This window comes from Embiotoca jacksoni, unplaced genomic scaffold (genome assembly GCF_022577435.1).
Source record: "Embiotoca jacksoni isolate LCO1_2020_lvr unplaced genomic scaffold, fEmbJac1.0.p SCAF_11, whole genome shotgun sequence".
Classification (NCBI taxonomy): domain Eukaryota; kingdom Metazoa; phylum Chordata; class Actinopteri; family Embiotocidae; genus Embiotoca; species Embiotoca jacksoni.
The window spans coordinates 4,078,258-4,150,346 of record NW_027185241.1 but is presented as its reverse complement, the minus strand read 5'-3'; the positions used below and the strand labels follow the sequence as shown (position 1 = coordinate 4,150,346).

At 38.1% G+C, this 72,089-nt stretch overlaps 4 protein-coding genes and 1 pseudogene across 10 annotated transcripts in view; 2 read left to right on the top strand and 3 right to left on the bottom strand.

Annotated features, from left to right (window-relative positions):
- Window positions 1-8,621, top strand: part of grik5 (glutamate receptor, ionotropic, kainate 5) — a 90,599-nt gene extending 81,978 nt beyond the window's left edge. For 3 of the 6 annotated variants that reach the window (XM_069142394.1, XM_069142391.1, XM_069142390.1), the window contains 3 exons: window positions 752-880; window positions 2,632-2,798; window positions 4,124-8,621. In XM_069142394.1, coding sequence (XP_068998495.1) covers window positions 752-880; window positions 2,632-2,798; window positions 4,124-4,738 — 911 coding nt within the window. In that variant the 3' untranslated portion in view covers window positions 4,739-8,621. Of the gene's footprint in view, window positions 1-751; window positions 881-2,631; window positions 2,799-3,412; window positions 3,450-4,123 lie in introns of all 6 variants that reach the window. The other 3 variants (XM_069142397.1, XM_069142396.1, XM_069142395.1) reach the window with 3 other exon arrangements.
- A 5,282-nt stretch (window positions 8,622-13,903) lies between these two features.
- LOC138191944 (nectin-2-like) lies at window positions 13,904-18,862 on the bottom strand. Of its 2 annotated transcripts, XM_069139046.1 has the most exons (8): window positions 18,812-18,862; window positions 18,440-18,476; window positions 18,267-18,339; window positions 17,522-17,866; window positions 17,058-17,160; window positions 16,662-16,696; window positions 16,526-16,581; window positions 13,904-16,382 (listed from the first exon to the last, which is right to left on the bottom strand). In XM_069139046.1, exons 3-8 carry the CDS (start codon window positions 18,328-18,330, stop codon window positions 16,251-16,253), a joined length of 735 nt encoding a protein of 244 aa, XP_068995147.1. In that variant the 5' UTR covers window positions 18,331-18,339; window positions 18,440-18,476; window positions 18,812-18,862; the 3' UTR covers window positions 13,904-16,250. The 2 variants fall into 2 exon arrangements, with proteins under 2 accessions (XP_068995147.1, XP_068995156.1); XM_069139055.1 differs by lacking the exon at window positions 18,812-18,862 and having other exon boundaries at window positions 17,522-17,863; window positions 18,440-18,629.
- Window positions 18,863-25,031: 6,169 nt separating this feature from the next.
- Window positions 25,032-30,193, bottom strand: LOC138191537 (carcinoembryonic antigen-related cell adhesion molecule 6-like). The gene is made up of 6 exons (XM_069138414.1): window positions 30,148-30,193; window positions 28,921-29,241; window positions 27,278-27,556; window positions 26,908-27,174; window positions 25,464-25,739; window positions 25,032-25,294 (listed from the first exon to the last, which is right to left on the bottom strand). Exons 1-6 carry the CDS (start codon window positions 30,191-30,193, stop codon window positions 25,032-25,034), a joined length of 1,452 nt encoding a protein of 483 aa, XP_068994515.1.
- A 6,216-nt stretch (window positions 30,194-36,409) lies between these two features.
- On the bottom strand, window positions 36,410-45,618 carry LOC138191527 (carcinoembryonic antigen-related cell adhesion molecule 5-like; annotated as a pseudogene).
- A 1,143-nt stretch (window positions 45,619-46,761) lies between these two features.
- On the top strand, window positions 46,762-69,721 carry LOC138191521 (carcinoembryonic antigen-related cell adhesion molecule 1-like). Its single transcript, XM_069138392.1, has 8 exons — window positions 46,762-46,807; window positions 47,212-47,532; window positions 48,879-49,157; window positions 49,260-49,566; window positions 50,802-50,977; window positions 51,144-51,332; window positions 63,345-63,647; window positions 69,639-69,721. Exons 1-8 carry the CDS (start codon window positions 46,762-46,764, stop codon window positions 69,719-69,721), a joined length of 1,704 nt encoding a protein of 567 aa, XP_068994493.1.
- The last annotated feature ends 2,368 nt before the right edge of the window (window positions 69,722-72,089 follow it).

Here is a 72,089-nt window from a genome sequence, read left to right as displayed (position 1 = left end):
CACAGGGGTAGAAGAGGTCTTCTGGAAGACCAAAATAAGAGATTCTCCTCGTCGAGACATACATGTATGTATAGTATATGTATACATTTCAGACATGTTTATCTGTAGCATCATAAACATAATCACCCAGTAATAACATCAACATTTTTGTACATATGTTGCATAATAGTAACTGAATATGCACTCAACAAAAATATAAACACAATACTTTTGTATTCGCTCCCATTTTTCTGGAGTTAAAATAAATGACCTCCAAGAAAAAAAATGCATATTTGTAACCATATGTGAAATTGTGCCTGATACAGTAAAAAACAATTGAAAACTGCACATTTTTGAGTGGGATCTCACTGCAACCAATCCAAGGCAAACCTTTAGTATGGTGTTTAATCAGCGTCTTGATGTGCAATTATTTGCAATTTCTTGGGCACTGACCCTTTAAACCGTCCAGTTCTAGTGTATCTAGTTTGTTACATACACATTTGTATGCTGTGATCAGCAGCTGCACCGCTGTCTCTGTCTGGTTGTAATCTCACTCTTTATCTCCCTCTAATCCTCTCTATACTCACCAGAAGATCACTCGTAGCCATCTCGCAGATGCAATTCATTGTCTTTTACTCCTTGGTCTTCTCTCTTACACTTCCTCATGTCATGCTTTTTTCCTCTCCTCTGAAATAACCCCTCTCTTGTCCAGGCTCTTGTGCTGCACCTTGTCCACCACTTGCTCTTATCCTGCTTTCCTGTCATTTGCCAGGATCTCCGTTCAGAGATGAGATCACACTGGCCATCCTCCAGCTGCAGGAGAATAACAGGCTGGAGATACTGAAGAGGAGGTGGTGGGAGGGAGGCCAATGTCCCAAAGAGGAGGACCACCGTGCCAAGGGTGAGTCGACCGCAGCTGTACGCCTCCTCTCCCTCCATCTCTCTAATGTCCCCAGTAATAGTCTCTTCACTCTGCTAGAGTCCAGCTAATGGCTAATGTCTAACCTAATGTCCTTGTGAAGGGTGCTTAGCTCAGTCTGCTTTCCCAAATGTCTTCTCTTTGTCTCAGGTGCTGTGGAATGCAAATTTTATTGGAGAGAGTGTGTCTGTTTACACTTAGATATTAAATGTGCATGTGTGTGTTTAAAAGTCAGCACTTGTAGGGATGACAAAGATGATGAAATTGTCTCTGGGTTTATACCGCTGCTGTCAGATGAAAATCTCTTTTCAAAATGGTTTTGGTAACAACATACTTCATGCCAGACTTTTCAGTATCGTCAAGCTTCATCTCTACAGTTTATCTCGAATGTTTTCAGTCCCATAATTTTGTTATTCACTCAACCGCTTCAGGCCATTTAGATTTTTTTTTTAAGGCAATTGTAAAAGCACTCAAGCGATTCAGTATTGCACTTACATACTTAAGATTTTTTTATTTCTTAGTGTGTGTCGAGCTACAAAAATACTGGATCCTGAATGACAGCATTTTTTCTTCGACCCTGCCTGAGTGGCATAAATGTGTTGTCTCCAAGTAAACCCAGAGATTGTTAAAGTCACTCGAGTTGGGGGAAGGCATATTTTTTTTATGGAGACTTGGATGAAATACCACCCCAATGCGAGATATAAAATAAGAGCCGGGTTAGCTTAGCTTCTCTTTGCACAAAGGATGGAAACAGACCACCGGTAGTCTGGTAACAAAATGTCGCTATCAGCGCCTCCAAAGTGGACAAAAATGAAAGTGTAAGAACATCAAAGGTTCACTTTTTTCACTGCCTGTAGTAGCTTTCCCAGGTCTCTACTGATTGGCTGGCTTACTGTAGAGCTGTTAGCAGGCAGATATGTCATACGAGTGTAATTCATCTTCAATTTTGCCATCCTAATTGTCTGTACTGTAATTTTACTGATGGTTTGTCCCATACACACAAAACTTTCTGGAGGAGGGATCCCTCCTTTGTTGCTCCTACTGAGATTTCTTCATTTTTCTCTCTTTGAAAGGGTTGTTTTGAGGAGAGTGTTTTCATATCTTTATCCTACGTAAGGATCCAGGAATCGTGGGTGTTGTATGTTGTACACATTTTAAGGCTTCTTGAGGTAAATTTATGGTTTGTGATGTTGGGCTGTATAAATACAACTGACTTGACTGTCAGCCTTCTCAGTGTAACTCTTTGCAAGACAGAAAATAGACTTATCTCCCAAATTATTTCTATAAAAGGAGCAGTCTGTAGGATTTAGTGGCATCTAGTGGTGAACTGATCACTGCTCGCTTCACCCTCACTTTCCAAGTGTGTGGGAGAATCTATGATGGCTGTGAAACTCGTGAAAAACCCAAAGCCCCTAATTAGAGCCCGTGTTTGGTTTGTCCGATTTAGCTACTGTAGAAACATTGCGTTGCAACATGGCGTGCAAACACAATGACTCTTAGTTTCAAGTAATTATACAGTAATGACAACATGATAATGAAAATGATATTCCATTTCTGCCAATAGATCTCTCTAAATCCTACACACCAAATCTTTAACTTCTCCAGAGCCACAGAAGAGATAATAAAACTGTTGCCACTGGCTGTGTGGTGCTCCACATTACTCGTGAAGCTACTTTTACAATAAACGGTTTGAGTTTGTGTACTAATGTTTGTTTCCCGGGGCCTGCTCGCAGGTCTGGGCATGGAGAACATCGGGGGCATCTTCGTGGTGCTGATCTGCGGCCTCATTATTGCCGTGTTTGTGGCCATTATGGAGTTTGTGTGGTCGACACGCCGCTCGGCAGATACCGATGAGGTATGCCCCCATACCTGCCCTCGCCGACCCCACAGACACACCCCAGTAGGTTCCCATGGCATCCCGCCAACCCTTTTTGATTATGTTGTATTGTGTGTGTGCGTGTGTGTGTGTGTGTGTGTGCGCGTGTGCGCGTGTGCGCGTGCGCGTGCGTGCGTGCGTGCGTGCGAGAGTGGATAGATTTCGTTTTCAGCTTTTGCCTCCATTTGTATGTGTTTCTGTGTGCCGTAACATTTGAGGTTCAATGTGTTATGTGCATGGGAGATGAAAGGAATGTTCAAGTATGCGTCTCTGAACTGCTGTTGTGTCCTAAAGTTATACAAGAAATAGAGATTTGATTTGCATGCTCTGCCTGTTTTGATGTCCTTGTGCCCTTTTAGTGTTTGGTGTTTAACAGTATGGCAGCAAGTGTGTGAGCTAAACATAATAGAAAGGATAAGCAATATTGAGAAATGCCAATATTTGCTTGCATAAAGAAGTAGTGTGATCTTATTTCCCTGGCATTAAATGTCATGATGTATCTTCTTTTACATGCCTCACATGTACGCTGGTATTCTTCGTTTCCATTGTTGGATTACTTCTCACCCATCTCACTGTGCGTCTCCCTCTCTCTCTGTCTCGCTCTCAAACACACACACCTCCCGTCATTCGGCCATCAGTGTCTGTTCTCCAATAACGAGTACTGTTTCTGTTTATGTGAGCACACGCCCTTTTATCATGATTTTAATGAGAATGTTTGTCTGTAGTGGAACTGTCGGTGCATTTTGTTCGTCATGTGTGCAGATGACAGTCATCATGCTGTTGGAATGTTGAAAAAGATTGATGTTTGTGTAAGTGTTTCTTAGAGTGTGCGTGTGAGGCTGTGCACAGCTGCTGTACAAATGAGAGCTTTTCTATATATGCACCTGAGGCCTGCCTGTCCGTTCATGTGCCATAATGAAGTGCCCATAAACTAAACAACATTTTGGTGTTCTGTGTGTTTGGATTGTAATAACTCTCTCTGCTCCTTGGATATTCTCCCATCTCTGTCCATCGCCACATCCTTCCCATTACCTCTTCATTTCTGTTTTCAAACTATTTCTCCATTTGTTGATCTCTGTGCCCTCGCTTCTCCTGCAACTTTTTTTGTTTACCATGCCTACTGTGTCTGTTTTTTCTGCCTTGTTGCCGCCTCTTCTTTTTTGTGTTGTTTTTTTTTGCTTTTCCTTTCAATTTTCTGGTTTTTCTTCTGCTCTCCTATTTATGTACTGCCTTACCACTGTCTTGTTCTGCTGCCTGCCTACTTTGTGTCTGTGGCACCCCCCTACCTTTGCCTCCTTCCCTTTTCCTTCCCTTCTGTCTTTCCGTCTTTCCTCCCTCTTCGTCTTTAGGTGTCTGTCTGTCAGGAGATGATCACAGAGTTCCGAAACGCCGTCTCCTGTAAAAAGAGCTCCCGTATGCGCCGTCGCCGGCCCCTGAGTAGCTCAGCAGCCTTGCGCCACCCCACCCGCATTGCTCTGGGGGCTCCTCGGCCCCTGCGCCTGGTCCGGGAGATGCGACTCAGCAACGGCAAACTGTACAGTGGCGCTGGTCCCCTGACTGGTGGAGCAGGAGGGACAGGGCCTCCAGATCTGGGCCCCGGGCCCCAACGGATCCTAGATGATCCACTGGGAGCCAACACTACCCCACCTCCACCTGCCCCCACCCCTGTGATGCTGCCCGCCCGCAGCTGCACCCACGTGAGGATCTGCCAGGAGTGCCGAAGGATCCAGAGCCTTAGATCAGGCAGCAGTATAGGATCAACCTCAACAAGAATACCACCCTCATCTGCCCCCCTGCCCCGTCTACCTCCACCCCCACCCCCATCCTCGTCCAACACAGACAGTGAGGGCGGAGGGGGGCCCAGCCCAAGGCGACTACATCACAGCCCGCCACCTCATACCCCTCGACCCATTCCACCTCCACAGAACAGCAACACCACAGACCTACTGGGGGACCAGGACTGAGACCAGAAGCAGTTGGGGGTGTGAGAGGGCTGCGGGGAGCCAGTGATGTGACTGAGGGATGTTTGTGCTGCTAAGAGAAACACTGTTTCCACAGCTGAAAAATCCATCCGAGAACAAACAAGAGGGAAAGAAGGATTGAAACTCGACAAGGTCAGCGGATAGAAAGTGAGTTAACCTTCAAAAGGAGAATAAACATGAAAAACTCTTAATACTTTCTCCAGTTGAGCTCGAGGCCCACAGATACAGAACCGACTGTAAGATGGTGATCAGTTAAGCTTGTCTAATCAGCTGCAAAGAACAGTTCAGTTTGGACAAATCTGAGGAATTGCACATGACCAGACGACAGTTTCCATTGGCGTCCTTGATCCCCTCTCACTTCACCTTTAGACTTGAGCGTGCTGGTTTTCTTCCACAGAAACTTCCCTGGAAGCTAAGTCACCTTTTCGTAAAACAAAGCCTTGCTGGAGGACATACTGTATCTGTATGACATTTAAAAACAGCTTCAAAAGACTTCCAGAGAATTATTTCCTGTTGTTTTTTTCTTTCGTTGTCTTTGTTTTGTTACCATTGTTCTAAGTGGGAATTACAGAGTTAAATACAGACTACATGTGACAATATGGTGGATTATAACATTCAGTACTAAGAAACTTGACAACGGCTATTTGTGCTCAAGAGTTTTGTGTCCCTCCCTGTGCCCCATAGCTGCTTTTTGGTACGGTATCTGGGAAGATAGATGAAACACCTTTAAGGCAACATAATGCAAACAGTAGCAGAGAAAACTGTTGGTCTGCCTTTCTTTACACTGTGTGTGTGTGTGTGCGTGTGCGTGCGCGCGCGCGTGTGTGTGTGTGTGTGTGTGTGTGTGCGCGCGTGCGTGTGTGCGTAAAATTTGTGCTTCCTGTAAGTCTGTCTCTTACTGCTTAAATTAGGAGAACTGTCCCCAGCAACAGCACCTTACTACCAATGTTAGATAGTCAAGACAGCTACAAAAAAGGGTGAGAGAGAGAGAACAAGCAGAAAGCTTTGAAATGTGAAATTAATGTCCCTCGTTATCCTAGGTAACGCTTGCCAAGCCCTTACTTCTTTTTCACCTCTGTTCACACGGTGTCGACGAGATAGAGAGACCGGGAGACAGAGAGACAAGATAGAGAATAACTGAAAGAAAGGAGATAAAACGAGAGTGAAAAGGACACTACTGAATTTGAATGAGAAATCCCTTGCTGAACTACTTCCATTATTAGATCTGTCCTGATCTGTTAATTCTGGGCATCTTTTAAGGGACTTGTTAATGCGCCAGCGGGCTGTAGCTGCAGCTTCTTCACTCCTCTCTGTTCGGCAGACTAACTTGGCCGTCCACAGTGACGTCTCCTGCCAGAGTGATAGACTCAACACAGCCTTGTCAATACTGTCTCAAGCTTTTGATCGCCTAATTACTCCCCTCGGTGGCTGGGGACTCATTCAGGAGGGGGTTGAACACAGGCAAACATGCTGATAAATAGATTTAGAAGAAATACATGTTTTTCAGTCTGGCTGAGAAGAGAATCTTGTCTCTTTTAATTATGTTGTAAATGTTTACAGCCCTACAGTTGTGTGAATCTCCAACTAAAACAATCCAGAATCTACACTATATAACCAAGGGTGCTTAAGGGAAAGACACTGGTGGATTTACACGTTTTTGCCCTTTTAACTGTGTATGCCTCACATCACTGCTAATGATTTGTCAAAGCATATGCTTATGTTTTAGGCTAATTTCCATTTGCGAAAGCAGCCAAATAACTGTGGCATTCAAATCAAGATAGCTGATATATCACAGCAAATATTAAAAGGATAATTATACTTTTCTAATTCTCCTATAAAGAACAAAACCAACAATGAATGGATCTGACACACTGTTAAACTAGAGGATGTGTCTTTTCATGACACTGTAGTTTATTTTCGGTCGTTCCCACACACACAATTGTTTGTTCGAATTTTGATGTTTTGAACTAGAACTATATTCTTGTGCCAGATTTAAAGGTGTGTGTTTTTAATGGGTAGATCATACAGACTGTAGTTCCTTATCCTTCATTATTAGCTGCTCATTCATTTAATTCAACCAAATGCAGTTTAGTTACAATTCTATATTCTTTACTTTAATACAGTTCAAGTAAAAAAAGATCAGTTTTAGGCCTCTAGTAGAGAATGAAACGCAAAACAATTGTTTACATGACAGACACCAGACATGTTTGGCTTGTGCGCATAATTTTCATTAAGGTTACCTTAATCATACAAGATAAACTCTGTAAAACAGTTAATGTTATGTTTGCATTACATTTGTAATGTGGACATATCAGTCCCAGAATTACATGTTGATGTTGCATCATTATCATTTGCTGCATTAGCATTTTCTGCAGGTCATTGACTCATCAGTGTTTATAATTAGCACGATTTCCTAGTCAGTTCTCACATTAATCCCCCTAAAATGATTGACTACTTAATTGAGTAGGGGTGGGTTTTATACACACACTTTAGTTGTGGTTGGTGTGCTTCTAGTGTCTGGTTACAAAAAGTCCTTCTGTTGTTCAAGGAACACTGACATCCATGATTTGAGAATTGGCCAATGCAACATTTTCAATGCAAGATATGACCAGATTTCCCATCACCCTGTTGACAGTATCCATGTTTTCTTATCAGTTGTCTTTTCAGGGCTTTATTTGCTGACAGCAGAGCTTATGAATGTAATGCTTTTCAGCAGCTTATTCTCAATTCTTGGAAGCCACTGGTTCCCTAAAAATGAAATCATTTACTTTTTCTAAAATTTCCTCTTCAATTTGGAATGAAAATGTTTCCTTGTTTCCAAAAAAAACCTCACCTGTCCTGGGTTTCCTGAAGCTTCCAGATGTTGTTAAATAAGGGGCTTCATGCAGATCTGACCAAACAGCTGGAGTGCAGCAGTAATACAAAGTGTGTGAGGTAACGTGCAAAACCACCAGTTCACCCGTTACTATCCCTCTGAAAAATTCAACCATTGTTGTCGAGGATAACATTGCACATGTATCGAATTATGCATTTTGCAGTGAAGCAGATTTGTTGATGCGGTCATGCTCCAGGTAATGAATGATAACATTGTTTGCACACATTATGCTGTTTCTCTGAAGGATTGCTGTCAGCAGAAGCAGGCCTGATTTGATGCTTCTCTCTCTCTCTCTCTCTCTCTCGCCTTGTTTACTTCTTTTGTGTCCAGAGTGCTAGCAAGGCAACACGAGCCAACCCTTTCCATGAGTCATGACGGTACACACACAAACAAAAACGCAATCATCCACTGCATCTTCATCTCAGACTCCTTTGTTGTCCTAAGTTTGTACCCCCACTGGTTGTTTTTGTTGTTTTCAAATTTGTCTTGTTTGGTTCACATGTGTTCTCCTAACTTGATATGTGACAGGACCACGCAGCCATTAAGTGGCTATCAACAGCTTTAAACCATCAGCTGAAAGCATTTATAAGCTGCAGAGCATTACTGTGGAGACAAGAGGAGGGTGAAAACCCTAAAAAGCCAAAATGTTGCTAGTATGAATCTAAAAGGGAAGGGAGGGTCACAAAACAAATCAAATGGGGTGTCTGAACAGTCGCTCCACAAAACAAAACATTTTTGTTTACTTTTATGTTATTTTCTTTGGTATTTTTTCATATTTCTATACTAGTGCTAAATGGATTATTAAAACTGATGAATATTATGATTAAATTGTTATTATTCCTATTGAAGAGCAGGAGGCTCGTGGGTGAAGGGCGGGGGATGGGAGGTGTTGGGATGAAGGTGCAATGATGTTCTTCAGAGATGTCACCCTGTTGTTCAAACCTATAGACACACAAACTTGTTTTGGAATAAAAAAATATTCAAACAGTCCCACAGTGAGAAGTGTGTTTGCTTTTCCACTGGTAAACATCCTATCACTCATGATCGATATGAGTATTTGGAGGTGGAAGAAGTGCTCTGATACTGGTTCCTAACCTATGGATTGTCCCAAATTGTTTTCTGAAATATTTGAAAATTTAAAGGGGAAATGTGGTGAAACTACACAACACACTCAGTAAGGAGTCACAAGCCAGAAATGTTTTGAGCCAATGGTGTAAGTTTTATTGGCGCTTTGTGTGTTTTAGTAAATCGTGTTTTCCATCCATCCATCCATTTTCTTCCGCTTATCTGGGATCGGGTCGCGGTGGCAGCAGGCCAAGCAAGTTGGCCCAGACTTCCCTCTCCCTCGCAACATATTCCAGCTCATCCGGGGGGGATCCCGAGGCGTTCCCAGGCCAGATGGGATGTATAATCCCTCCAGCTTGTCCCGGGTCTTCCCCGGGGTCTCCTGCCAGTTGGGCGTGCCCGCAAAACCTCCAGTGGGAGGCGCCCAGGAGGCATCCTGATCAGATGCCCGAACCACCACAGCTGGCTCCTTTCGATGCGAAGGAGCAGCGGCTCTACTCCGAGTTCCCTCCTGATGTCCGAGCTCCTTACCCGATCTCTAAGGCAGAGCCCGGCCACCCTACGGAGGGAACTCATTTCAGCCGCTTGTAGCCGCGATCTCTTTCTTTCGGTCACGACCCAGAGCTCGTGACCATCAGTGACGGTCGGAACGTAGATCGACCGGTAAATGGAAAAGCGTCGCCTTCCGGCTCAGCTCCCTCTTCGCCAACACGGTCCGGTGCAGCGCCTGTTTTACTGCTGCAGCCGCCCCGATCCGCCTGTCGATCTCCCGCTCCATCCTCCCCTCACTCGTGAACGAGACCCCGAAAGGCCATTGACGTCAGCTCCCCGTATTACCGCAGCACTCCCCACAAAAGCACCTCAGGGGACCCGGTCGACATCCTTCTCTATGTCCACACGCATGTGTTTTCTATATATATAATCTTTATCTGAAAAGTAACTACAGTTTTCAGACAAATGTAATGGAGTAAAAAGTAAATATTTCCCTCTGAAATGTTGTGGAGTTAAAGTATAAAGTAATCTAAATTGCTAATACTCTAAGTAACTTTTAGTTTAAACAGAGTTTTCCTTCACATTTACTGCTAATCAGTTCTGTAGAAACACAAAATTGAAAGACTGCAAGTGCTCCAGCTTTCCTCGCACGATCCAAACCTACAACTCTTTACCAGGCTCAAATTCATATTCTGGCAGCGGAGAAGGAAGTAGAGGTACACATGTAGAGAAAAATATTACAGCTAATTGTAGATTCTAGAGACAAAGCACAATGGGTAACTGCAACATCCATGGTTTGACTCTCCACCAACAAGTCCTTTATGCAGTACCTCTCTGCTGCTATCAAATAAAGGCAAAAATACCTAAATAAATGGGTAAAATCTTAAATAAATAGAAATATCCACTGCTTTACTTGGCATAGTTCTCTTTTGGTGGTATCATTTATATTTTTGTGATGACTGTTCAACTAAATAATACCAAAATGAGGGTAAAAACAAAGCTGTAGGAGTTTTTTTTCCCTCACCAAGTAGAAGAAAACCTGCGAAGTATGTGACAGCATGCAGAGTCTGTGTTTGATGAAGGGGGGTAGTAACATCTCAGGATGGTTTGAACTTGACGTCAATGTAGACAAGACCTTGTACCTGCAAATTAAAGGAGTTAGTGCTCTGTTTTACCTCCATTATTCTCATCAAGTTGATTTATTGAAACAAAGTACCAGAATAATCAGAATAATCATACAAATCTAACTAGAATTTAAAGCTGTAGCCTCAAATATATCTGAGCTCACCTCGTCTATTTCAGTCAAATGTCACTGGGCCTCCTGCATTTGAAAGACACCTTGAAGTTCTAGCAACAGGAACTGAATGAAACCACAATATATAGAACAACTTGGTGGCAGTTAAAAAGAAAGGGGGAAAAAAAGGAGAACTCATCAGTGCAGACATGCCTGACCGAAGCCTTATATCTGAGAAACAAGAATACAGTTTTACAGTTAGTTATTTTGCCCTGATCTCAGACTTGAATTTTATCCCTTTCAAATGAAAACTTTTCAAGTACAACATGTGCTTTAATCAAACAATGAAACACAGCCTCTCTTTTCAGTTTGAGAAGACTAAAAGTAAAATGAACTTTATGAACATGTTATACTGTAACATAATAAAGATTTTGTGACTGGAAATGTTCACTAAGTTGCTGATGTGTTACTAATATCTTGTGATGAGACTTTTAATGTTCCTGCAGGGAGTTTGTTTTTAAACAGCTCATACACATAAAATGAATATCCGAGTCACAGACTTGTACGCTCCTTATTCTGATGATAATGGCATGAGCCACCATGAGCTTGCATGGTCACCACTATCAGTGTGAATATTCTTGCAGCAATCAGCTCGGGTAACAACAGCATCGGCTCTGTTGTTCAAGGGCACGACTGAGGGCCATCTGTCATGTGAATTAAATACAAGTTCACAGTGTTGATATAACTCCAGTTATTTGACAGCAAATTTAGACTCGTGAGTCAAGACTTGATGGTGGTATAATAAATTTGGATTAATTTGTTGTGTAATGTCTAAAACTACTTGACTGTCAATACTTTATATTATTTTGGTAACAGATTATATAAAATCCTGGCTGCAGGAGATACCACTCAACGGAAGTAATATTGCTCTCTTCTGGTCCTTGAATGAAGTGGCACGGCAGGGTGACATCACGCCCGAGGTATGCAGTAACTTCAGGCAAGACTTTGACTTCTTGTGACTCAAAAACTGCCAAAATCCAAAGGTTGTTGTGCCAGGAGGAAGGAGGACATTTAATAAGTACATAATAATGCTGCTTAAATGCTTGTTTGTCACTGAAAACTTTGTATGTTATTTTAAATGATCATTTCAAAATATAAACTCGCTGTTGTCTTGTGTTCAACACATGCATTTTACTGCTTTTCACAAATTAGCCAATATTTAAAGCTTTTTGTCTTACCTGGTGAAGTAAAGTAAACCAAAGTCAACATTGGCAGGGGTAATCTGCTGCAAACTGTCATTGTGCACAACTACAGTAGGTGAACCAAAGGGAAATTCCTCCTGTACTATGAACATAATGTAAAAAAAAGTCAAGCAACAATTTAAATCAATTTGTATCTAATCATTTGTAGTCGGAACAGTTTTGGGTGCATCGTATATCTGCTCAGGTTCCCTAAACATCAAGTAGCAGGTGATCTAACAGCAAAGTTTCTCTCATTTTGAAAGATAACAAAATTATTGGCTGGTAGTTTTCCTCCTTTTACTCCAGTAATGCAAAAACCTTCAGTGCAACAGTGACCTTGTGTGGTCAAATAATGATAATGCAGATTTCTTTCTATATTATCTGTACATTATACTGTAACAAGCTGCTTGACTGCACTAATTCCTGCAGATATTTACACCAATATTTTGACCAATAAACATTTGAATGTTTAGGCAAAGGCGGAGAAAGTGCTCAAATTATTTCAGTGGAGAAATATGAATTAAGATCTTCTTGTTTTCACTGCAGAGTTTCAAGTCAAACTGTTTGAGCAACACTTGGAGCCCACATTTAAATCTAATATACTTTCTGAACATAGCTGACACTGCTGTTTTCCAGGATTAGTCTTTAAGACAGCTGATGGTTTTCATTAAAATCGCTGATATGATTACTTAATCAGCAGACAAAAACAATCAGCAACATTTTTTTTATAATTGTTTAATCTATTAACTAGAAATCCACAGAAGTCTCTGGTTCCAGTGTCTTTCTTATTGGGTTTTTGACTGTTGGTCAGATGAAACAAGCATTTCAGCAGGTTAAACAGTAGCCTCCAAGATGAAATCCATGTGGTAAAACTCAATTTAATCACTTAGCAGGGTGCCGACCAGTCTGCTTGAAAACATGTTTAAAATCAAACAATTTACACAACTCTTCTCCAATTGCCCCATGTTTTATTCCCAAACACTCTTAGCTATGTTGATTTCATCAGGGTGGAGCTTCCTCTCAATTATGGGAGCTAATTGCCTTGAGTTTTCACAGAAGGCCGCTGTGGAAATCTAGCCGACTGTCTGAGGGAAAACAAGAAAGCAGGACTTCACTTGGATTCAGACCTGTGTCCAAGAAGCTCAGGATTAATGCAAAAAGAAAGTGGGTAAAAGTCCACATCAACACCACATTGTCACTGTAGGTTTTGTAAAACGTTCAGGCCAGAAAGATACTAAATGGCTATGGATTAAACATTTAAATCTATTTCACCTCCCATTGGTTCCAATTCAGTTCCTGTTCTACTAAGTTCATAATGACAACAACAGCAACAGAAAAGCTTCCACAACCATAACAGCATCAAAATAATCTATATCAAACCTGATTTAAAAAAAAGAAGCTTAGAGCTACTTTACTTTACACATGCACCATAAAGTGTTTCATTAAATTCTCTCAATTCCATTTAGTTTATTCGACGGATCGCACCCGTTACATATACGAGTTATCATCAGTGAGATTTAGGTCATTTTCAAACTGTATCCTGGCCCAGCCATTCACCACCACATAAGAAACAACTGACGTACTGAGACCGTTGAAGCCAACAAGGGTGTTTGTTTTGAGGGTGTCCTCGAAAGACTTGTATTTTGGGTGGTAGTGTCCCACTCCACTAGGTGATGGTAACCACGTGACATCACACAAAGCAGTAAGTAAACACCGGTGTGTATAACCACAAAAGTGACACAAAAACTATTAGCCTTATGCTGAATATTGCACAGGGACAAACACAGATAAAGAAACTGGCTACACTCTGCTGTCCACAACCACAGCAAGTTAGGAAAAGCAAACAACAGTTTGAACTGAAAGTATGGTTGTCAAGAAACACGCTGTAGCGTTTCATTCACCACCGTGTCTTAGTCATAACAGACAAAAACATTCACTTTTATATGACATATAACATTTAATGATGTTTGTATTAAAATAGTCCTTGCTGCTTAAATTAAATATGTTAAAACTTTGTGGCCAGGCCCTCCACAGGGAAACTGTCCATGCCCTGGTGCATGATGACTGAGGGAGTCAGAAATGTGATGGGGAGGTAGTTGGGTTGTTGGATCTGGATGACTGTAAGAGCCAAGGTTCCCCTGGACCAGAGCCTCTGAACATGTTTGTGCTTAAAATCAATTAAACTACAAAAGGAGACACTGAAGGTTTGAAGAGAAATGATCACTAAAGAGATGCCAAAAAAAATTCCAAAAGTTTAATACAAAAAAACACAAATTCTTTCCACAATGCCCTTGTTTACTTATTGTTTATCTTCAGGGTGTGATATCCTGACAACTCAGAAATAAAGCAATGACATGTCTTTACTTTTGAGAAATAAATTTGCAGTGTTTTTCCTGCTCACATTTTACTAATCTGATATGGACTGACTCATTATGTACTCCCTTCAGACAGCATTTTCCCTATCTTTCTCATCTATTTCCTGCCTTGACAGACCACAAACTATGTACTGTATGCAAATGAAGAAATTTAAACAGAATTGGACACTGTCATCTTTGACTACAGACTGAAGTATCTTATAAAATTTCTCAATGATTTCACACATCATGAAAAAAAACCCAGAAGCCCTTGACTTATTGTTTGAAAAAGTAACAACCTTTGTTCACATATGATGTGATTGCACAGAGTCAAGAGCATGTTCTCACCTCAGCTTCAAATTCACACCCACAAATATTATAGTCAGCAAATGTTGGCTGAAAACCTGCAGATGGCAGTGACTGTTGGTGATGTTCAGTGATGATACATACCGTTCCAGCAACTTTGCAAACCAAATTTTGACACTTTTTTTTTTTTAAACTAGGCGTGCTCTGGCTGCAACACCCGTAGACAAGATTATGACATTAACACTGAGCAATGTTCTGCACGGCAGACCCAAGTAAACAGAATACTGGATAGGAGAAAAGACTGCAGTTTGTAATCTGTGAAACTGGACAAAGTACAGTTCTGTATCGTGATGTTTAATTCTAATTCTAATTAGGAAAGCCTACAAAGTCAATTTTACTGGAGAACTTGAACAAGTTTTTTTTCACTTAAAGTCTTTAAACACATTCAGGTCTGGTCAAAATTGACATGACATTGTGGGTTTAAAATTTTCCAGTTAGTTATCATTTGATTGTGAAACATGACCTTTTCCTCTCCATGTTCCTCCTTTTGATGCTTTGCAAAGGAGGAACAGGAACTTTGACTATTATTATGCACGAATGGTCACATGACAACTTATGAGTCTTTACCATACACATCCAGAGCAGTATCTTTCTTCATTTCATGACTTTTCACAAAGCTCACTGTGGCTGTTTCTGCTTACTATTCCTCCCTGCATTGGCAGAAACTCATGGCATTAGACATGTCAATATCTTTTATGGATCTGATTTTAGCTTTGCTTTGCAGCAGGGGATGGCAGTGTTGGTTGACTAGTCAGTCAAACATTTTGGTCCAGACTTAAATACTTCAACAACTAGTCTGCGGATTGCTATGACATTTGTACAGACGTTGTACATCGTGCCTAAAAGATGAAACCCTGAGGTTCGAAGTTAAATATTTCGACCACTATTAGATGGATTTTCTAGCTCCCTGGAGGACATGCAACTAATCCCCAGTTTTCCTCCATCATTTATGCTGTGATATAGTCTATATCAACATCTACTAGATGAATTGATGCAAAATTTGGTACAAATGTTTTGACTGATGTACTGAATCTCTGAAATATTTTCTTAAGAGTCCACGAAGGTGACTTGAAAATTTAAAAAAAATATCCTAGGTAGTGGATAAAACATCATCGTTAAGTTTTGTAGGAGCCAAATCAAAACCACAGAACAATAATTTTTACGAGTGAATGGTGCAACTTTTAATCTTTGGAAAAGAGTACAAAATTCAAATCTGAAGTGCAACGGGCCTGGATTCATATTGTACGGTAAAGGATTTATTTCCCGGCATATTCTGTGAAACCTCTCAGTCCATGCTCCTCCTAGAGGGATGCAATATTATTGATTCGTCAACAGTTGCACATGGAGCAATCGATTGGTCTAATTATCTAAACTGTTCCCCACTGTACACTCCCACATTAGGGGTGCAATTGGCCTTCCCCCCCCCCTCTTCAACATAATCTCCTTCACTTTTCCATCTGACTAAACTTGTATCACTTCACTTTTCATCTGGCAACACCATCAGGTTAAAATATTTATTTGGCTCGGACCCAATACCTGCAAAAGTATGACATTCCCTGCATGGCCAAGTAGCATTTTTAGCATGCAGAGAAGCAAAACCAACATTTTAAAGATGGTAAGCATACCTGCTAAACATCAACATGGTTGCATTTACATTATAAACACTGTCACAATTTAGCTCCAGCCTGTATTACTGTAAGAGCAGAGGGCATGCAGGAGCTACAAAGGTTAGGTTGTATTTTTAGGGGCAGGTGATGGGATCAAGTCAGGATATGCGGATTTCACCAAATGACGATACCACGATTACAGTAATTGTGAGTTTTTTTGCACGTAAAAAGAACATCATGCCTTCTACATACATGAAGTCTCATGTGGGCCGCTGACACGAAACTAGGACCTCAGAGTACGTGACATCATCAGCGTGTGCCATCTTCCTGTGTCTGTCATTGGAAGGAGGAGTAACCTTTCTAGATGGCGTGACGTCAGAGTAGACCACATCCTGAGTAAGAGAGAGAGTTTTGATGAAAGCTATCTTGTGTAATCATTACCATCATTTCTTTCTTATTACAACAACAACTGAATGAACTTAAACTTATTTAACTGAAATTCGGAAATGTAGCTTGAAACCAGCTCTGAGCTCACCTCCTCTGTTACAATAATAGATGGCCTGGCCACATCTGTCACTGGACCGGCTGCATCTGAAAGACACACAAACTCATAGGTACTGAAATGGCAAAAGATAATCAAGTGTTTAGAAGTAATGCGTTATTCATCTCACCGATGAAGACACGATGCCTGCCCGAAGAATCACGTCTGAGTAAAAGAATCAAAAGATTAGTTTTCCTGCCCGCGATTAGCTAATTTAGAAGAGAAATTGGTTTTGGAATTATCGTTTAATGTGGTATTTTTTTTTTTTTTTTTTTTTTTTTTTTATTTTTTTTTAAATAAATAATTATTTAGTTTGTGAAATGCCACAAAACATTAAAGAAAAAAAAGCCTATACCTAAGAGGATAGTCAAGATGACTTAACATTAACCTTACTTTAACATTAGACTCAGTCTTCACCCAGAAAATGATTGATTTACTCTATGGGAACTTGCTTTCCTGTCCCTAAACTGTAATTGTGTCAACAGATTATATCATAACAACATGAATACAACTAACACAAACCTACCTTCTGAAGAAGATGAGGTAAGCCATGGCTGCCATGATCACTAACAGCAGCACCATAGCAGTCACAATGGCAGAAACCATCCCTGCTGATAATTGTTTCTGTTCTGGGAGAAGACATCATGACTAATTAACCGTGTGTATGCGCTGAACCTCAGAGAGGTCACATAAAATTATACTGAGTTAACGATGTTCATTTAACCGTCTGTCAAATTCATAGTATTTAAAAGGTGCAGCAAATGATCATTATCCTAGTATAATTGGTACAGTGCAGAGACATACAACACCGTACAATCATCTTAAACTTATATGATACTTTTGTTTAAGTTTCTGATGTACTTCAAATTTAATTTCATACTTAACAGTGAACACTGTATTTAAACAGAATCATTTGTGTTGGCTCAGGAATCAAATTCATTTTGAAGATTGTAAATAATTTAAAAAACACTTTGTAAAACACTTTCTTACCTTGAACAACAAGGGTGGTGGTTTTTGTCAATGGACCACTGGGAAAGGTGGTCAGGCTGCAGGTGTAGGACCCTGCATCTTCCATTTGCACATCCCTAATTGTTAGTGATTGTCCTGAAATCTCCACTCTCTCCTTCAGACGAGATTCAGGAATATGATCTCCATGCGTGCTGTCAGAAAGTATAACTTGTTGTTTTTTTTTCCCTGGCTGCAGCAGATCCCACTGAACCTGAGTAATGTTGCTGACTTCTCTTCCTTGGATGAAGTGGCAGGGCAGGGTGACATCATGGCCGAGGTATCCAGTCACTTCAGGCAAGACATTGACTTGTTGTGCCACAAGAACTGCTAAAAAATACATCATATGCCATGAAGGCAAGGTGAGGGGATAGACAGATGGAAATGGAAAATAAACGTGGTTAGCAGGTATACATTTAAGTTGGTTTTTTTTGGCCATTGTTTGTAATTATTCCCTCACCCTCCCAACAGACACACACACATACTGTACAGTTTGCTATGTACAGTATTACCAGCACTTGATCACATCATCACTTTGTGTAATAGAAGAGCTATATACAAATATAGAACTCGACTTTAAGACATGTTTATAAATTGTTTAAAGCATAAGTTTCAAAAGTGAGTCATTTTAATTCACTTAAAGTTGGCTATTTCTAATAAATATAAACAGTAAACATTTTATAACCATTAAAAATACAAAATTGCCAAAGTAGAAAAGTATTTTTCTTACCCGGGAGTAATGGGACGTAAATCAGCTTCAGCAGTGTGCAAGATAATCTGATGCAAGATTTCATTATGCACAACTTCAGCCAGTGGACAGAAAAAAAAGGGAAAAAAAGATGTTATAAACCACATTTTTTTTGATTTTGTGTCAGCTTTCAAGTTAGCATCGAGGAAACTTACAGGGTTGCAAAAAGGCGGATCCGTAAAGTTTCTGGTTCTGAAGACAAAAAAAATGCACTGTGGCAACAAGATATGAATCTCAAATTGTGCCAATATGTGACAAAAAGAAAAAAACGAGCGTTTGAAAAGAGGAACATAGTCTGAATGAACTTCTCAACTACACTAACACGGGAGTATGTTGTGTGTGTATCCCATTGTAAAACGTACCACAGCGCTGTAAAGCCACTGCCTTAAAGATGACAAAGATAAATAAACTTAAACAGGGCTGTAACTTGTAAACACAAACGGTTCTTCAAGCTTCGGTGTAGAAAACTGAACATCCAAAACCACAATTGCTCGACATAAGTAAATTAAGAAGATCAAATAATTTACCAATGAGAAAGAAGAGAGCAGGAGGCATTTTCCCATTTCTCAAAACCTTTACTGAGCATTGAAACTTTATCAAAAACCTCCCAGGGTGATTGTTTCTCTTCAGGGTTCAAGTCTGATTTACAAATTAGTTTTGTAGTTGTCGTGATTTCCGATGTCAGTTTACTCCTCTCTGCCCTTCGCTGCTTTTCATGTAGTTTCCTTTGCAGCAGTGACCTCATGTGTTCAAATCAGGAGATGCATGAGAAGCAGCGATGTGCTGCATCATGCTGGCAGGTGAGAAAAAACACTGATCTTTCATTTTGGTTAAAATATTTCCAGTATCAATATTTTTGATGGGATGTAGTTCAATAAAAATAAATGGACTGCATCCAAAATTGGACTAAAAAGCAAAGACCACTGTAAAATGTAATGAGGTATGAAAGTAATGTTACTTTCGCCCCCTTGAGCCATCAGCCATCTTGTCTTAGCCCCATATTTATGTGCAATAGCAAACATGACCTACACTAACAAGTCCATTCTTTGATTGACTTAATATTCTTACTGGAATTTCTTGAGATGTGTTGTTTTCTATGCCATAAAAGAAGAATTTGTGCAGTTCTGAAAATTATTTGATACTATGAATGTGTGATCATTTTAATCCTTCTGCTGCCCTTTAGATGAAAGACAAAAGTGTGGAGATGAAGACAAAAAAAGACTGCATACTCACTATTGGAGGTGCAATTGCTTGTCCCTTCAGAGCAACATCATCACCTGAGTATATCAGCATTTGTGTGGAGGAGAGAATAGGCAAAACATTTTTACAAAAACACATATTGAACAATGTAATTAATATCAAATATAACTTGTGCCTGGGTCAGCCATAATGCTCTCCATCCTCTTTCATTTTGTTTGAGAACTTTTAATAAACTTGCCAATCATTTTATCCGCCTTCATTGGATGCTTGAACGGCTAAGTCTTTATGGTTAAATTAATACTTTTAAAATTTTTACCCAGCCACTAAATAAGTGCAGTGTGTTCTCTCCAGAGTTTCCTCTTGTTATTAACTGACCCAATCATTCGTGGCTTTAAAGTGTTACATGATGGTCTCAATGCTGTTTGGCTTTATTGATCTATATTCAACTCTAATGTGGACAGTGATAAATAATCCCCAGCTTTATGGTTATTGATTTTTTTTTTTTTTACTTTCCACCGATATTAAAGGAAGTTATAAGATGAGAGGGCCGTGCAGTGCCCTAAATTGTCTTGTTTTGTCTGCAGCAAATTAGTCTAATAAATGTAGGCCAGCAGATGGTGTTCCTAGTATTGTTTTTGCTTCATTATAATGCATCCATCTTCATGCCCAGTTGACAACAGCTGGAAATTAGAATTAAAGAGTCCACTGAGCCACAATACAATGAGGTGTCAGGGCAGACGAATTTTAGAGAACTTTACAATCAGTGGATAGACTGAAAGTGACAGCAGTGTCAGATGACACAGTGAAGACTAAAGCAGAAAGGTGTTGAATACAGATTTAGACTTGGATTTAGATTTAAGACTTTATTAATCCCACAGTGGGGACATTTTAGTCGTCACAGCAGCATAGTAACAGTTAGGGAAAAAAAAAAAAGGTGCACACAATCAGAAAATATTACAAATACGTGTACAATAAAATACGATAGATAAATAGATTTTTTTTTTTATTTTTTTTTTTATGAAAAAGTAAGACCAATGAATAAATACATACACACACACAAACTATATACACAATAAATAAATAAATACAACTTGAGGTGTGTCAGGTGCTATGAAATGAAATACAGTACAATGTTATTTTAGGCTGGTGTTGAATAGTCTGACAGCACCACATGTACTCTTGTCAGTCAAAACTACAGCTCACTTCCCTCATCAACTTTAGCTAAGATGCTGGATGATAACAGTGTAAAAGAAAAGAGTGGAGCACACAGCAGAGCAGTGCATTAATTTGAAGCCTCTCACCAGCGACCTCATGTCAAGCCTCCTGAAGGAAGCTGCAGCTCAGAGAAGTGATTCTTAATCATGCACCAATCAGAGTCTAAATTAGAGTTATTCACTCAGGGATGCAAAGCTTTGCCTGTTTCAGTCGGTCGAAACCCAGCGTGTTGCCTGCATGTAAATTATAGGTCTCTACACGGGTGTTGTTCTGTAACTGACCTCTATCAAAAAGTAAAATATTCTACGCTAATAATACTTTATTACAGCACACTGTCATACAGTGAAAATAAAATGAAACCAAAGTGTCCCACTAAATAATTTTATACAAACCTTGATTTCACAACAATCGTATAGTACATTAAAGAAACTTTTTATGTAATACAAGAGGCCTTCTTCACATATGTAGTCATGCTACATTCCTGCATTTTTATTGGCTGGATTCTCAGTGGATTCTTTGGCTAAGTCTGTAAATATGTCACAGTACATTTACTATCATGTAGATAAACATACCAGTTGATCAAATACAATTAAAAAAAAGCTTCTTTCACCTAATATGAACTGTAATGACACAAACGTATTTAATCAGTTGTATAGCTCTAGTTTCTGATTAGATTTAGTGTCACATTTTATTGCAAAGATTAAACATACATTCATTCTTTATTATAATCTGACTACCCAAATGTTCCAGTATCTCTACAAATAATTTTTTTTATTTAAGATTAAATTTAAGATATAAAAGAAGCTTAAATATCTTCTGTTAAGAAGAAAAGGTGAATTCGCACATCTATAACATGAAAACAAGTTTAGATTTATGACTGTGGCAATTAAAAATAACTTTGATTCCAGAACAAGAAAAGAAAGCAATGATTCTTCTTCTTTTAACCAGGTTGACCTGTCTTGCTACTGCCTAGTCTTATCTGTTAATTGTTAAAGTATATATTTTACAGCTGAGAAAAGCCACTGTTTTACATCGCTAAGCAGACACTAAATGAGAAAACATTAATGAATCCTATTGCTAATATGCCTTGAATTGAGGTGTAAGACCAGAGTCTTTCCACGTATCCAAAGAGAGTAATTTAATTGTAATTAATCCAAATGATTCTTTGAACTATAAAATATTACTGGAGGATGTTGTGTTTTCAATAATCTGCTTCCAAAATGTTGGCTAGTTTGTCAGTTAGGCTATTTAAAAGGTCCCTTCTTGATTTCAGCATGTAGCAATAAGCAGAAGAATACCCTGATATCAGGCTCCGGAGCTTTGAAAGTAAAACTGTGTAGTTATTGATATTTTTGTAATTGGAAAAAATCATCAAAACTGACATGAGTGCTGCTCATTGTTTTCCCAGTAAATATCAAATATCAATATAACAAGATGTTTTTAAAGACTTAGATCTTCAAAGTTTTTTCGATCCAACTTAAATATGCACAACCTAAAAGACATGGGAAGCATTGGTTGACAGAAGCTTTGATATTACACTTAAAAACACACTTTTATATAATAAAAACTACTTTTCAGTGTCGGATTTTCATCCTGGATAATCAAAGATGTGTGTTAAGGAGTGTCTCACAAGAAAGGGAAAAATCTGAACTAGTAAAATGGAATAATTTCCCAACAATAATACAATAATATACTATAAAAACTAAATATAACATATATATATATATATATATATATAATATTATCAAATGTATATATATATATATATATATATATATATATAAAATATTATATATATGCTGTTACAGTCAAAATTTAAGATTTAATTGCGTCCGCACCTGCTACTTTTTCCACAGGTCTCAGGGAGTTTTCAATATTTAGGAGCTTATTATTCTCATTAATCACATTAATATCACTTTACTTGATGCTATTGACCCACCAGACTGCCAGCACAGCCACAGCCACACCACGAGAGGGAGGCATACTTCATCTTTGGACATGAAAACAGATTCATAGGATTTTATTTATTTTTTCAGACTTTTTACAGCATGTTGGGAGATTTTCATCATTTTATTTGCACATATGTCAGTAGAAACATTGATATTTATTTTTTGTCAGCTAATAATTTGTATTTGTCCTTTCCTATCGTGAATGTGATGTCTCAGGCAGGCTTTGCTTGGCACAAACATTTGCTTTGACAAAACAATAAAACATATATATATATTTGACTCAAACATGAACTGATCAGTCATTAGAGGTCAAAGGTCACTGACCTAACAAAACGTGTTTGTGGCCATAGCTCAAGAATTCATGCACTGTTTATGAAAGACATTCACGCAAATATTTAATTCAACTTCACTGTAAAATTATAGTGTTCTGCAAAAACATTTTCCTGGCCATTATTTAACATAACTCAGGAACAGAAGGTCAGATTGTGACCTGGGTGTCTATATTGAAAACTTGCAAAGTCATATAAACCATTTATAAATGGTAGACATATAACAAAATGGATTTCTGTAATTAAGTAATCATGAACACCAAAACTCATCCTTAAATTGATAGAAAATAAACAATTAGCGGATATAATGACAGCTGCATCGATTGAAGTTGACTGCAGCAGCAAAACTGGTGTCTTTTTTTTTTCCGACTGGTTTTGAAGTTTCTCATTTTCAGATCTGCACGCTAAGTAGGAAATGAAACACTTATTAACGTCACTCTTTTGAACACCTGTTTACTATAATTTTTGGTAACTAAATATTTGCCTATAGCAGTTTTTTCAATTCCAAACCAGGTTTAATATTGTCTACAAGAAAAAGGAAAAAAAAGAAACAATTGTGGGGTTCTTGCTTCAAATTGCATTTATCCCTTTTTGCTCAACCAAAATAAAGAGTTCAAAACTCACCGTAAAGGAAGAGATTGTTGAGTTTATATTCTCCTGTCATATATCTCTGGCATGTCCTCATAAATATGTTCGGCTTGTTCTAGGAAAAAAAATAATATCTTCATCAATGTTCAAATATTTATTGTAAAATTATTTTTTCTTAATTTCCTCTTTGTTGAATGTACATGTAGGATGAAATAATATCAGACACATACTCACCAGTCTTACCTGAATCTTGTTTATTTTTTATGTTGATTCTACATATTAGAAATACAGCATTGTTTAAAGGTGGCCATGCAACAAGATGCTACTCAAAACTTAAACATTAATCTTTTATACTTGGTTTTAACTTTTTAAAACTCAAATTATAAGATTTGATTCAATTTATAGTGTTAATAATACATTAATGAAAGTTCTTGTGATGAATCTTTGAAATGTTATCTATATAATAAATAATTATTGTTTGGAATGTAGTCTAAAATCAGTGACCCATCAATATATAAAAAAAAATATAAATGTCTGTCTGTTGATATTATATGAGCAGTTCTTTCACTTACTTTTTTTTGAAGATATAGTAGCCTCCAGCTGCTCCTGCAAAAGCAACTATCAAACATGTGATTACTATTCCAGCGATGGCTCCACCTGAGAGACGTCCAGTCTCTTTACAGTTTGACATAAAACAGAAGACAAAAATGAACAATTCACCTTACAACAATTAGTTGTTGTATGAACTCAAAAACCATGAATAATAAGTTAAGTTTATAACATTGTGAATGGGAATTTACAGTGATATAAAGTGAATGGAATAAAACAAAAAAATTGGGCAACTAGGTCTAAAATCTTAATGAAAAAAGAGGTAGACTTGCTCTTGATCCACAGGTATATATGCTGTTGAAACAAGTTTAAACTGCTCACCACGTTTGAAGAATCTAAATTAAAATGAACTCCTTAATATGTTTACAAATGCTCGAACTAGATAAATATTGATGTGAAAATGTTGGTTTTGGTCGTTGCTGTCATGACAACAATGGCAGCAAAGGGTTACTTCACAAAAGCTTTACAGCAGACTTCAAAATAAATGTTTTCCTCAACTTTTTCTTTACATGCAGACTTCTGAGGCCCACTCAAAATGCCCTTCTGACCCACTTTTGGGTCGTGATTCCCCAGTTGGGAACCACTGGTTTAGCACATTTCTTATACAAAGGGCCTGATTTACTAAGATCTCTATTAAAGGTTACTAAATTGTGTGTTCCTTCCAAAAGTTTGCACCCGTTTTGCGGGTGATTTACTAAAAGTAATGGCGTCTCATAAGCTTAAACTCCATCTTCTGTGTTTAGCTGGTAGGAAAGATCTGCAGGGAAAAACTTCAGGAAGCCTTCTACTCTTTAAATTATTCATGGTAATACTATACCCAGACCACAATATCCAAGAGTATGAACAATATCTTCAATCTAGGTACCTGTTACAGACAGTTGATGCACCACCAATGATTCTCTCTCCGTTACACTATTCCTTGCTTTACAGGTGTAGTTGCCGCTGTCAGAAAGTTCCGCCTCGTCTTTAAAGAACTCAGCTGAATTGTTGTTTATCACGGTCCCATTCAACATCCAGGTGTAAGTGGCAGACGGCACGGACTCAGAGGAGCACATCATTTTGATGTTGTCTTTCACATATATCTCACTTTCACCTCTGATTTGAACATTTTCTGGTCCATCTGAAAAAAGGAGAAATATTTTTTACAGCACACAAATAATGTTTTTTATCCCAGTCCACTGCCTGAACGAAACAACAAAATGTTTCAGTAATCTGTTGTCATTTCTGGCTCAATATTTTGTCAAACTATGAGAGAACAGGAAATGTAAACTCAAGATCATTTTACTTACATTTAACAACCAGTCGGTAGCTAGGTTCATCGCTGCTGACTGGGTTGCTGATTTTACAGAAATATTCTCCGCTTTCTGTTTTATGCAGAGTGAGTAAAGACAACACTGTGTTGTTGTCGTAAAGCATAAAGTTGTCATCCCGGATCCCGTCAGATTCATGCTTCACTCTCCACTCTCTGGTAAAGATAGAGCCGGCAGCATCACAGGTTAAGTTGACAGAAGTCCCCTCAACTGTCAGGTTTGTTGATGGTGTGACTGAAGCTCCTGATATTCTCTCTGTTGGTAAAAGATAAAGGGTGTTGCAATGAAAAAAAATCCAGAACAGAAACTAAACACTGATACATAACCCTTGTTTAAGTTAGCAAACAGTGTCCTATTTAGGCTACACATCCGGTACGTACCGTTCTGAGACACATTTACAACATTCACTCTCCTTTCAGCTGTTCTAGTCTCTACAAAACAGTGTCCATGTGCAATAGCTAAATTGGTCCACAGCACCAAACCTGTTAGTTTCACAATAACAGTTTAAATTCTTGGAGATTCCTACTTTTGAGACTAGGTTTTTGAAGAAGAAAGTCGTGACGGAGTAGAAAGTCTGCAAGTAGGTCGAAGGTTGTTAGAAGAATCAAACACAAACTTTCACCCAGAAGACTGGTGTTATGAGTCCAAGAGAAAGCAAAAATCATGAGTAAACTTATGTGACATATTCAACTTGCATAAAATATGTAAATCAACTATGTAATGTTCTGTATTCAAGTACCATACCTATTTTAACCGAAACAGAGATTTATTTCTTCAACCTAACTGAAGCACCTTGTGATAATGTGGATCTGACTTGATCTGATTGGAGACCCGGTGATACTACTTCCTGCCCACTGATAGCTGTAACCTGACTGCACCACAGGCCTGTCAATCAAACAGACACACCCCCAAAAACACAACTTTTTGAGGCTTATTCTCTAATTAACAACAGGATTATTTTCAGATAGATGGCCAGAAAACTAATAAGAAGGAGCAACTTTAGCTAGAAACACCAAAATTACTTCTGGAAAAAATGTATTGACTTCAAATTTGATGAGACAAGCTGAATGGGAGTCTATGGAGCCAGAGACTTACTGGAGCCAACGTCTAGCGGCAATCGGTCGTATTGCAGTTTAAGGCACTTCTGGATCGGCCTGATTTCTGTTTTTACCCGGAAGCTTTGTCCACTTTTATATGCGGATTATGTCCATCAGCGAACCAAGATTGGAACTGAAAATTCAAGTAATCTAATGTTAAATTCAAAGCTGTTTGATGTTTTGAATTTGGTTATTTTACCACAGTTCCAATTTAATGGTAACTGCCACTAATTTGAGATAATTATTCTGTGCACATAAACACTTCAATGACAGCCCTTTGACACACATCAATGCTACATCCTCAAAATCTCTTAATTTTAACTTACTCAGCACAGAGAAAGCTGAAGGTTCAGATGTCTGATATCTCAGAGTTTTGTTATTAAAGGCCTGACAGCTGTAGTTTCCACTTTGACTCATCTGAATGTTCATGAGTCTGAGCTCTGGTCCAATATCAGACAGCAGGACTCCGTTCAGAAACCAATAAAACAGAGCAGGGGGTCTAGAGACAGCTGAGCAGATTAGGTTGATGTTGGATCCTTCTTCAAAGTGTGCTTCTGATAGAGATGCCATCAAATTGATATTTTCTGGTCCAACTGAGTTTAGAGTAAACAACACAAAAATAAGATGTGGCTCTCTGTGATGTTTGCATGCAGATGTTGTCAGATAAATCACTGAGCATGTAGCTGAGTAACTCACAGCTGATGGAGAGGTTTACTGGTTCACTGGTGCCATTACTGAAAGGATTAAACACATGACACTCCAATGGTCCCTGGTCATAGCGGGTCACATTGACTATAGTGAGAGTGGAGCCTCCATCAGTGAGCTGAACTCTGTCACTTTCTGTAACCTCAGAGCTGCTGTTCAGCCAGAGGAAAGAGAGGGAGGATCCAGAGGAGGAGCAGGACAGACTGACAGAACCGTTGAACTCAACCAGGTCTGCACTTTTAGGAGTTACTGTTACATTGGAGACCGGCACTGTGGGTGATAAACACACGATAAGAAACAATACAATGATTAGAATAAATTGTATCTAAGCAGTCTTGGCTGATGTTCTGATGCCTCTACGAGGGTGGACCGCAAATGATGCGCAGAACCGTGATGTTCATCATCATCAGTTCTTGAGAGACATATTGGTGAGCTCTGGACAGTGTGCATGGCAATTTCTCTGTAGACACAACAAGACGGAGCACAAACATTGAAATCTGCAATGGAGACCCTTATAATGCTTCAGGAAGACTACAGCAATGAAGCAATGAGCCTGAAGAGGTGTATTACATGACAATCGTGTTTCTGAGGGGAGGATCGTCATTGTCCAAAACTGAAAAAGGTGCATCAGGTCAGACTCAACCTGGTGGGTTTTCTTTGACATTCATGGGGCTTTACGCCGAGAATTTGTCCTCCAGGCTGAATGTGACGTTCTGAGCCATCTGAAGAAAAACATTCAGTAAAAATGACCTGAACTGGAGCACAATGGTATTTCAGGAGCCCAACATGACTGCGCCTGCTCACGGGGCGTACAAGTTTCTGACCCGCAACAACACAATAGTCGCTCTCCACCACTCTGACTCGCTGGATTTGGTTAATAATTTGTCACAAACTTTGATGTGTGCTCTCTGCTCAAGTTTCAGGTGTGTAAAACATTGCCAAAGCATGTAGATCACTGCTCACAAAAACGTGTTTAACTCGGGTTTCTGATCAAGCAACTAAATGTGTAACACTTCATCATGAGGATTATACCTTCCTCCTGCTCCGTGAACGTCACGATACTGTGCATGATCCACCCTTGTATTAGCTCCTGCTGAGTCTTAAAAGGCAGAGCAGTATTATCCTGTATTTATTTGATGGCAGTGATGCACAGACTGAATAAAATTACACTACTTAAAACAGTTGCTGGACACTGGTCAGAAAACATTAACTTTAAATTGTGTCTCGTCTGTTAAAGTGTTTTTGTTTTTTGTTTTTTTAAAGCCAGCTATATGGGAAGCTAATAAATAGTGTAGCTAATAAAATATATTACAGGTATTCTTACACTTAGTTGATAGTACGGAAGCTATTACAGCAGTCATATAACGAAAAATAAGGAGCACACGAGACCTGTACAAAGTGAAATATTTTATATTTCAGACTTTACAGAATTTGTCAGATACTCAATTTCACTAAGGTTGGAAAACTCCTCCTTTAATTTACACTGTAAAATGTTGGAGGTCAATAGATAAAGTAGCTTTCAGTGAAATAGCACTACGTATTATCTACCAAACTTTGTATTTTTCAAAAATTCACATTTCAAAACTTTGAAGACATAAACACCATTAATTACATTTGATTTGATCACTGCTCACCATATATCTTGAGAGTGGTGCGTCCTGACTGAACTTCTTCACCAGTTGGTAAAATGTTAACTGAGTAGTCTCCACTGTCTGTAAGATTCAGACTCCTGAGCTCCAGAGATCCAGTAGATGTGAAGAAGGTGATCCTGCCTTCATACTCAGGGTCAGTTCTGTTGACAGGACCTAAGGTTATGATACTCTCTTCCCCAAAAAACCAGGTCACTGACCAAAATGGTGTTTCTGTTGGAGTCAGTGTAATATTGAACATCACACTCCCTCCTACAGCTGCATTCAGAGGACCATCTGGCAACACACCAGATCCTTCAGTTAAACCTGAAAGAGACAGTTTGATTTGAGATGGAATCTAATGAGTAATTTGGTATATAGGCTACTTGCATCATTTTTTTTAAGACAACAATGAATGCCCATACATTTTTCATAATTAGTTGTGTATGACACATTTTCTATAATTGATTAGTGTGACTACCAATTGTTTTCAATAAGAACAAATAACTAAATAAGGCTGAGTTGGTTGTTAGAATTACTTGGTCAGGTTGTCAGTGGGTCACATAAATGTACACTGCACTTCTAATTTTCACAAGAGGACAGTTCCATAAGGAGAAATTTAATTGCCTACTAAAACAGGAATTGAACTCTTGTGAATGCATTCATTTTTAAAATTTAAAAGTCAATTCTTAGTCCTGTTTAAATTCATTTTTGGTGTCTTTGCTGTGATGCATGTACCCTACTGTATGTTGTACTTATTTGTTGTCTGTTCTGTTTGTATAATCCTTCTTATTATACTGCAGCCAATAACACAATACCAGGAAACTACGAGTTAGGAAAAGACATTATACATTATTTTTCACCCATAAATGTTTCTGCTTCTCTGGAATTTTCACATAATGTGTGATGAAATGTTTGCCAAAAATGATCTGGCGAGGTAATTTTCAAAACCAAATTAATAAGTACTTGCACTCGCAGCAGAATTGTTCATCAAGCAAAATTGTTCCAGGACATAGATCAGAGAATGAAGAAGAGAATCTTCAACTTTGTGAGTTTTACGTTGTGCTTGAATTTGTTTAGGTCAACTGACCACGTTTGCTTAAACATTTTAAAATCATTAACATACAAATGTTTCATCATACAAACTATACTAAACATTTAACCCAATAAGTTTTTATTTTAGAAACAAGTAGTATATTTTTTTGGGCTGCTTTATCAAGTACAAGAACTCACCAGAGATGGCTCCGAGGATAATTAAGTAAATCATCGCTGTTTCCATTTAATCAGTATGATCAAGTCAAATACAAAATAAAGTGGCGTTTCACTTCTTGTCTTTCCCTTTTGCTGGGAATGATGGTTTGGTTTCAGAGTATGAAAGCAATATGAGGAAGTAACCTTGTATTTTATCAGGTTCATCAACAAGCACTGGTTGATAATTAACCATGTTTATTTCCTTATGTCCTTTTAATCAAAACCATTTCCTTATTAACACATCAACATTAAAAATAAACTCGAGATGCAGGTTCTATTTTTTCAAGACAGAGCTGTTCTTCTATTTTGGTATTTTTCTAATTGCCCAAATTTTGACGAAATGTTACTGTAACTTAACTGTTGTGCAGCTTTAATGAGGAAAATTAGTAAAAAAAAAGAAAAGATATAGAGCTGGATTTGTTTTGCAGATAGTCTGATCAAGATCAGCAAAAAGCATGATACAACATTCATGCTCTGACATGACATGCTGTGGATCTAAACCATGAGAGAAATATAACCTATGTATAGCCAAAATGGGTTTGATTGTATCAACTATATTTGCAGAATATATTAGTTCCTCTTGCACCTTCTAATACTTAGAAACTTCACAGACTCAGTCCTCTCCAGTTCAAATCAAATCTGGTCATAAACATTTGGTCAATAAAGTTATAAAAGCTGAAGAAATGTAGCACAAGGTTTAAAGAGCACTAATGTGGAAATAAGGATGTTCTCCACGAATAGTAACGGGACGGAAAACACACGACAAATAAATAAATATAATTAGCAACGGTTTTACGTACCGATTGTGAAGTCAACCCAGCAGCCATTAATAACTTTTCCATTTTGATGTTGGGCATTAGTTAAATAAATGAATTATTGCTAAGGTTTATTTTCTACTGTCTTGCATGATTGGTAAGTCAGTAATAAAAAAAAAACATTCTCCCTATCTTTCGTCCAGGTTATTTGTAATTTTAAAAATAAAATGTTTTCTTCTAAATTACTTGCACAAGCACATTTTCACCACAGTGGGGAGTCGTCTCACAGCTTTTGTAGACTGTTAGGTGAGCTGCAAATTCAGTGGGCTGTTCTAATAACGTGGACAAGACATAGGTTTCATTCAAGGTTTATGTCAATGGCTATGTTACTGTTACTTCTGGTCATCTCTGTCACATTTACAGGTAAGAGTCTCAAATTTAAAGTGTAGAACTTCTTCTGTTCATAGGTTCCTTCAGTAGATAACCAAGGAGCTTAGGTATTAACAGCAGCTAGACTGAAAAGTCGGAGAGCGTGAATACTGCAACTATGTTCTACGTGCTACAAATACAAAGTTTGGAGCTAAAATATGCAGCATGCCAGCTGTTTAACGATTACATTGACAACCTCACCTTTGTAGGTGGTTTGTTGCCATTTGCAGAAAACAGGCATTCATACGAGTTCAATGAAATCGCTTAAAGACCTATTCTGACCTATGAAACTATAGGCCTACTGTATGAGCTTGCTGTTTTGTGCCAATCTCTGTAAAGTCCACTGTTGTTTTTTATGTTTTAATAGCCAAATTCTGTGATTGTCTCCTTCAGATTTAACTGAAGGATCTGGTGTGTTGCCAGATGGTCCTCTGAATGCAGCTGTAGGAGGGAGTGTGATGTTCAATAATACACTGACTCCAACAGAAATACCATTTTTGTCAGTGAGCTGGAATTTTGGTGATAAGAATATAATAACCTCAACTACTGTCAACCTAACTGACCCTGAGTATGAAGGCAGGATCACTCTCCACATTTACTGGATCTATGGAGCTCAGGAGTCTGATTCTTACAGACAGTGGAGACTACACCAGCTGGTGGAGGAGTTCAGTCAAGACGCACCACTCTCAAGATATATGGTGAGCAGTGATCAAATCAAATGGAATTAATGGTGTTTGTGTCTTCAAAGTTTTGAAATGTGAATTTTTGAAAAATACAAAGTTTGGTACATAATACGTAGTCCGATTTCACTGAAGGCTACTTTATCTATTGACTTCCAACATTTTACAGTGTAAATTAAAGGAGGAGTTTCAAATTTCAAATAACAGCTTCCAAACTGAAAAACAACAACAGTCTTATATACGACATGTTTACCTGCCAGAAATAAAGAAATATACATAAATCCAAGTATTCCTTATGATTGATGATATTAATGATGGTAATCAACTTCTTCCAAAATAATCTCAGACCTGGAATGAAACAAGAAGTTCACTTTATCGAAGAACCACCATGACCTTTATTTGATCACAGAGGATTATTAGTGCTGTTTTAGCTGCTATCAAAAAGGTATTTATGGCATTATAATTTGTAAAACTAGTCACAGACATATCCAAAATATGGAACGTAATATATAACAAATTTGAGTAAGAAATCAACAATAAAGCAATAAACTGACTGATGTGACAATGGCAGTATGTTCATTCCCTTATATTATCTTATTGAACAGATTTTTTTTTTTCATTAAATCTTTTCAATTACCAAGTTAGATAAATGGTTTTTTTTTCAATGTGAGTCTCCACAGGGGATAATGAGCTTCAGCATCAAAGTCTGTTAGGTGAAACTAACATTTCATGAAAAACACATTCTGGTTGATTTTTAATTAGAAGCTTCGGTCAAAAGTTAAACTCATCCAAGTAGCAAATCAGCCTCCTTCAGACTTCATAAACAGATGGTTGGCTTCAGTATCGGCAGATAGACTCAATTATAATTTGAAAAAAAAAAAAAGGAAAGCTGTCCTAGTGTATAAATATGTTTTATTATTGCTATTGTTTATAGTTTTCTTTTCAGAATGAAATACAGTCTGATAAGTTAGTGTCCAAATACTGTGGCGCAAACATCAAACCAACTGAAACAAGGAGGTATTGACCATGTGTCACGTGTCTATAATTCCTGATGTGAATGTACAGAATGGGAGGGCAAACATGTCACCATATGATGTGCTTCTTAACCTGCTGCCCCTCAGTAACAATGTGCTTTTGTAAGTGGCACACAGTGTAAATACGATGCGAGTCAACCTCTGATGTCATACTGTATACTGGGAGTGATGGCTGACTCATTGGGTGCTGTGTGATTAATAAGTGAGTGTGTCCTTCGATTGATTGACAGCAGTCAGTCTCAATGGTTTTGACCGGTTTGCCCATAAAATGAAGTCGTCTTTTTATTTGTTACCCCAAATCGTAAACAGTTCAACCAAAATCCTGAAGTTGATGGGTTTTTTTTTAGTTTTAATGATAAAAGAACAATGATGACGGAGTGTTTCTGACGCTATTCAACCATCCAACATGCAGCTCAGGGAAGTGAAGAAGTTTCTTGAATATCGGTCGAAACAACAGCAAACTTCAACGGAGACGGACAACCCTGCTCGGACAACATCGGGGAGCAGAGCAGCTGAAAGGGACGACGAGCATGTCTGCCGTAATGACTACTTGGAAGATTGAGACGATGAAGGCCAGTCGGCAGCGCCGTGTGAGCCGCAGCAGGAGGACCAGCTGGCTTCGACCGCTGGCTGCAGTGGAACCAGTGCTGCCCTACTTCACAGAGGACCTTCAAAAATACCTGACTAGGACGTAAATAAACGGTTAGCACGTACCTGTGGCAGGTTTAGCACCTGGGGCAAAGCAATGCAATCTGTTCCTACGCATGATGCGAGTGCTGCATATAAATACGCCATGGACATATGGTCTTCATTCAAGTTAAGGAGAAAGAGTGAGCAGGACATCCAAGAGGCTTTTCTCATGAACCAGAAAAACGTCTTGCTTTGACAGAAGTGACTTCCAGAGGTGAATATTCCTTCTTCTCTTCACTAATGTGTGTGGAAAATTAAATGCCTCATTATATCGGGTTGAAAAGTCAACAATCGCCACTGTGTATGTGCAAGCTTAGACTATAGCAACGATCTGTTGTGTTAACTATTAATATACTTTATGTACAAGCTACATTTGCTTAGCCCATTGATATTGTTGTTTGTTTATTTATTTTGAAAATGATCAACGCCTGCTATTGCAGGCAAAACGGAAAAATAATAATGAGGCATTGTTAAAATATGGCCACAGCCTGATTTGACATTTAAGTCATCCCCTTATTTGAAGCAGTATACGTGACATGTGATGGTTTTTGAGTGTCAGAAAGGTGTTTTTCCAGGTGAGGTGTTTTTATTTATTATATGAATATTGAATGCAATAGCTTATGTTAGTTGATATTGCTGTATTATCAATGACTTCTTGAGTGTGTGACATTTTAATGACGATATATCTTCTTGTGCATGTAACCCAGGTAATGTTCAGTAGCCCAATTTACAGACGTTCCCTAAACGTCTCACCAAACGTCCTGGCGGTTGCACGGAGCAGAGCCCTTAGCCATCCCTCCCACTCTCTGAACCACGCACTCACCTCATGCAGACCCCGCAGCTAAGACGGGTTAAAGGAGGCAGACAAGATTTGGAGCAAAGTACGACGTTTTGAGATTCCCGAGAGACATCGAGCGAATTTAGCAGGATTGCAAGTGAGTTACATGCTGAGCCGCAGCGGAGCTGTCGAGGGAGAAGTTCTCACCGGGACGAACTCCGTCGGGCGTTTCTTCCCAATTAAGTGGATTGTCCAGGTGAGTTACTACCTGAGGTTAGGTTGTTAACTAAGTTGTGTCAGAGAATTGGGAGTAATTTACTTTGAGGAACATGGCTAAGAAAAACCAGTCAGGATAACAACATTTTGTATGATGTGAATTAATTATGTGTGTGTTGCATTTTTGTTAAAGTTACTGTATATGTTGAAAAAGTATGTAAAAGTGTATTGTTTGAAATTGAGGCAAAATAAGATAATTTAGTCACAAGTTTTTAAAGTTGTGAACGTTTTGTATAAATCTAATGTGATGGAAGGGAACAAGAGGAAACTCAGACTATATCATGATGTTCTGCACTCTTGTGTGCAGGCTGTTTTTTTTTTTGTTTTTTTTTGAGGGATTCATCAAGTGAGGAGGAGCTCCTCCGTCTGGTATCCCGTCCGGATCTTCACCGCTGCTCGGGGATGCTGGACCGTGTGAAGAGGCGGTAGAAACAAAATCAGAGGAACTTAAAGGATCCAATTTTATTTGCACTTTGTTTCTGAGATCTCAGAGTTTTTTGGGGGATTCGAACAAACAAATGAAAATCCATTGGAAGAGACTAATGGTGAACTGTTTGAACGTTGGGGAACTTCCAAAGATATAAATAGGAGACCTACTTTGACTGTAAAGGACTAAAACAGACTATTAAGGTAGGTAGGGGAAAAAAAAAAAAAAAAAAATTCCCCTCGGGGATTAATAAAGTAACTACCTAACCTAATCCAGGTAGGTAGTTACTTTATTAATTCCCAAGGGGAAATTCTTTCGCTACAGCAGCATTTATAGATACAGGAAAGCAGTAAAATAACAGTAAAAAATATTAAATATAAAAATGCACAGTATATACAATAAAATAGAATAAAATAAGATAGAATAAATAAATTAAAACTAACTAAACAATAGTGCAGTTTTTATATATATATATATACATATATATATTTAAACAAACAAGAAAAACGGACAACGGTGTTGTTGTTGTGTGATGGCTTTTAAAGATCTAACAACTGAATTATTTTGGGTTTAACAGAGTTCAGAGGTTTATACCTGATTTGAGAGTGATATTATTTGTCATAATATGCAATTCTATGGTTGTACATCCAATTTTGTTACTTGGTAATTTGAGTTAAGTGGAATTAATATGTTTTTGGTTCAGAGCTGAAGTTAAGTTAATGTGAGATTTCAAGGTATTGTTCAAGTTAGATGGTTTATATAATTCTGGAAATATTACATAGATACTAGGGGCAGGGTTAGCATCATAGATTACCCTTTAGTAAAAGATTACGTGCTACAACAGCAAGGGTTACATGCACATTTACAATTTAAGATAACATAACTATACCACCATGTATCTCAACAGCAACCATAGCCAGTGCTGTTTCCTAATGCAGCAGTCGGATCCCTTGCACCCTGCACATAAGCAGTGAGCATGCAAGTGACGTTGACTAAAGTCCAAGAGGTTTCAGGACTTAAGGTGTAGAATAGGATGAGATTGAACTTTTTAGAGCGATAGTTTTTTGAGTGACATTTCCACTGAAACAGGTGTTTGTATGGACCCTGATCGGTCATGTTAACTTCAGTAGGATTTGCAGCACCTTCGGCCATAAACTCACACTGGTTTAAAAGATTCACCAGTCGGCTGATGGCAAAACCTTGGAATATCCAAGCATAAACGAGTAAAATGGAAGAATTACCCAAGAATAATATACTATAAAAACAATAATAATAACAACGTATAATATGCTGTTACATTCAAAATTGAAGATTTAATTGCGTCCGCACCTGCTACTTTTTCCACAGGTCTCAGGGAGTTTTAAATATTTAGGAGCTTATTGTTCTCATTAATCACATCAATATCATTTTACCTGATGCTATTTACCCACCAGACTGCCAGCACAGCCACAGCCACACCACGAGAGGGCAGCATACTTCATCTTTGGACATGAAAACAGATTCATAGGATTTTATTTCATTATTCAGACTTTTTACAGCATGTTGGGAGATTTTCACCATTTTATTTGCAGAGGAGACATATAATTAAAGCTGTCACAGGACAACTTTCAAAGTTTGATAAGTTGATGTAAGCTCCAGAGGCAACTTAATTTAACCATTAACTTTTTGTTATTGTTTGTATTTATAATTTAATGCATATAAAGAAAAAGTCAAATGTATCAATTTAAGCAAACAGATCAAGGATACGTACATAAAGCTGTAGGAGCAAATTCAAAACGCCAAACTTGCTGAACCACACGTCAGTAGAAACATTGATATTTGTTTTTGTCAGCTAATAATTTGTACAGATCCCATCTGTCCTTTCCTCTTGTGAATGTGAAATCTCAGGCAGGCTTTGCTTGGCACAAACATTCGCTTTGACTCAAACATGAACTGATCAGTCATTAGAGGTCAAAGGTCACTGACCTAACAAAACATGTTTGTGGCCATAGCTCAAGAATTCATGCACTGATTATGAAAGACATTCACGCAAATATTTAATTGGATCAGAGTTCAACTTCACTGTAAAATTATAGTGTTCTGCAAAAACATTTTCCTGGCCATTATTCAACATAACTCAGGAACAGAAGGGCAGATTGTGACCCGGGTGTCCATATTGAAAACTTGCAAATTTCATATGAACCATTTATAAATGGTAGACATATAATATTAAGTAAGCATGAACTCCAAAACGCACATAAAATCATTTAAAGCTCATCCTTAAGTTGATCGAAAATAAGTTGACTTTTGTTGCAAGAAAAATGAGTAAAAGTGAAATCTATCAGTTCACATAAACAATTAGCGGATATAATGACAGCTGCATCGATTGAAGTTGATTGCAGCAGCAAAACTGGTCTTTTTTTCTTCCGACTGGTTTTGAAGTTTTGAAGTTTCTCATTTTCAGATCTGCACGCTAAGTAGGAAATGAAACACTTATTAACGTCACTCTTTTGAACACCTGTTTGCTATAATTTTTGGTAACTAAATATTTGCCGATAGCAGTCTGTTCAATTCCAAACCAGGTTTAATATTGTCCACAAAAAAAGGAAAAAAAAACCAAAACAATTGTGGGGCTCTTGCTTCAAATTGCATTTATCCCTTTTTACTCAACCAAAATAAAGAGTTCAAAACTCACCGTAAAGGAAGAGATTGTTGAGTTTATATTCTCCTATCATATATCTCTGACATGTTCTCATAAATATGTTCGGCTTGTTCTAGGAAAAAAAATAACATCTTCATCAATGTTCAAATATTTATCGTAAAATTATTTTTTCTTCATTTCCTCTTTGTTGAATGTGTAGGATGAAGTAATATCAGACACATACTCACCAGTCTTACCTGAATCTTGTTTATTTTTTATGTTGATTCTACATATTAGAAATACAGCATTGTTTAAAGGTGGCCATGCAACAAGATGCTACTCAAAACTTAAACATTAATCTTTTACACTTGGTTTTAACTTTTTAAAACTCAAATTATAAGATTTGATTCAAGTTATAGTGTTAATAATACATTAATGAAAGTTCTTGTGATGAATCTTTGAAATGTTATCTATATAATAAATAATTATTGTTTGGAATGTAGTCTAAAATCAGTGACCCATCAATATATAAAAAAATATAAATGTCTGTCTGTCGATATTATAGGAGCAGTTTTTTCACTTACTTTTTTTTGAAGATATAGTAGCCTCCAGCTGCTCCTGCAAAAGCAACTATCAAACATGTGATTACTATTCCAGCGATGGCTCCACCTGAGAGACGTCCAGGCTCTTTACAGTCTGACATAAAACAGGAGACAAAAATGAACAATTAACCTTACAACAAATAGTTGTTGTATGAACTCAAAAACCATGAATAATAAGTTTAGTTTATATCATTGTGAATGGGAATTTACAGTGATATAATGTGAATGAAATAAACAAACAAAAAAGGGGCAACTAGGTCTAAAATCTTAATGAAAAAAGAGGTAGACTTGCTCTTGATCCACAGGTATATATGCTGTTGGAACAAGTTTAAACTGCTCACCACGTTTGAAGAATCTAAATTAAAATGAACTCCTTAATCTGTTTACAAATGCTCGAACTAGTTAAATATTGATGTGAAAATGTTGGTTTTGGTCGTTGCTGTCATGACAACAATGGCAGCAAAGGGTTACTTCACAAAAGCTTTACAGCAGACTTCAAAATAAATGTTTTCCTCAACTTTTTCTTTACATGCAGACTTCTGAGGCCCACTCAAAATGCCCTTCTGACCCACTTTTGGGTCGCGATTCCCCAGTTGGGAACCACTGGTTTAGCACGTTTCTTATACAAAGGGCCTGATTTACTAAGATCTCTATTAAAGGTTACTAAATTGTGTGTTCCTTCCAAAAGTTTGCACCCGTTTTGCGGGTGATTTACTAAAAGTAATTGCGTCTCATGAGCTTAAACTCCATCTTCTGTGTTTAGTTGGTAGGAAAGATCTGTAGGGAAAAACTTCAGGAAGCCTTCTACTCTTTAAATTATTCATGGTAATACCATACCCAGACCACAATATCCAAGAGTATGAACAATATCTTCAATCTAGGTACCTGTTACAGACAGTTGATGCACCACCAATGATTCTCTCTCCGTTACACTATTCCGTGCTTTACAGATGTAGTAGCCGCTGTCAGAAAGTTCTGCCTCGTCTTTAAAGAACTCAGCTGAATTGTTTCTTATCACGGTCCCATTCAACATCCAGGTGTAAGTGGAAGACGGCACGGACTCAGAGGAGCAAATCATTTTGATGTTGTCTTTCACGTGTATCTCACTTTGACCTGTGATTTGAACATTTTCTGGTCCATCTGAAAAAAGGAGAAATATTTTTTACAGCACACAAATAATGTTTTTTTTATCCCAGTCCACTGCCTGAACAAAACAACAAAATGTTTCAGTGATCTATTGTCATTTATGGCTCAATATTTTGTCAAACTATGAGAGAACAGGAAATGTAAACTCAAGATCATGTTACTTACATTTAACAACCAGTCGGTAGCTAGCTTCATCGCTGCTGACTGGGTTGCTGATTTTACAGAAATATTCTCCGCTGTCTGTTTTATTCAGAGTGTGAAAAGACAACACTGTGTTGTTGTCGTAAAGCAAAAAGTTGTCATCCCGGATCCCGTCAGATTCATGCTTCACTCTCCACTCTCTGGTAAAGATAGAGCCGGCAGCATCACAGGTTAAGTTGACTGAAGTCCCCTCAACTGTCAGGTTTGTTGATGGTGTGACTGAAGCTCCTGATATTCTCTCTGTTGGTAAAAGGTAAAGGGTGTTGCAATGAAAAAATTCCATAACAGAAACTAAACACTGATACATAACCGTTGTTTAAGTTAGCAAACAGTGTCCTATTTAGGCTCCACATCCGGTACGTACCGTTCTGAGACACATTTACAACGTTCACTCTCCTTTCAGCTGTTCTAGTCTCTACAAACCAGTGTCCATGTGCAATAGCTAAATTGGTCCATAGCACCAAACCTGTTAGTTTCACAATAACAGTTAAAATGTTTGGCGATTCCTACTTTTGAGACTAGGTTTTTGAAGAAGGAAGTCATGTGACAGAGTAGAAAGTCTGCAAATAGGTCGAAGGTGGTTGGAAGAATCAAACACAAACTTTCACCCAGAAGACTGGTGTTATGAGTCCAAGAGAAAGCAAAAATCATGAGGCAACTTAAGTTACATATTCAACTTGCATAAAATATGTAAATCAACTATGTAATGTTGCGTATTCAAGTACCATACCTATTTTAACCTTAACAGATTTTTTTCTTAAACCTAACTGAAGCACCTTGTGGTATTGTTGATCTGATTGGAGACCTGGCGATACTACTTCCTGCCCACTGATAGCTGTAACCTGACTGCACCACAGGCCTGTCAATCAAACAGACACACCCCCCAAAACACAACTTTTTGAGGCTTATTCTCTAATTAACAACAGGATTATTTTCAGATAGATGGCCAGAAAACGAATAAAAAGGAGCAACTTTAGCTAGAAACACCAAAATTACTTCTGGAATAAATGTATTGACTTCAAATTTGATGAGACAAGCTGAATGGGAGTCCATGGAGCCAGAGACTTACTGGAGCCAACGTCTAGTGGCAATCAGTCGTATTGCAGTTTAAGGCACTTCTTGATCGGCCTGAGTTTAGTTTTTACCTGGAAGCTTTGTCCACTTTTATATGCAGTATATGTCCATTATGTCCATCAGCTAACCAAGATTTGAACTGCAAATTCAAGTAATCTAATTTAATTTCAAAGCTGTTTGATGTCTTTAATTTTGTTATTTTACCACAGTTGCAATTTAATGGGAACTGCCACTAATTTGAGATAATTATTCTGTGCACATACACTTAAATGACAGCTATTTGACACACATCAATGCTACATCCTCAAAATCTCTTAATTTTAACTTACTCAGCACAGAGAAAGCTGAAGGTTCGGATGTCTGATATCTCAGAGTTTTGTTATTAAAGGTCAGACAGCTGTAGTTTCCACTTTGACTCATCTGAATGTTCATGAGTGAGCTCTGGTCCAGTATCAGATAGCAGGACTCCATTCAGAAACCAGTAAAACAGAGCAGGGGGTCTAGAGACAGCTGAGCAGATCAGGTTGATATTGGATCCTTCTTCAAAGTGTTTTTCTGATGGCGATGCCGTCAAATTTATAATTTCTGGTCCAACTGAGTTTAGAGGAAACAACACAAAAATAAGATGCGGCTCTCTGTGATGTTTGCATGCAGATGTTGTCAGATAAATCACTGAGCATGTAGCTGAGTAACTCACAGCTGATGGAGAGGTTTACTGGTTCACTGGTGCCATTACTGAAAGGATTAAACACATGACACTCCAATGGTCCCTGGTCATAGCGGGTCACATTGACTATAGTGAGAGTGGAGCCTCCATCAGTGAGCTGAACTCTGTCACTTTCTGTAACCTCAGAGCTGCTGTTCAGCCAGAGGAAAGAGAGGGAGGATCCAGAGGAGGAGCAGGACAGACTGACAGAACTGTTGAACTCAACCACGTCTGTGGTGTTTGAAGTCAACACAACGTTGGCAACACACGCTGTGGGTAAAAAACACATTGGTTTTTACTTACCACTGCCTAAAGAAAGGGGACATTGTGTAATAGTGGGAAGTGATGAAGACACTGGGAATAAATCAGATTTTACTGATACAATAATGAGCAAAATTAGCTCAATATTCATGGTTTGAGCTCCACATACAGCATACATATATTTGCAAAATGTGGATTTGAGACTTGATTGCCCTGACAGAGTGTGTCTCCATCCATTCAATTTGAGATTAAATCCTTGCATTTTGAATAATAATGCATCAGTTGTGCCGAATTGCCAAAATGTTTCCAGCCTCTTTAGAAAGGCACTTTGTACAATACTTTTTTATTGTAAGACCCCTCAGTTTTCTCTGTGCGAAAGATGACAGAAGTATCTTGTATCTAAACATACTGTATTTGTGGTTCTTTATTAAGACAGTAAGTTCCACAGGCATGAACCTGAATCACCTTTAATCGCCACGTATTTGTATATCAACTTAAAACTTACCCAAAACAGTGATGAGGGAAGCCTGAGATGTCTGATATCTCTGAGTTTTGTTATTGAAAGCCTGACAGCTGTAGTTTCCACTCTGACTCAATTTAATGTTCCTCAGTCTGAGCTCTGGTCCAGTTTCAGGAAGACTATCCTCATTCAGAAACCACAGAAATTGGGCAGCAGGTCTAGAGACAGCTGAGCAAGACAGGCTGATGTTGGATCCTTCTTCAAAGTGTGCTTCTGATGGAGATGCCGTCAAATTTATATTTTCTGGTCCAACTGAGTTTAGAGGAAACAACACACAAATAAGATGTGGCTCTCTGTGGTGTTTGCATGCAGATGTTGTCAGATAAATCACTGATCATGTAGCTGAGTAACTCACAGCTGATGGAGAGGTTTACTGGTTCACTGGTGCCATCACTGACAGGATTAAACACATGACACTCCAATGGTCCCTGGTCATAGCGGGTCACATTGACTATAGTGAGAGTGGAGTTTCCATCAGTGAGCTGAACTCTGTCACTTTCTGTAACCTCAGAGCTGCTGTTCAGCCAGAGGAAAGAGAGGGAGGATCCAGTGGAGGAGCAGGACAGACTGACAGAACTGTTGAACTCAACCACGTCTGCACTTTTAGGAGTTACTGTTACATTGGAGACCGGCACTGTGGGTGATAAACACACGATAAGAAACAATACAATGATTAGAATTAATTGTATCTAAGCAGTCTTGGCTGATGTTCTGATGCCTCTACGAGGGTGGACCGCAAATGATGTGCAGAACCGTGATGTTCATCATCATCAGTTCTTGAGAGACACATATTGGTGAGCTCTGGACAGTGAGCATGGCAATTTCTCTGTAGACACAACAAGACAGAGCACAAACATTGAAATCTGCAATGGAGACGCTTACAATGCTTCAGGAAGACTACAGCAATGAAGCAATGAGCCTGAAGAGAAGTGTATTAAATTTCAATCGTGTTTCCGAGGGGAGGATCATCATTGTCCAAAACTGAAAAAGGTGCATCAGGTCAGACTCAACCTGGTGGGTTTTCTTTGACATTCATGTGGCTTTATGCCGAGAATTCGTCCTCCAGGCTGAACGTGACGTTCTGAGCCATCTGAAGAAAAACATTCAGCAAAAATGACCTGAACTGGAGCACAATGGCATTTCAGTAGCCCAACATGACTGCGCCTGCTCACGGGGCGTACAAGTTTCTGACCCGCAACAACACAATAGTCGCTCTCCACCACTCTGACTCGCTGGATTTGGCAAATAATTTGTCACAAACTTTGACGTGTGCTCTGTGCTCAAGTTTCAGGTGTGTAAAACATTGCCAAAGTAATGCCAACATTGCCAACTCGGGTGCTGATTTTGATCAAGCAACAAATTTGTAACACTTTGAGGGTTATACCTTCCTCCTGGTCCGTGAACGTCACGATACTGTGCATGATCCACCCTTGTATTATCTCCTGCTGAGTCTTAAAAGGCAGAGCAGTATTATCCTGCATTTATTTGATGGCAGTAATGCACAGACTGAATAAAATTACACTACTTAAAACTGATACTGGACACTGGTCAGAAAACATTAACTTTAAATTGTGTCTCCTCTGTTAAAGTGTTTTTCTTAAAAAGACGGCTATAGGGGAAGCTATGAAATAGTGTAGCTAATAAAATCTACATTATTACAGCTATTCTTACACATTGTTGATAGTATGGAAGCTATTACAGCAGTCATATACGGACAAATAAGGAGCACAACAGACCTGTACCCAAGTGAAATATTTTATATTTGAGACATTATTATAGATTTATCCAGATGCTCAATTTCACTAACATTGGAAAACTCCTCCTATAATTTACACTAAAATGTTGGCGGTCAATAGATAAAGTAGCCTTCAGTGAAATAGGACTACGTATTATGTACCAAACTTTGTATTTTTCAAAAATTCACATTTCAAAACTTTGAAGACATAAACACCATTAATTACATTTGATTTGATCACTGCTCACCATATATCTTGAGAGTGGTGCGTCCTGACTGAACTTCTTCACCAGTTGGTAAAATGTTAACTGAGTAGTCTCCACTGTCTGTAAGATTCAGACTCCTGAGTTCCAGAGATCCAGTAGATGTGAAGAAGGTGATCCTGCCTTCATACTCAGGGTCAGTTATGTTGACGGTAGTTGAGGTTATTATATTCTCAAAACCAAAAGACCAGGCCACTGTGTGAAATGGTGTTTCTGTTGGAGTCAGTGTAGTTTTGAACATCACACTCCCTCCTACAGCTGCATTCAGAGGACCATCTGGCAACACACCAGACCCTTCAGTTAAACCTGAAAGAGACAGTTTGATTTGAGATGGAATCTAATGAGTAATTTGTTAAAAGGCTACTTGCATCATTTTTTATGACAACAATGAATGCCCATACATTTTCCATAATTAGTTGTGGATTACACATTTTCTATAATTGATTAGTGTGACTACCAATTGTTTGCAATAAGAACAAATAACTAAATAAGGCTGAGTTGATTGTTAGAATTACTTGGTCAGGTTGTCAGTGGGTCACATAAATGTGCACTGCACTTCTAATTTTCACAAGAGGACAGTTCCATAAGGAGAAATTTAATTGCCTACTAAAACCACAATTTAACCCTTGTGAATGCATTTATTTGTTTTATTTAAAAGTAAAGTCTTAGTACTGTTTAAATTCATTTTTAGTGTCTTTGCTGTGATGCATGTACCCTACTGTATGTTGTGCTTATATGTTTTCTGTTCTGTTTGTATAATCCGTCTTATTATACTGCAGCCAATAACACAATACTATGAAACTACGAGTTAGGAAAAGACATTTTACATAATTTTTCACCCCTAAATTTTTCTACTTCTCTAGAATTTTCACATAATGTATGATGAAATGTTTGCCAAAAAAGATCTGGCAAGGTAATTTTCAAAATCCAATTAATAAGTCCTTGCACTAGCAGCAGAATTGTTCATCAAGCAAAATTGTTCCAGGACATAGATCAGAGAATGAAGAAGAGAATCTTCAACTTTGTGAGTTTTACGTTGTGTTTGAATTTGTTTAGGTCAACTAACCACGTTTGCTTAAACATTTTGAAATCATTAACATACAAATGTTTCATCATACAAACTGTACACTAAACATTTAACCCAATAACCTTTTATTTTAGAAACAAGGAGTATATTTTTTGGGCTGCTGTATCAAGTCCAAGAACTCACCAGAGATGGCTCCGAGGATAATTAAGTAAATCATCGCTGTTTCCATTTAATCATAAATATGATCAAGTCAAATACAAAATAAAGTGGTGTTTCACTTCTTGTCTTTCCCTTTTGCTGGGAATGATGGTTTGGTTTCAGAATATGAAAGCAATATGAGGAAGTAACCTTGTATTTTATCATGTTTATCTGCCAGCACTGGTTGATAATTAACAATGTTTATTTCCTCAGGTCCTTTTAATAAAAACCATTTCCTTATTAACACATCAACATTAAAAATAAACCTGAGATGCAGGTTGTATTTTCTCAAGGCAGAGCTGTTCATCTATTTTGATATATTTCTAATTGCCCAAATTTTGATGAAATGTTACTGTAACTTAAGTGTTGTGCAGCTTTAATGAGGAACGTTAGTAAAAAAAAGAAAAGATATAGAGCTGGATTTGTTTTGCAGATCATCTGATCAAGATCACCAGCAAAAAGCATGACACACCATTCATGCTCTGACATGACATGCTGTGGATCTAAACCATGAGAGAAATATAATCTATGTATAGCCAAAATGGGTTTGATTGTATTAACTATATTTGCAGAATATATTAGTTCCTCTTGCACCTTCTAATACTTGGAAACTTCACAGACTCAGTCCTCCAGTTCAAATCAAATTGGGTCATAAACATTTGGTCAATAAAGTTATAAGAGCAGAAGAAATGTAGCACAAGGTTTAAAGAGCACCAATGTGGAAATAAGGATGTTCTCCACTAATAGTAACGGGACGGAAAACACACGACAAATAAATAAATATAATTAGCAACGGTTTTACGTACCGATTGTGAAGTCAACCCAGCAGCCATTAATAACTTTTCCATTTTGATGTTGGCCATTAGTTAAATAAATGAATTATTGCTGAGGTTTATTTCCTACGGTGTTGAATGATTGGTAAGTCAGTAATAAAAAAACATTCTCCCTATCTTTCGTCCAGGTTATTTGTAATTTTAAAAATAAAATGTTTTCTTCTAAATTACTTGCACAAGCACATTTTCACCACAGTGGGGAGTCGTCTCACAGCTTTTGTAGACTGTTAGGTGAGCTGCAAATTCAGTGGGCTGTTCTAATAACATGGACAAGAATAGGTTTCATTCAACAGGGGGGACAGTCAGTTTACTCATCTGCAAACATCACAAGGTTTATGTCAATGGCTATGTTTCTGTTACTTCTGGTCATCTCTGTCGCATTTACAGGTAAGAGTCTCAAATTTAAAGTGTAGAACTTCTTGTCAAATTCTGCTCATAGGTTCCTTCAGTAGATTGCCACGGAGCTTAGGTATTAACAGCAGCTAGACTGAAAAGTCAGACCGTGAATACTGCAACTATGTTCTACGTGCTACAAATACAAAGTTTGGAGCTAAAATATGCAGCATGACAGCTGGTTAACGATTACATTGACAACCTCACCTTCGTCGGTGGTTTGTTGCTGTTTGCAGAAAACAGGCATTCATACGAGTTCAATGAAATCGCTTAAGACCTATTCTGACCTATGAAACTATAGGCCTACTGTATGAGCTTGCTGTTTTGTGCCAATCTCTGTAAAGTTCACTGATATTTTTTATGTTTTAATAGCCAAATTCTGTGATTGTCTCCTTCAGGTTTAACTGAAGGATCTGGTGTGTTGCCAGATGTTCCTCTGAATGCAGCTGTAGGAGGGAGTGTGATGTTCAATACTACACTGACTCCAACAGAAACACCACTTCACTCAGTGGCCTGGTCTTTTGGTTTTAAGAATATAATAACCTTTACTACTGTCAACACAACTTCCCTTGAGTATGAAGGCAGGATCACTCTCTTCACATCTACTGGATCTCTGGAGCTCAGGAGTCTGACTCTTACAGACAGTGGAGACTACTCAATTGTCATTACACCAACTGTTGGAGGAGTTCAGTTCGGAAGCACCACTCTCAAGATACATGGTGAGCAGTGATCAAATCAAATGTAATTAATGGTGTTTGTGTCTTCAATGTTTTGAAATGTAAATTTTTGAAAAATACAAAGTTTGGTACATAATACGTAGTCCTATTTCACTGAAGGCTACTTTATCTATTGACCTCCAACATTTTACAGTGTAAATTAAAGGAGGAGTTTTCCAATGTTAGTGAAATTGAGCATCTAGCAAATTCTATAATGTCTCAAATATAAAATATTTCGCTTGGGTACAGGTCTGTTGTGCTCCTTATTTGTCCGTATATGACTGCTGTAATAGCTTCCATACTATCAACAATGTGTAAGAATACCTGTCGTAGATTTTATTAGCTACACTATTTATTAGCTTCCCTATAGCTGTCTTAAAAAACAAAAAAAAAACACTAGCAAGCAAGACACATTTTAAAGTTAATGTTTTCTGACCAGTGTCCAGTAACTGTTTTAAGTAGTGTAATTTTATTCAGTCTGTGCATCACTGCCATCAAATAAATGCAGGATAATACTGCTCTGCCTTTTGAGACTCAGCAGGAGCTAATACAAGGGTGGATCATGCACAGTATCGTGACGTTCACAGAGCAGGAGGAAGGTGTAATCCTCATGATGAAGTGTTACAAATTTAGTTGCGTGATCAAAAACCCGAGTTAAACACGTTTTTGTGAGCAATGATCAAGATGCTTTGGCACCTGAAACTTGAGCAGAGAGCACACGTCAAAGTTTGTGACAAATTATTAACCAAATCCGGCGAGTCAGAGTGGTGGAGAGCGACTATTGTGTTGTTGCGGGTCAGAAACTTGTACGCCCCGAGAGCAGGCGCACTCATGTTGGGCTACTGAAATGCCATTGTGCTCCAGTTCAGGTCATTTTTACTGAATGTTTTTCTTCAGTTGGCTCAGAACGTCACGTTCAGCCTGGAGGACAAATTATCGGCGTAAAGCCCCATGAATGTCAAAGAAAACCCACCAGGTTGAGTCTGACCTGATGCACCTTTTTCAGTTTTGGACAATGATGATCCTCCCCTCAGAAACACGATTGTCACTTGATACACCTCTTCAGGCTCATTGCTTCATTGCTGTAGTCTTCCTGAAGCATTGTAAGGGTCTCCATTGCAGATTTCAATGTTTGTGCTCTGTCTTGTTGTGTCTACAGAGAAATTGCCATGCTCACTGTCCAGAGCTCACCAATATGTCTCTCAAGAACTGATGATGATGAACATCACGGTTCTGCGCATCATTCGCGGTCCACCCTCGTAGAGGCATCAGAACATCAGCCAAGACTGCTTAGATACAATTTATTCTAATCATTGTATTGTTTCTTATCGTGTGTTTATCACCCACAGTGCCGGTCTCCAATGTAACAGTAACTCCTAAAAGTGCAGACTTGGTTGAGTTCAACAGTTCTGTCAGTCTGTCCTGCTCCTCCTCTGGATCCTCCCTCTCTTTCCTCTGGCTGAACAGCAGCTCTGAGGTTACAGAAAGTGACAGAGTTCAGCTCACTGATGGAGGCTCCACTCTCACTATAGTCAATGTGACCCGCTATGACCAGGGACCATTGGAGTGTCATGTGTTTAATCCTATCAGTAATGGCACCAGTGAACCAGTAAACCTCTCCATCAGCTGTGAGTTACTCAGCTACATGATCAGTGATTTATCTGACAACATCTGCATGCAAACATCACAGAGAGCCACATCTTATTTTTGTGTTTTTCCTCTAAACTCAGTTGGACCAGAAAATATCAATTTGACGGTATCTCCATCAGAAGCACACTTTGAAGAAGGATCAAACATCAGCCTGATCTGCTCAGCTGTCTCTAGACCCCCTGCTCTGTTTTACTGGTTTCTGAATGGAGTCCTGCTGTCTGATACTGGACCAGAGCTCAGACTCATGAACATTCAGATGAGTCAAAGTGGAAACTACAGCTGTCAGGCCTTTAATGACAAAACTCTGAGATATCAGACATCTGAACCTTCAGCTTTCTTTGTGCTGAATGAATTCAAATTAAGAGATTTTGAGGATGTAGCATTGATGTGTGTCAAAGAGCTGTCATTTAAGTGTCTATGTGCACAGAATAATTATCTCAAATTAGTGGCAGTTACCATTAAATTGGAACTGTGGTAAAATAACCAAATAAAAAACATCAAACAGCTTTGAATTTAACATTAGGTTACTTGAATTTTCAGTTCCAATCTTGGTTAGCTGATGAACATAACAGACATAGACTGCATATAAAAGTGGACAAAGCTTACGGGTAAAAACTAAAATCAGGCCGATCCAGAAGTGCTTTACACTGCAATACGACCGATTGCCGCTAGATGTTGGCTCCAGTAAGTCTCTGGCTCCATGGACTCCCATTCAGCTTCTCATCAAATTTGAAGTCAATACATTTTTTCCAGAAGTAATTTGGGTGTTTCTAGCTAAAGTTGCTCCTTCTTATTAGTTTTCTGGCCATCTATCTGAAAATAATCCTGTTGTTAATTAGAGAATAAGCCTCAAAAAGTTGTGTTTTTGGGGGTGTGTCTGTTTGATTGACAGGCCTGTGGTGCAGTCAGGTTACAGCTATCAGTGGGCAGGAAGTAGTATCACCGGGTCTCCAATCAGATCAAGTCAGATCCACATTATCACAAGGTGCTTCAGTTAGGTTGAAGAAATAAATCTCTGTTTAGGTTAAAATAGGTATGGTACTTGAATACATAACATTACATCGTTGATTTACATATTTTATGCAAGTTGAATATGTAACTTAAGTTTACTCATGATTTTTGCTTTCTCTTGGACTCATAACACCAGTCTTCTGGGTGAAAGTTTGTGTTTGATTCTTCTAACAACCTTCGACCTACTTGCAGACTTTACTCCGTCACACGACTTCCTTCTTCAAAAACCTAGTCTCAAAAGTAGGAATCTCCAAGAATTTAAACTGTTATTGTGAAACTAACAGGTTTGGTGCTGTGGACCAATTTAGCTATTGCACATGGACACTGGTTTGTAGAGACTAGAACAGCTGAAAGGAGAGTGAATGTTGTAAATGTGTCTCAGAACGGTACGTACCGGATGTGTAGCCTAAATAGGACACTGTTTGCTAACTTAAACAAGGGTTATGTATCAGTGTTTAGTTTCTGTTCTGGATTTTTTTTCATTGCAACACCCTTTATCTTTTACCAACAGAGAGAATATCAGGAGCTTCAGTCACACCATCAACAAACCTGACAGTTGAGGGGACTTCTGTCAACTTAACCTGTGATGCTGCCGGCTCTATCTTTACCAGAGAGTGGAGAGTGAAGCATGAAGCTGACGGGATCCGGGATGACAACTTTATACTTTACGACAACAACACAGTGTTGTCTTTTCTCACTCTGAATAAAACAGACAGCGGAGAATATTTCTGTAAAATCAGCAACCCAGTCAGCAACGATGAACCTAGCTACCGACTGGTTGTTAAATGTAAGTAACATGATCTTGAGTTTACATTTCCTGTTCTCTCATAGTTTGACAAAATATTGAGCCATAAATGACAATAGATTACTGAAACATTTTGTTGTTTTGTTCAGGCAGTGGACTGGGATAAAAAACATTTGTGTGCTGTAAAAAATATTTCTCCTTTTTTCAGATGGACCAGAAAATGTTCAAATCACAGGTCAAAGTGAGATAGATGTGAAAGACAACATCAAAATGATTTGCTCCTCTGAGTCCGTGCCGTCTGCCACTTACACCTGGATGTTGAATGGGACCGTGATAAACTATTCAGCTGAGTTCTTTAAAGACGAGGCAGAACTTTCTGACAGCGGCAACTACACCTGTAAAGCACAGAATAGTGTAACGGAGAGAGAATCATTGGTGGTGTATCAACTGTCTGTAACAGGTACCTAGATTGAAGATATTGTTCATATTCTTGGATATTGTGGTCTGTGTATAGTATTACCATGAATAATTTAAAGAGTAGAAGGCTTCCTGAAGTTTTTCCCTCCAGATCTTTCCTACCAACTAAACACAGAAGATTTAGTTTAAGCTCATGAGACAACAGTCATTTGAAATGCAAATCTTCACTTAATTTAGCAAAAAATTAACCTGAGGAAAGATGCTTGCTTCACAGTGGATCCACCTTCTGCCAAACACAGGCTTCTCCAGCCAAAGGAGATATCAGTACTGTAATCTGAAGTGAACACTGAAATCTAGCCATATATGAACTCACAAAAAGAAATAAATTATTAGATGCTTTTGAGATAATGAAACTGTCTGTTTTAAAAAAAAAAAAGAGTGTTCTCATTTATACCTTCCCAGATAAGCCATCCCCATGTCCTGCTGGCTGCATCGCTGGAATAGTCGTTGCAGTTGCAGTCATTGTTGCTCTCATTGTTGCAGCAGTGTGCTACATGTATCAAAAAAAGTAAGTGGAAAATAACTTTGAAATTCAGCCAGGCAAACATTCTTTTTTAAAATGAATTGATAATCACAATAATGGTAAAACTTTATTTCAAGAATTCAGCAGTGTAACTAAACATCAATGACAGGTTGATGTGCAACAAATGGTCACTTGGCAGTGTGCAGCTTTTGGTAGTCCGAAAATATATATTATCTGTGTAGTTCTAATCCTTCGTTTTAGACTCCGAATGTCTGTGTCGTGCTTAATTTGCTTGTTGACAGCTCATTATTTATTTAAACAGACAACGTATGAAGCCATTATCCAATGGGAACACCTCCACCGTAACGGGTAAGTGTGTGTTGGTACATGCGAATGTGTGTTGAATATTTGTTGGTGCATTTGCACATTATTATTCACCCCTTTGATTAAACTTTAAGAATTCTTTATTTCTTGTTTTTAAAGGAGGTGCAGGCCAGGACAATGCAGCATTCTCAAATCAGGTACAAATTATCAGTGCCTCTAAATATACTCAAATATGTAGTCATGAGACATCAGTTAACCATAATGCAAGACTTACAGTGGGTACGGAAAGTATTCAGACCCCTTTAAATTTTTCACTCTTTGTTTCATTGCAGCCATTTGCTAAAATCAAAAAAGTTCATTTTATTTCTCATTAATGTACACTCAGCACCCCATCTTCCCAGAAAAAAACAGAACTGTAGAAATTTGTGCACATTTATTAAAAAAGAAAAACTGAAATATCACATGGTCATAAGTATTCAGACCCTTTGCTCAGTATTGAGTAGAAGCACCCTTTTGAGCTAGTACAGCCATGAGTCTTCTTGGGAATGATGCAACAAGATTTTCACACCTGGATTTGGGGATCCTCTGCCATTCTTCCTTGCAGATCCTCTCCAGTTCCGTCAGGTTGGATGGTGAACGTTGGTGGACAGCCATTTTCAGGTCTCTCCAGAGATGCTCAATTGGGTTTAGGTCAGGGCTCTGGCTGGGCCAGTCAAGAATGGTCACAGAGTTGTTCCGAAGCCACTCCTTTGTTATTTTAGCTGTGTGCTTCGGGTCATTGTCTTGTTGGAAGGTGAACCTTCAGCCCAGTCTGAGGTCCAGAGCACTCTGGAAGAGGTTTCCTTCCAGGATATCTCTGTACTTGGCCGCATTCATCTTTCCTTCAATTGCAACCAGTCGTCCTGTCCCTGCAGCTGAAAAACACCCCCATAGCATGATGCTGCCACCACCATGTTTCACTGTTGGGATTGTATTGGGCAGGTGATGAGCAGTGCCTGGTTTTCTCCACACATACCGCTTAGAATTAACACCAAAAAGTTCAATCTTGGTCTCATCAGACCAGATAATCTTATTTCTCATAGTCTGGGAGTCCTTCATGTGTTTTTTTTGGCAAACTCTATGCGGGCTTTCATATGTCTTGCACTGAGGAGAGGCTTCCGTCGGGCCACTCTGCCATAAAGCCCCGACTGGTGGAGGGCTGCAGTGATAGTTGACTTTGTGGAACTTTCTCCCATCTCCCTACTGCATCTCTGGAGCTCAGCCACAGTGATCTTTGGGTTCTTCTTTACCTCTCTCACCAAGGCTCTTCTCCCACGATTGCTCAGTTTGTCTGGACGGCCAGGTCTAGGAAGAGTTCTGGTCGTCCCAAACTTCTTCCATTTAAGGATTATGGAGGCCACTGTGCTCTTAGGAACCTTGAGTACTGCAGAAATTATTTTGTAACCTTGGCCAGATCTGTGCCTTGCCACAATTCTGTCTCTGAGCTCCTTGGACAGTTCCTTCGACCTCATGATTCTCATTTGCTCTGACATGCACTGTGAGCTGTAAGGTCTTATATAGACAGGTGTGTGCCTTTCCTAATCAAGTCCAATCAGTTTAATTAAACACAGCTGGACTCCAATGAAGGAGTAGAACCATCTCAAGGAGGATCAGAAGAAATGGACAGCATGTGAGTTAAATATGAGTGTCACAGCAAAGGGTCTGAATACTTATGACCATGTGATATTTCAGTTTTTCTTTTTTAATACATTTGCACAAATTTCTACATTTCTGTTTTTTTCTGTCAAGATGGGGTGCTGAGTGTACATTAATGAGAAATAAAGTGAACTTTTTTGATTTTAGCAAATGGCTGCAATGAAACAAAGAGTGAAAAATTTAAAGGGGTCTGAATACTTTCCGTATCCACTGTACATACAGTACTATCCACATACACACACAATCTTATAGTGCACAGTACGGTTAAGCACAACATGTGCCTTTGTGCAGTATTAAAAGTAAATCCATAATTTCAATAAATGTCAAATAAATATGCATGAGATACTGAAATTATGCTCCCCATAGACGTTTTTTTTCAAACAATCTATTTTGTGAGATTCTTTTTGTAGTGGCTAATGTGTTTTAGCAGCTAATCTGTGATCAGGATTGTCTGGGCTGATCCACAGAGACTCCCCTCCCCCATCTGTCAAACTCATCTTCTGTTTACCAGCGTGCTCAAGATCAGACTTTGAACCAGGAAGAAAATATACAGTTAATACAATGGAATACAAGTTTATAAGTGTATTAACCCCACATTGCAGCTTGATGCAACTTTTTTATTTCTTGTATACAGGGTTCCCAGGGGTCAGGGAATTTCAGGGAATGTCAGGGTATTAAAAAAAAAAAAATGTTTTCAGAAAGGAAAAGTCAGGGAATTTAATATTTTTTTTTGGGCCAAGTCATGGAATATAAGGGAATTTTGTTTGCATGTTTAGATTTTAGTTACCATTTATCAAAATGTAATATTTTCCATATATGTAGCTATAAAGTTGGTTACCTAGTTATAGTCAATGTGTATGTTTGGTGGCATTAGTGGTTACTGACAGACATTGAAAATGTAGCTTATTAGGTTGTGAGCTAATTACTAATATTGTTAGATAAAGTCTTTTCCTCTGCATCAGGCATTTAGACGTGTATTTCATGTATTTCAATATCGGTACAGCCAGAGAGGCATGCGTCAACCTGTTTTTAACAGAAATGTTGCTGTTTCTTGTCTACTCACCACAACGGCTTTTTTTTCTGTTCATTATAGGTCAGGGAACAGTCAGGGAATATGACATAGAGTGAGAACCCTATTCATATTTTGTTTATTGTGATTTTATTTTAAACCAAAGTTAGATTTCATAGAATTGAGATGATGAAATCTGCTGAACTTTACTGAAAACAGTTGTCTAATATCTTTCTCCTCTTCTTATTGTCAAGGAGCTGAACTATGCAGATGTCAATTTTTCCCAGAACAGAGGTGGTGGGTCAGCCCAGCTGGATTCACAGAATGCCTCTACAGACTACGCTCAGGCCAGAATAAACAGGAGTCGTCCTGCAGCATCATCCCCCCCTTCGTATGATGTGCACTTGCAGCGATTGAGAAGGCCAACCTGATGCACAAATGTACTCTCAGATCCGCAAAAACTGATCGCTTTAGAAATGATGGATCCTGGTAAGACTGGGGGCCAAAAGCAGCAGATATGAAGAGACAGCTCCACTTCCCTCCCAGCGCCTTTATGGCAGAATGATTTGGACCTTAGTTTACCTAGTCAAAGCACTTTATCAGTGGTTAATAATCAACCAGCTCCGACAATTATTGCCATGATTGATATCAGAAGGCACATTGTTTCCCAGTTTGCTGGCATGCTTTTAGTAGTTTTCCTGTCTCTATGTGTACATGACATTAGTATTCTCTTTGTGATTCAGTTGTTTGCTTGGTCTTAATGTTTGTCACAGGTCTGATGTGATATTTCACTCCACATGTAAACTGTGTGAGATTCCAGTTTGCAGCTTTTCAGTTATAGATTAACTCTGATATTTATTTAACATTTTAGAAAAATAATTTTTTTTGACAGATTAGTTACACCAGTTTGATGCAGTATATAGTAATATTCGTTTAATTTATATTGTGAGGACATGGATTTTCCTGGATACTACTGGACATGAGTGGAGCTTGTTGATTTGTCATTATGAAAGGGAGCTCTAATCATCTATCGGCTGTGGAAAGATTAACGTTAAATTGAACTTTATCATCCCACAAAAGAAAGGTCTGGAGTTTCAATAATCGGCCATGCATGTAGAAATACATAAAATATTTTTTAGTTCCACTCAGAACCACAGAGGAAACAATAGATGACAAACAAAGTTAGAAGAGTCCAGTGGTTATTTGATGGATATCTACAAGCACAAAAAAAAAAAAAAATCCTGTAAGTCTTAAGTCCATCCAGCAGATATGCGGAAACTGAACTTAATAAGAACCCGTTTACAGTAAAGTCAGAAATGGTTATGATAAGATAAGGAGCTTCCTCTGTCCACAAATTTCAATAGTTGTAATAGAAAAAGGATGATAGTTTACATGACCACACACACTAATTGTACGCAGTTAAATTAATAAATATTATCAATTACGTATCAATACATAATAATTAATTTATATCATAATCACTTGTTTATTTATACATATCATGACAGTACAATCAATCATATAGTAAGACATATTCAAATGAAATGTAAATGTCTTATTTTTATGACATTTGTCCTCTATAATATTTCTAAGGCATTCGGTACTGTTGTTGCATTGCCTTTTCTTTTTTTTTTTTTTTTTTTTTTTTTTTTTACAAAAAGGTTCTCTGTTCACAAAGCAGAACACACTACTTGAAAGGGTTTATTTAGTTTGATTCAAGAGAGTTGCAATAGGCTTTTTAAAACTTTATTTTCCTGAAGATGCTGACTAAAATTAAAACTGTTGACAACCAACAATCTCAAAAATCTTTCTGAATGGACAATCTGTTTTGTTGTAATTTTCACCAACCGCTGAAATTTGATTTTAGTGTTTTTTTTAGAAGGGAACCCTAATTATTATTATTTTTATTTTTTTTATCTGATATCACTTTACAAATGCATGATTGAGAGGTGTGGCAACTGCAATTTTAGATGTATAAACATCATCAGGTAACATGACACAGGTGTATTTAAGCAGAGGGACTTCAGTAAACATCTAAAGCCAGGTTTCTGATTAACCTCATTAGATCAACAACATACTCTTTTGTTAAAACTGTTGACCACCATCACAGTAATCTATTGTTAACAAACTCATGGTTCAGTGTTGCACAACGCATTTATTGAATCATATTTTATACACAAGCTCTTGAATATGGATCTTTTGTCCAGCTTTCCCTTCCCCCCCAGTTACTCATTACTAAAGATCAAAGTCCCTCTGTGTTGTTCACACGGCTGGCTTTTCCTGCGTTGAAAGGAAATATTGTTTAAAAATGTAACTTTTTCAAACATTGTGTTTTATCATTACTTCTTTCCCACTGAACTCTGTCAACTCTTCATTTTTGTTTTACTATTCAACCAATGAATATAACTTATTAATAATAATTGTATTTAATAATAATGATGATCATAATATTTAATAATCTGATTGTTTTATTCAAATTAGTAAAAAAATATATTTTTTTTTTGCTGGAGTTTGCAGAGCACATTCTGTTATTTGTGCATTTGCAAACATTGCACATGCACACATACCACAAAGTTCTCTTTTTTTCTTGTGTATACAAGTCTCAGTCCACAATAGTTTGTTCCTGTTATTTGAAATGCAGTAAATAGCAAACTTCAAATGCAGGTGGGAATTTTTAAGAAGTTCAGTGCAGCATAGTAAAACTTCATGTTCCTCATTTTCTTTGTTATTATTATACAGTGTGTCTTTTAAACAATGATATCACCCAGGCAGGAAATAAGTAAAATGCTTCTCTTTGCTCTCTGTAGTAACTGACCATGTCTTTATTAGAACATGCAAACTGGTCTAGCTTGATTTCATGCTTGTTTTCTTTGTGTAAGAAATGAAATACAAGGAGAAATAAAAACAAACAAACAGCTGTGAATGAATAAAGGAGGAAGGAGTTGTAGGCAGTATGCTAAATTAAATACATTTTCCAAGAATGGCACACCCTTTAAATTGCAGTAATAAATTCAAAGTTCAATGTGAAAAGACATGTTGCTGTGCGTACCTAATGTCATCACAGCAATAGAAATTACTCCAATAAAAGTGCTGTAAATGTGCTATGTTAATGAATAAATGACAGAAGTTACAAAATATACTATTCTTCCGTGGTGCTTTTACTCCCATTTAAAAGAAGACCACTCCTAACAGACAGATTAGCGGCTGCACAGATCAACTTTTATTCTTTGTCTTTGTACGTCTTTCACCAGGAGAGCCCCATCTGTTTGGACACAGACATTATTTACTGACTTATCATAGTGTGTGACAGCTGGGAAGACTCATCTCTCACAAGTCATAGTAAACCTTTAACTTAATAAAAACGTAATATTACAGAAATAAATATTGTTATAGTCAGGTAATTTTATCAGACGTACTTTACTATCTTGCTCACCGTCTAGCTTTCATGTAAAGGGACACAAAAGTTACATTCCTGTCGCTAAGTAAATACCTACCTACCTACCTACCTAAATAATGTCTCTGTTTAATGATCACACGAAGGACAAGAAAAGAGAAAGAACATATTGTCATGTTTGAACGAGATTTGCTTGATCTGCTTCATACCAACCTGTTGCAAGGCTGCTGTAGTAACTACAATTCATTAAATACAAGCTCTATTTAGAGGAGGAGGAGGGCTCTACAACTAATGATAAACTCCAGTCTGACGGCGCCATCTAGTGCTACATGCGGTGCTCTGCCCAAACTGACAACAATTGTGTAGATTTAGCACAGCTCTTTCTACATGTTGTGTCGGTGCTTTAGACTCATCATACATTAATGGAATTTATAATAACCCCAAACAAACAAATAAACTGCCACATCACCCCACAACTTATAAAGCTCACATAAACAAACTCAACCTTCACACTGTAAAAATGCAAAATAATGAAATTTCCTCATTATTTTGGAAATCTTTCATTGTTATGGATAATATTTCATTTAACTACCAAGTAAACAAGATGATGCAATGTTTATTACCATAGTCATACATTTTGAAAATAACTTCCTCCGCTGGTGATCTTAAATAAGACGGACTGTAAACCCACAGTGGAGTCACACATGAGGAGCGTTCCTGTGATATTCTACGGGAAGAAACTTTACTGTGTTCTGCTGGTGGCACTAATGGGTGGGAGCACTTCATTTCCTGACTGCAGAAGTAATTCTGATACAAAAATCTTGTACATGAGCAGATAGATACTAAGTACTTTTAATTAAATACTTAATCTATCCATATTGGATAATCCCGACCAGCCTCTCCACCACCTGCTGCAGGGACAGCGGAGCACTTTCTCCAGTAGACTCCTCCAGCTCCGCTGTCACAAGGACAGATACAGGAGATCATTCCTGCCGACTGCAATAAGACTGTACAATAACTCACCTCTGGCCAAATCAATCACCCAACAATAACAACGTTGGTTGTTTGTTTTCTTGTTTGTTTAAATCCTTGCACTATTGTTTAGTTAGTTTAATTTAATTTAATATTATTCTATTTTATTGTATATATTGTGCATTTTTATATTTAATATTTTTTACTGTGTTTTATTGCTTTTCCTGTATCTATAATGCTGCTGTAGCGAAAAAAATGTTCCCCTTGTGGGATTAATAAAGTAACCATCCATCCATCCATCCATCCATATGGTCTATGATTGGATGGCTAATGTGATTATAGAGGCTCAAAAATATTGTCCTTGTTAATATTAATATATTGTTACGTTTTCTTATTCTGCTAACATACTGAATGTGCCCTACATATGTAGTATACTACTGTATTTGAGGATTATAACTCCGGATTTACGGATCTTTGTAATAATTTCACAAGGCCTATAAAATTGCACCCATAGGTAATAACAAATAAGAAAAAAGCCAGCAGGAGGGCTGAAAAAAAAGTTCTACTCGTAATTCAAAAACAACCACAGAATTAATCATATTTCATCTAACAGTTAAAAAAAATGAAAAAAGATTACTTGCTTCTTTTTAAATGTAGACTATTTTTACATGTCTGGTAATGTAGCTTATTTTTTTTTCACTTGTGCTTAGACAGCACATCAGAAAACAGTCTTTGCTTCCACAAACAAAAGTAGAAACGGATTTAAAACACTTATTCATGTAAAGGAATAGAGTTGTATATTTTTCTGTAGAAACAGCAAACTACAAATCTGTTGTTTTTTCTGTAAATGTATGGTGGTGTTCGAAAAGCTATTAAGGTATGACCACCACTCAGCCTCTGTTCATGTTATAGTGCACCATCTATGTTTAACTCTCCCAAAACAGTGACTTTCTTGATCGGTTGCTGTCTTTCCATGGAATGACTGGTTTTCTTTTTTCTTTAATATATATATATGACACGATTAATAAAATGACAGAACAGCATTTTGAAATTCATGAAATTTCAAAATACTTGATAGTCAGTGAAGCATTGACAAAGGCCTCAGATCTGTAGGCTATTATGTAGGCAACAGAGATTCTTTGAGAATGAAAAACACCATTTATCCAACGTTTTATTCCAGTCTTTTGGTTTCGGTCAAGCTTTTTGTGTCAGGAGTTCAGTTTTGTCCTCCGTTTTGCCCCCGATCACCTCTCCTCCTGTGTCCCCTGTCTTTGTCTGTGGCCACGCCACTCACCTCCCGTGGCCACGCCCCTCACCAGTCCCAGCAGATGCAGCCACTCACCCCTGATCACCACCTGCAGGTGTGCTGCATCTCCCTGATCACCTCCCCAGACTATATGTAACCTGCCCCTGCACAACTCTGGTGGTCGGTGCATTTTTGTTTAGCCACCCGTCCGTCCTCTGTCTGCTCTCCGTCCGTCTTCCGTCTGCTCCCCGTCAGCTCTCCGTCAGTCCTGTTCCTGTTCCCGTTCCTGTTCCCGTTCCTCCGGCCTCTGTGTCTCCTGCGGATATCCCCCGTCAAAATCATCAGTCGGTGGAGTTGCCCTCCCGGCTTGGAAGATTGTTGACGCCGTCCCTTCCGTTGGTCTGCCGGCTGCCCTGTTACCCATGTCCCCCTGGAGCTGTCGGTTGAGTTGCCCTCCCGACTGGACGTAAAGTGGACACGCTCGGTGTCACCTTTTGGTTTGTAGTTTTTTGTTTGTTTTTTCGCTGGACAATAAAGACTGTATTTTTGGAACTTGAAAACCTTGAGTCTGTGAGCTTGCATTTGGGTCCTGGAAAAACACCTCACCTCATAACATTTTGATGAATTAATTTATTGTATTTTCAGTTTTTGGGCATGGTAAAGAGGAGGAGCTGTTCTCTCAGTAAGATAAGAAGTAATGTTAAGTTTAGCTGATACAACAGAACACTGAAGATGCAATGTTAAGCTGATAAGGTGAAGTCCAAGACCTGTAGGATTTATAATGTGGTACTTAATGTGAATTGCAATAGGAAAGTGATTAGGCACACCACAAGCAAAACAAAGCAAAAAATACCTGTAACATTATCATTAAAATCCCCTTAGTTTGATTATGTAACTGTGGGTTAATCTCACAACAGTTTCCCACAAACTATAATTTGACCTGGAAGCAAGAATACACATTTTTTGAAACAGATTCTGACTAGACATGCCACTCAAGAATTCATGCATCTATTTATGTCAAAATAGTCACATTTTTGAAAAAAACAAAAACATTATTATGATCATAACAATGATAAGCTCTCAAGGCAAACTGGGGCCCCTATCAAACAGGTCTGTATCATTCATTTTCAGGCTCAGTGCCATCAGGATGACTGTGCTCATTAATGATCAGGGTGTTAGATTATGAAGCCACGACATGAGAGAATCACGCAGCATGGCGCTTCTACTGCTTTAGTATTATTATTATTATATTTCTTCTAATTCCGTGTGCTTGGCCTGCCATGTCTCCGGTTCATATTTACGATATGTTTCCTGTTAAAATTGCAACATAACTTTGCATATGAAATATATTTAAAACACAATGTAGACTTCAATTAGGTCATATAGTTTTATGATAATAAGACTGTTTAGATCATGTTTACATTAATTACAATAGGTGGTAGAACATGACTACAGTTACTCGAAGTTCTTATGTAAAAATTTGAGGCACCTGTAATTTACTATTTTCATTTTAAGTCACATTCCTTGAAGATAGATTTCTGAGGACAATATTGTACTTTTTACGTCACTACATTCATTTGACAGCTGGCTACTGGCTTTCATATTCATATTTAAAATATAACATAATAATTCAGATATAATCATCTGATACATGATATTGTAATATTATTGATTAACATACCAGTTTAAAAATAGTTAAAATCAGACCCAAGTTTTCCATCTTACAGCATTAGTTATGTTTCACATACTGTATAATGAATCAATAATTATCGTATGCAGTATAGTATACTCTATAAAAGGCCATACTGCTGTTCTGTAATAAAGTATTTTGGTAAACTATTTGATTCAGTGTTTAGAAACTGAATTTCTAAGTGCAGAATATTTGGCCTTTAAGCATGTTATTCACTTGCCATGCTCTAAAAATAATGTGACCTGGACATCAATCACCTCTTCTGTGTGTCAGGTACATAACACAGGTGCTCAGATACTGACCTTTGCACCACCACAGCTCAAATAATGCCACTGGGTGTGGAAGGTAAAATTATTTGCCTGCTCAATGTGTAATGCTATAAAAGAGAGCTTTTCTTAATGTTTGAAACAGATAGGAGATTCATTGTTTCAGTTGTGAAAATAACAGGTGTATTTATATTCAGTATGAAGCTGCTGAAAACATGTGCAGTATTGACGGGAAATTTTTGTGTTTGACACAAGAAAAAGAACAGCTGTGAAAGTGTCATATTTCAGGTGTGTACACCAAAACTTTCAGGAGTAGGGGTGGAAAGAAGGGAAGGATCCCTAAATCCAAGAAAGAGTTCGTGAACAGAGACACAGGGCACTGATGTTGAGGAACAGCATTAATATTAAACAAAATGTGATATTAACTGCAAAAAAAACTAAGAAAAGGAAAGAAAGAAACTGCGCACAACCCCCTTCTCCCCAATCATGCCCCACATACCTTCTGTCATAATTTGTCATTTTGCTGATTGGGCATTTGCAGAACTTCGCCCACGATGGCAAACAAAAATGCCTGCATTTTGTAAGTTTGATAAGTGAACACCAAATAACCAGAAACACCTGCAGATAAGACCTGTTGTCGCTATATGCTTAAGGGTAGGGGGCTGGACGTACAGTGGGCAACTATAATAGATGAGAAATAGCAAGGAGATGGTCAGAACACGAAAAAAAACATGGAAAAGAAAAGTGAAGGAATCTCAGCACTTGTACTCCTGGCTTTATTACAAGGTAGGTTAGTTGTATGGGTTTTTAAAATGAACTGTCATGGTGTCATTTGTGTCCTTTATATAATTATTTTGTCTTCCTTTTTGTCAGGGTTTCTGGCCTCTGGTGCTGTGGAGGTCCAGCCCTCTATCCACCCCGTTGTAGTCGGGAACACAGTGACGCTGTCTCCTTCTGTGACTCTGAACAGTGGAAACTGGGCAGTGGGAGCGTCCCTCATCCTCGCCTGGGCGGCGGGCGAGCAGGTGGTTTTCCCCAGTCACCGTGACAGAGCGTCAGTCAACGTCCTCACTGGAGCTCTCACTCTGAGCTCCGTCACCGTGGCCGACTCAGGAGTGTACGTGGTGCAGAGCAGTGACACCCGGCTCAGGGCCAACACTTCCATCACTGTTCACGGTGAGACTTAGATTACTGTCACACACTGTCCTTTTTGGGAACACTTTGGGAAACTTTTGAGAATTACTCCAGAAGTGCTCAAATGTAATTATCGTTATTGGCCTTACTTGAAGGCAGGTGAATGCCGCCTCATAGCTTGAGCCCCTTACTCATCCTGAACTTCCTCCATTGTAAATATTATATTCATATTTATAATCATATAGTATCCATTTATAATCATATAGTTACATTTTATTACATATATTACTGACTTATATTGAGGACCGCTTTTAATACTTTATTTAATACTTTATTAATCCCCGAGGGGAAATTTAAAAAAAAAAATTCCCCTTGGGGATAACTATGCAGCTGTATTTAAGAAGTGCTCCAAACCAAGAAGAGTTGGGTAGGCCCACATTACATACAGTTTGTTTCAAAGTACACACAAAATGCCATATTATTGCAGAACAACACCTCAAGGGTCGACCGGCTCATTGTTCGTACCTGTCTTAACCAATCAAATGCCTTGCTAGCTCACAAGATGCTACGCTAAGGTTACCTGAATACAACGACCCACATTGCTCATACGCACAAAGTATTACATTTTCCTTCAGATAATCCTGCTGTCGAGAACACCTGATTCCACTAAATTGCCTTGTCATTCTTGCTACACTGCAGAGTCACATAGTGCACTTACAAAATATCCCCATGTGATTCTCTGATTGGTTAAAAGTTGCAGTGACAGATTCTAGTTTACAGTAAATGGACACTCCTAGGCGAGGCTACTTGCATCGTTTTTTATGACAACAATGAATGCCCATACATTTTCCTTAATTAGCTGTGGATGACACATTTTCTATAATTGATTAGTGTGACTACCAATTGTTTTCAATACGAACAAATAACTAAATAAGGCTGAGTTGGTTGTTAGAATTACTTGGTTAGGTTGTCAGTGGGTCACATAAATGTTCACTGCACTTCTAATTTTCACAAGAGGACAGTTCCATAAGGAGAAATTTAATTGCCTACTAAAACCGCAATTGAACTCTTGTGAATGCATTCATTTTTTTAAATTTAAAAGTAAATTCTTAGTCCTGTTTAAATTCATTTTTGGTGTCTTTGCTGTGATGCACGTACCCTACTGTATGTTGTACTTATATGCTTTCTGTTCTGTTTGTATAATCCTTCTTATTTTACTGCAGCCAATAACACAATAGTAGGAAACTACGAGTTAGGAAAAGACATTTTACATAATTTTTCACCCCCAAATTTGTCTACTTCTTTAGAATTTTCACTGAATGTATGATGAAATGTTTGCCAAAAATGATCTGGCAAGGTAATTTTCAAAACCAAATTAATAAGTACTTGCACTAGTAGCAGAATTGTTCATCAAGCAAAATTGTTCCAGGACATAGATCAGAGAATGAAGAAGAGAATCTTCAACTTTGAGAGTTTTATGTTGTTTCAATTTGTTTAGGTCAACTGACCACATTTGCTTAAACATTTTAAAATCATTGACATACAAATGTTTCATCATACAAACTGTACACTAAACATTTAACCCAACAATTTTTTATTTTAGAAACAAGTAGTATATTTTTTTACCTGCTGTATCAAGTACAATAACTCATCAGAGATGGCTCCGAGGATAATTAAGTAAATCATTGCTGTTTCCATTTAATCATAAGTATGATTAAGTCAAATACAAAATAAAGTGGTGTTTCACTTCTCGTCGTTCCCTTTTGCTGGGAATGATGGTTTGGTTTCAGAGTATGAAAACAATATGAGGAAGTAACCTTGTATTTTATCAGGTTCATCTACAAGCACTGGTTGATAATTTACCATGTTTATTTCCTTTGGTCCTTTTAATCAAAACCATTTCCTTATTAACACATCAACATTAAAAATAAACTCGAGATGCAGGTTCTATTTTTTCAAGACAGAGCTGTTCTTCTATTTTGGTATATTTCTAATTGCCCAAATTTTGATGAAATGTTACTGTAACTTAACTGTTGTGCAGCTTTAATGAGGAACGTTAGTAAAAAAAAGAAAAGATATAGAGCTGGATTTGTTTTGCAGATCATCTGATCAAGATCACCAGCAAAAAGCATGATACATCATTCATGCTCTGACATGACATGCTGTGGATCTAAACCATGAGAGAAATAGAATCTGTATAGCCAAAATGGGTTTGATTGTATGAACTATATTTGCAGAATATATTAGTTCCTCTTGCACCTTCTAATACTTGGAAACTTCACAGACTCAGTCCTCCAGTTCAAATCAAATTGGGTCATAAACATTTGGTCAATAAAGTTATAAAAGCTGAAGAAATGTAGCACAAGGTTTAAAGAGCACCAATGCGGAAATAAGGATGTTCTCCACTAATAGTAACGGGACGGAAAACACACGACAAATAAATAAATATAATTAGCAACGGTTTTACGTACCGATTGTGAAGTCAACCCAGCAGCCATTAATAACTTTTCCATTTTGATGTTGGCCATTAGTTAAATAAATGAATTATTGCTGAGGTTTATTTCCTACGGTGTTGAATGATTGGTAAGTCAGTAATAAAAAAACATTCTCCCTATCTTTCGTCCAGGTTATTTGTAATTTTAAAAATAAAATGTTTTCTTCTAAATTACTTGCACAAGCACATTTTCACCACAGTGGGGAGTCGTCTCACAGCTTTTGTAGACTGTTAGGTGAGCTGCAAATTCAGTGGGCTGTTCTAATAACATGGACAAGACATAGGTTTCATTCAACAAGGGGGACAGTCTGTTTACTCATCTGCAAACATCACAAGGTTTATGTCAATGGCTATGTTACTGTTATTTCTGGTCATCTCTGTCACATTTACAGGTAAGAGTCTCAAATTTAAAGTGTAGAACTTCTTGTCAAATTCTGTTCATAGGTTCCTTCAGTAGATTGCCACGGAGCTTAGGTATTAACAGCAGCTAGACTGAAAAGTCAGAGCGTGAATACTGCAACTATGTTCTACGTGCTACAAATACAAAGTTTGGAGCTAAAATATGCAGCATGCCAGCTGGTTAACAATTACATTGACAACCTCACCTTCGTCGGTGGTTTGTTGCCGTTTGCAGAAAACAGGCATTCATACGAGTTCAATGAAATCGCTTAAAGACCTATTCTGACCTATGAAACTATAGGCCTACTGTATGAGCTTGCTGTTTTGTGCCAATCTCTGTAAAGTCCACTGTTGTTTTTTATGTTTTAATAGCCAAATTCTGTGATTGTCTCCTTCAGGTTCAACTGAAGGATCTGGTGTGTTGCCAGATGGTCCTCTGAATGCAGCTGTAGGAGGGAGTGTGATGTTCAAAACTACACTGACTCCAACAGAAACACCATTTTTGTCAGTGAGCTGGACTTTTGGTGATCAGAATATAATAACCTCAGGTACTGTCAACTTAACTAACCCTGAGTATGAAGGCAGGATCACTCTCTTCACATCTACTGGATCTATGGTGCTCAGGAGTCTGATTCTTACAGACAGTGGAGACTACTTAGTTAGCATTACACCAGCTGGTGGAGGAGTTCAGTCAGGACGCACCACTCTCAAGATATATGGTGAGCAGTGATCAAATCAAATGGAATTAATGGTGTTTGTGTCTTCAAAGTTTTGAAATGTGAATTTTTGAAAAATACAAAGTTTGGTACATAATACGTAGTCCTATTTCACTGAAGGCAACTTTATCTATTGACCTCCAACATTTTACAGTGTAAATTAAAGGAGGAGTTTCAAATTTCATATAACAGCTTCCAGACTGAAAAACAACAACAGTCTTATATACAGCATGTTTACCTGCCAGAAACAAAGAAATATACATAAATCCAAGTATTCTTTATGATTGATGATATTAATGTTGGTAATCAACTTCTTCCAAAATAATCTCAGACCTGGAATGAAACAAGAAGTTCACTTTATCTAAGAACCACCATGACCTTTATTTGATCGCAGAGGACTATTAGTGCTGTTTTAGCTGCTATCAAAAAGGTATTTATGGCATTATAATTTGTAAAACTAGTCACAGACACAGACTTATATTTTATCCAAAATATGGAACGTAATATAAAACAAATTTGAGTAAGAAATCAACAATAAAGCAATAAACTGACTGATGTGACAATGGCAGTATGTTCATTCCCTTATATTATCTTATTGAACAGATTTTTTTGTTAAATCTTTTCAATTACCAAGTTAAATAAATGTTTTTTTTCAATGTGAGTCTCCACAGGGGATAATGAGCTTCAGCATCAAAGTCTGTTAGGTGAAACTAACATTTCATGAAAAACACATTCTGGTTGATTTTTAATTAGAAGCTTCGGTCAAAAGTTAAACTCATCCAATTAGCAAATCAGCCTCCTTCAGACTTCATAAACAGATGGTTGGCTTCGGTATCGACAGATAGACTCAATTATAATTTGAAAAAAAAAAAAGGAAAGCTGTCCTAGTGTATAAATATGTTTTATTATTGCTATTGTTTATAGTTTGCATTTCAGAATGAAATACAGTCTGATAAGTTCGTGTCCAAATACTGTGGCGCAAACATCAAACCAACTGAAACAAGGAAGTATTGACCATGTGTCACGTGTCTATAATTCCTGATGTGAATGTACAGAATGGGAGGGCAAACATGTCACCATATGATGTGCTTCTTAACCTGCTGCCCCTCAGTAACAATGTGCTTTTGTAAGTGGCACACAGTGTAAATACGATGCGAGTCAACCTCTGATGTCATACTGTATACTGGGAGTGATGGCTGACTCATTGGGTGCTGTGTGATCAATAAGCGAGGGTGTCCTTCGATTGATTGACAGCAGTCAGTCTCAATGGTTTTGACCGGTTTGCCCATAAAATGAAGTCGTCTTTTTATTTGTTACCCCAAATCGTAAACAGTTCAACCAAAATCCTGAAGTTGATGTTTGTTTTTTTTTTGTTTTAATGATAAAAGAACAATGATGACGGAGTGTTTCTGACGCTATTCAACCATCCAACATGCAGTTCAGGGAAGTGAAGAAGTTTCTTGAATATCGGTCGAAACAACAGCAAACTTCAACGGAGACGGACAACCCTGCTCGGACAACATCGGGGAGCAGAGCAGCTGAAAGGGACGACGAGCATGTCTGCCGTAATGACTACTTGGAAGATTGAGACGATGAAGGCCAGTCGGCAGCGCCGTGTGAGCCGCAGCAGGAGGACCAGCTGGCTTCGACCGCTGGCTGCAGTGGAACCAGTGCTGCCCTACTTCACAGAGGACCTTCAAAAATACCCGACTAGGACGTAAATAAACGGTTAGCACGTACCTGTGGCAGGTTTAGCACCTGGGGCAAAGCAATGCAATCTGTTCCTACGCATGATGCGAGTGCTGCATATAAATACGCCATGGACATATGGTCTTAATTCAAGTTAAGGAGAAAGAGTGAGCAGGACATCCAAGAGGCTTTTCTCATGAACCAGAAAAACATCTCGCTTTGACAGAAGTGACTTCCAGAGGTGAATATTCCTTCTTCTCTTCACTAATGTGTGTGGAAAATTAAATGACTCATTATATCTGGTTGAAAAGTCAACAATCGCCACTGTGTACGTGCAAGCTTAGACTATAGCAACGATCTTTTGTGTTAACTATTAATATACTTTATGTACAAGCTACATTTGCTTAGCCCATTGATATTGTTTGTTTATTTATTTTGAAAATGATCAACGCCTGCTATTGCAGGCAAAACGGAAAAATAATAATGAGGCATTGTTAAAATAGGGCCACAGCCTGATTTGACATTTAAGTCATCCCCTTATTTGAAGCAGTATATGTGATATGTAATGGTTTTTGACAGTGTCAGAGAGTTGTTTTTCCAGGTGTGAGGTGTTTTTATTTATTATATGAATATTTAATGCAATAACTTATGTTAGTTGATATTGCTGTATTATCAATGACTTCTTGAGTGTGTGACATTTTAATGACGGTATATCTTCTTGTGCATGTAACCCAGGTAATGTTGAGTATCCCAATTTACAGACGTTCACTAAACGTCTCACCAAACGTCCTGTCGGTTGCACGGAGCAGAGCCCTTAGCCATCCCTCCCACTCTCTGAACCACGCACTCACCTCATGCAGACCCCGCAGCTGAGACGGGTTAAAGGAGGCAGACAAGATTTGGAGCAAAGTACGACGTTTTGAGATTCCCGAGAGATATCGAGCGAATTCAGCAGGATTGCAAGTGAGTTACATGCTGAGCCGCAGCGGAGCTGTCGAGGGAGAAGTTCTCACCGGGACGAACTCCGTCGGGCGTTTCTTCCCAATTAAGTGGATTGTCCAGGTGAGTTACTACCTGAGGTTAGGTTGTTAACTAAGTTGTGTCAGAGAATTGGGAGTAATTTACTTTGAGGAACATGGCTAAGAAAAACCAGTCAGGATAACAACATTTTGTATGATGTGAATTAATTATGTGTGTGTGTTGCATTTTTGTTGAAGTTACTGTATATGTTGTAAAAGTATGTAAAAGTGTATTGTTTGAAATTGAGGCAAAATAAGATAATTTAGTCACAAGTTTTTAAAGTTGTGAACGTTTTGTGTAAATCTAATGTGATGGAAGGGAACAAGAGGAAACTCAGACTATATCATGATATTCTGCACTCTTGTGTGCAGGCTGTTTTTTTTTTTTTTTTGAGGGATTCATCAAGTGAGGAGGAGCTCCTCCGTCTGGTATCCCGTCCGGATCTTCACCGCTGCTCTGGGATGCTGGACCGTGTGAAGAGGCGGTAGGAACAAAATCAGAGGAACTTAAAGGATCCAATTTTATTTGCACTTTGTTTCTGAGATCTCCGTTTTTTGGGGGATTCGAACAAACAAACGAAAATCCATTGGAAGAGACTAATGGTGAACTGTTTGAACGTTGGGGAACTTCCAAAGATATAAATAGGAGACCTACTTTGACTGTAAAGGACTAAAACAGACTATTAAGGTAGGTAGGAAACAGCTTTCCTGTATCTATAAATGCTGCTGTAGTGAAAGAATTTCCCTTTGGGGATTAATAAAGTAACTACCTACCTAGGTTAGTTTAGGTAGGTTAGGTAGTTACTTTATTAATCAGTAAAGTCATTAAAGCAGTAAAATAACAGTAAAAAAAAAAAATTAAATATAAAAATGCACAGTATATACAATAAAATAGAATAAGATAGAATAAATAAATTAAATTAAAACTAACTAAACAATAGTGCAGTTATTTAAAAAAAAATTTTTTTTTTAAACAAACAAGAAAAACAGACAACGGTGTTGTTGTGTGATGGATTTTAAAGATCTAACAACTGAATTATTTTGGGTTTAACAGAGTTCAGAGGTTTATACCTGATTTGAGAGTGATGTTATTTGTCATAATATGCAATTCCATGGTTGTACATCCAATTTTGTTACTTGGTAGTTTGAGTTAAGTGGAATTAATATGTTTTTGGTTAAGAGCTGAAGTTGAGTTAATGTGAGATTTCAAGGTATTGCTCAAGTTAGATGGTTTATATAATTCTGGAAATATTACATAGATACTAGGGGCAGGGTGAGCATCATAGATTACCCTTTAGTAAAAGATTACGTGCTACAACAGCCAGGGTTACATGCACATTTACAATTTAAGATAACATAACTATACCACCATGTATCTCAACAGCAATCATAGCCAGTTCTATTCTATATATAACCTTTTCCTCCTTTTCAAAACGTATGGAAATTATTCCACACACCGTTGCATCCGGCATTTTTGTGTTGAGGGATTTAGATATGTGTGATTTAAATGTGGTTTTTATACTTGGCCTTCAGCCTTAAGAGTCAGACATATTGTAACACAAAGTTCACACTGTGGTGGACTATTGCTTAAACATAACTAAACAGCTCTTAGTGCTGCTGTATGTATCAAGAACAATGAATCTTAATTCAATAGCTGAACAATCAACACACATGGCTAATCTCGTATAATTTTTAACTTGCAGTAAACATAGTGAAGATAAATAAATGTTTGGCTCAGGCCCAGCGTCCAGCATAGCAACTGATTTCACAAAGCCTTGTGCTGTTTCCTAATGCAGCAGTCGGATCCCTTGCACCCTGCACATAAGCAGTGAGCATGCAAGTGACGTTGACTAAAGTCCAAGAGGTTTTAGGACTTAAGGTGTAGAATAGGATGAGATTGAACTTTTTAGAGCGATAGTTTTTTGAGTGACATTTCCACTGAAACAAGTGTTTGTATGGACCCTGATCGGTCATGTTAACTTCAGTAGGATTTGCATCACCTTCGGCCATAAACTCACACTGGTTTAAAAGATTCACCAGTCGGCTGATGGGAAAACCTTGGAATATCCAAGCATAAACTAGTAAAATGGAATAATTACCCAACAATAATATACTATAAAAACAATAATAATAATAATAATGTATAATATGCTGTTACATTCAAAAT

What these genes read in the sequence shown, in the direction of transcription:
- LOC138191944 (XM_069139046.1), bottom strand. Translation starts at nt 18,330, where the DNA reads ATGAAATCTTGCATCAGATTATCTTGCACACTGCTGAAGCTGATTTAC. An exon ending in TTACGTCCCATTACTCCCGG is followed by an intron (nt 17,867 to 18,266) that starts GTAAGAAAAATA and finishes TGTATTTTTTAG; the next exon opens with CAGTTCTTGTGGCACAACAA. An exon ending in CTATTATTGTAACAGAGGAG is followed by an intron (nt 16,383 to 16,525) that starts GTGAGCTCAGAG and finishes TCTCTTACTCAG; the next exon opens with GATGTGGTCTACTCTGACGT.
- LOC138191537 (XM_069138414.1), bottom strand. Translation starts at nt 30,193, where the DNA reads ATGGAAACAGCGATGATTTACTTAATTATCCTCGGAGCCATCTCTG. An exon ending in TTCAGCTTTCTCTGTGCTGA is followed by an intron (nt 25,740 to 26,907) that starts GTAAGTTAAAAT and finishes TTTTACCAACAG; the next exon opens with AGAGAATATCAGGAGCTTCA. An exon ending in CTACCGACTGGTTGTTAAAT is followed by an intron (nt 25,295 to 25,463) that starts GTAAGTAAAATG and finishes TCCTTTTTTCAG; the next exon opens with ATGGACCAGAAAATGTTCAA.
- LOC138191521 (XM_069138392.1), top strand. Translation starts at nt 46,762, where the DNA reads ATGGCTATGTTTCTGTTACTTCTGGTCATCTCTGTCGCATTTACAG. An exon ending in CATCTCTGTCGCATTTACAG is followed by an intron (nt 46,808 to 47,211) that starts GTAAGAGTCTCA and finishes TGTCTCCTTCAG; the next exon opens with GTTTAACTGAAGGATCTGGT. An exon ending in CACCACTCTCAAGATACATG is followed by an intron (nt 47,533 to 48,878) that starts GTGAGCAGTGAT and finishes TATCACCCACAG; the next exon opens with TGCCGGTCTCCAATGTAACA.